This window comes from Somniosus microcephalus, chromosome 4 (assembly GCF_052327205.1).
Source record: "Somniosus microcephalus isolate GS21.2 chromosome 4, FLI_Smic_1.0, whole genome shotgun sequence".
NCBI classification, from domain to species: Eukaryota; Metazoa; Chordata; class Chondrichthyes; order Squaliformes; family Somniosidae; genus Somniosus; species Somniosus microcephalus.
In genome coordinates this window covers 146369578-146441666 of record NC_140990.1, presented here as the reverse complement: position 1 = coordinate 146441666, position 72089 = coordinate 146369578, and the positions used below count along the sequence as shown (strand labels likewise).

Genomic DNA, 72089 nt, shown 5'->3' with positions numbered 1-72089 from the left:
GAAGGTTGAGAGGAGATTTGATGGAGCTCAACATCATGAGGGGTCTAGACAGAATAGATAGAGAGAAGCTGTTCCCATTGGTGGAAGGGTCGAGAACCAGAGGACACAGATTTAAGGTGATTGGCAGACGAACCAAAGGTGACATGAGGAAAATATTTTTAATGCAGCGCGTGGTTAGGATCTCGAATTCACTGCCTGAAAGTGTGGTGGGGGCAGATTCAACTGTGGCTTTCAAAAGGGAATTAGATAAGTACCTGAAGGAAAAATGTTGGCAGGGCTACGAGGAAAGGGCGGGGGGAGTGGACTCGCTGAAGTGTTCTTGCAGAGAGCCGGCATGGGCTCAATGGGCCTCCTGCTGTGCTCTAACGAGTCTATGATTCGATGATTCTAGTGCCTCACCATCAGCTGACTCAGTGAGTGTCAGCAGTGACAGCAGTCCAATCCTGCCCTCAATTGACATCCATAAACTTCCCAGTTGATGTCACTGGATCTCCATCAAGAGCAGGGACAGTGGCTGATTCTTTCTCTTAGTCCAGTGGTACTGAGGATAATTATAGCCCCTGAACTGCTGCCTTGTCAGAGATCAACTAACAGCACAGATCAAGGATAGAACTTGGTACCTTTCTAGTCAGTAGTGCAGCGTGTTTTAAAGTGGAAGGGGGAGAATAGAATATTTAGAAAGAAATATCACTCCACCTTTAAACAAAACCTTCATTACACTGCAAAATTCTGAAGACTTTCAAAATGTTGGAGTCCATTATTAAGGAAACAGTAACAGAGCATTTGGATAAACATAATTTAATAGGACAGAGTCAGCATGGTTTTATGAAGGGGAAGTCATGTTTGACAAATTTGCTTGAATTCTTTGAAGATGTAACATACAGGGTGGATAAAGGGGAACCAGTGGATGTAGTGTATTTGGACTTCCAAAAGGCATTTGACAAGGTTCCACACAAAAGATTACTGATCAAGATAAGAAATCACGGGATTGGGGGTAATATACTGGCATGGGTGGAAGATTGGCTATCTAACAGAAAACAAAGAGTTGGGATAAATGGTTCATTCTCGGGCTGGCAATCAGTAACTAGTGGTGTTCCGCAGGGGTCAGTGCTGGGACCCCAACTCTTTACAATCTATATTAACGATTTGGAGGAAGGGACCAAGTGCAACATATCCAAGTTTGCCGACGATACAAAGATGGGAGGGAAAGCAGTGAGTGAGGAGGACATAAAAAACCTGCAAAAGGGCATAGACAGGCTCAGTGAGTGGGCAGAGATTTGGCAGATGCAATATAATGTTGGAAAGTGTGAGGTTATGCACTTTGGCAGAAAAAATCAAAGAGCAAGTTATTATCTAAATGGAGAGAAACTGCAAAGTGCTACAGTACAAAGGGATCTGGGGGTCCTGGTACATGAAACACAAAAAGTTAGTATGCAGGTGCAGCAGGTGATCAGGAAGGCCAATGGAATCTTGGCTTTTATTGCGAGGGGGATGGAGTATAAAAACAGGGAAGTCTTGCTGCAGTTATACAGGGTATTGGTGAGGCCACACCTGGAATACTGCATGCAGTTTTGGTTTCCATATTTAAGAAAAGATATACTTGCTCTCGAGGTGGTTCAGAGAAGGTTCACTCAGTTGATTCCGGAGATGAGGGGGTTGACGTATGAGGAAAGGTTGAGTAGGTTGGGACTCTACTCATTGGAGTTCAGAAGAATGAGAGGCGATCTTATCGAAACATATAAGATTGTGAGGGGGCTTGATCGGGTGGATGCGGTGAGGATGTTTCCACTGATGGGTGAGATTAGAACTAGGGGGCATAATCTAAGAATAAGGGGCTGTCCTTTCAAAACTGAGATGAGGAGAAACTTCTTCACTCAGAGGGTAGTAAATCTATGGAATTTGCTACGCCAGAGAGCTGCGGAAGCTGCAACATTAAGTAAATTTAAAATGGAGATAGACAGTTTCCTAGCAGATAAGGGAATTAGGGGTTACGGGGAGAGGGCAGGGAAGTGGACGTGAGTCTAGATTCGGATCAGCCATGATCCTATTGAATGGTGGAGCAGGCCCGAGGGGCCATATGGCCTACTCCTGCTCCTACTTCTTATGTTCTTATGTTCTTATGTAAACAAGCAAGTCAAATGGATCGTCAAAAATAGTGAGGCATTTTAGAAAGGCTCAAGTCACTGAAACAGACAAGTTTGCAATCACTGCACAGTACAGAAGGGAGCGACTGTTAATGGGAGCTCTGTTAGTGAAGTCCGCCGACACTCCAAGATAAACGGGTATGTCCCTTTAACTATAAATAGACAAAGGGGAGTACCTGTCCCTTTAAATTTCTGGCCCATTCCCCCAGGCAGTGGGAGGAGGAACAGCATGCGGTCTCTTTATATCCTGACCCAGCGGGAACCCACTCTGTGTGGGGGCGGGGACTGGGGAACCCGCTCTGTGTGGGGGCGAGGTCTGGGGAACCCGCTCTGTGTGGGGGCGGGGCCTGGGGAACCCACTCTGTGTGGGGGCGGGGCCTGGGGAACCCACTCTGTGTGGGGGCGGGGCCTGGGGAACCCGTTCTGTGTAGGGGCGGGGGCTGGGGAACACACACTGTTTGGGGGCGGGGCCTGGGGAACACAAACTGTGTGAGGGCGGGGCCTGGGGAACCCGCTCTGTGTGGGGGCGGGGACTGGGAACACACAGTGTGGGGGCGGTGCCTGGGGAACCCGTTGTGTGGGGGCGGGGCCTGGGGAACCCGCACAGTGTGGGGGCGGGGCCTGGGGAACCCGCTCTGTGTGGGGGCGGGGCCTGGGAACACACAGTGTGGGGGCGGTGCCTGGGGAACCCGTTGTGTGGGGGCGGGGCCTGGGGAACCCGCACGGTGTGGGGGCGGGGCCTGGGGAACCCGCTCTGTGTGGGGGCGGGGCCTGGGGAACCCACTCTATGAACGACTACTTACACTGAGACACCAAATCCAGGCATTTACACTGAGACACCAAATCCAGGGACCAGTTACAGAGACGCCAAATCCAGGGACAACTTGTACTGAGACACCAAATCCAGGGACCACTTACAGTGAGACACCAAATCCAGGGACCACTTACATAGCAACATAGAAGATAGGAGCAGGAGAAGGCCATTCGGCCCCTTGAGCCTGCTCCGCCATTCAATGATATCATGGCTTATCATCCAAACTCAGTACCCTGTCCCTGCCTTCTCCCCATATCCCTTGATCCCTTTAGCCTTAAGAAATATATCTAACTCCTTCTAGAATATATTTAATGAATTGGCCTCAACTGCCTTCTGTGGTAGAGAATTCCACAGGTTTACCACTCTCTGGGTGAAGAAATTCCTCCTCATCTCAGTCCTAAATGGCTTACCCCTTATCATTAGACTGTGGCCCCTGGTTCTGGACTCCCCCGCCATCAGGAAAATCCTTCCTGCATCTAGTCTGTCTAGTCCTGTTAGAATTCTATAAGTTTCAATGAGATCCCCTCTCATTCTTCTAAACTCCAGCGAATATAAGTCCAATCGACGCAATCGCTCCTTATACGTCATTCCTGCCATCCCAGGTATCAGTCGTGAATCTTCGCTAAACTCCCTCCATGGCAAGAACATCCTTCCTCAGATAAGGCGAACAAACAGCACACAATACTCAAGGTGTGGTCTCAGCAAGGCTCTGTACAACTGCAGCAAGACATCCTTGTTCTTGTACTCGAATCCTCTCGCTATGAAGGCCAACATACCATTTGCCTTCTTAACTGCCTGCTGCAGCTGCATGCTTACCTTCAGCGACTGGTGCACAAGGACACCCAGGTCTCGTTGCATTTACACTTCTCCCAAACTATTGCCGTTCAGATAATAATCTGCCTCCCTGTTTTTGCCGCCAAAGTGGATAACCTCGCATTTATCCACATTATACTGCATCTGCCATGCATCTGCCCAATCACCCAACCTGTCCAAATCATACTGGAGTTTCTCGGCATCCTCCTCACAGCACACACGCCCACCCAGCTTTGTGTCGTCTGCAAAGTTGGAGATATTACATCTAGTTCCCTCACAGAATCACAGAAATCACAGAAACCCCAGAGTACAGATAGAGGCCATTTCGGCCCATCGAGCCTGCACCGACACATATCCCACCCGATCCCCGTAACCCCTACACCAACACATATCCCACCCTATCCCCGTAACCCCACGTATTTAATCCCCCTAACACTAAGGATCAATTTATCATAGCCAATCAACATAACCCACACATCTTTGGACTGTGGGAGGAAACTGGAGCACCCGGAGGAAACCCACGCAAACACGGGGAGAATGTGCAAACTCCACACAGACAGTCGCCCGAGGCCGGATTCGAACCCGGGTCCCTGGCGCTGTGAGGCAACAGTGCTAACCACTATGCCACCGTGCTGCCCTCGTCTAGATCATTAATATATATTGTGAATAGCTGGGGTCCTAGGACCGATCCTTGTGGTACCCCACTAGTCACTGCCTGCCACTTGGAAAAAGACCCATTTATTCCAACTCTTTGCTTCCTGTCTGCCAACGAGTTCCCAATCCAAGTCAGTACCTTGCCCCCAATCCCATGTGCCTTAACTTTACACACTAATCTCTTATGCGGGACCTTATCGAAAGCCTTCTGAAAGTCCAAATACACCACATCCACTGGTACTCCCTTATCTATTCTACCAGTTACATCCTCAAAAAATTCCAGCAGATTAGTCAAACACAATTTACCTTTTGTAAATCCACGTTGACTTTGTCCGATCCTGTCACTGTTTTCCAAGTGCTCTGCTATTACATCTTTTATAATGGACTCTAGCATTTACCCCACTACCGATGTCAGGCTTACCGGTCTATAATTCCCCGTTTTCTCTCTACCATCTTTTTTGAACAGTGGGGTAACATTAGCTACTCTCCGATCCATGGGAACTGTTCCAGAGTCTATAGAATTTTGGAAGATGATCAGCAATGCATCTACTATTTCTAGGGCCACTTCCTTAAGTACCCTAGGATGTAGATTATCAGGCCCTGGGGATTTATCGGCCTTTAATCCCATCAATTTCCCTAACACCATTTCCCTACAAATACTGATTTCATTCAGTTCCTCCCTCTCATTAGACCCTATGTTCCCCGACATCTCTGGGAGGTTATTTGTGTCCTCCTTTGTGAAGACAGAACCAAAGTATGTATTTAATTGATCATCCATTTTTTTGTTCCCCATTATAAATTCCCCTGATTCTGACTGCAAGGGACCTACGCTTGACTTCACCAATCTTTTTCTCTTCACATATCTATAAAAGCTTTTACAGTCAGTTTTTATGTTCCCTGCAAGCTTACTCTCTCATACTCTATTTCCCCCCTCTTAATTAATCCCTTTGTCCTCCTTTGCTGAATCCTAAACTGCTCCTAATCCTCAGGTTTACTGCTTTTTCTGGCCAATTTATATGTCCTCTCCTTGGATCTTATGCTATTGCTAATTTCCCTTGTTCGTCACCTTTTTAATTTTATTTTTATGCCAAACAGTGATGAACAAATTCTGTAGTTTATCCATGCGATCTTTGAATGTTTGCCATTGCCTATCCACCGTCAACCCTTTGAGTAACATTCCCCAATCAATGTTACCCAACTCGCGCCTCATACCATCGTAGTTTCCTTTATTTAAATTGAGGACCCTAGTCTCTGAGTCAACTACTTCACTCTCCATCTTAATGAAGAATTCTATCATATTATGATCGCTCTGCCCCAAGGGGCCTCGCACAACAAGTTTGCTAATTATCCTTTCTCATTACATAATACCCAGTCTAAGATGGCCTGATCTCCAGTTGGTTCCTTGACATATTGGTCCAGGAAACCATCCCGTATACACTCCAGGAATTCCTCCTCCACGGTATTGTTACTAATTTGGTTGGCCCAATCTACATGTAGATTAAAGTCACCCATGATAACTGCAGTGCCCTTATTGCATGCGTCTCTAATTTCCCATTTAATGCCATCCCCAACCTCCACATTACTGTTTGGGGGTCTGTATACCACCACTCCCACTAATGTTGTCTGCCCCTTGGTATTTCTCAGTTCTACCCATACAAATTCCACATCATCAGAGCTAATATCCTTCCTTACAAATGTGTTAATCCCCTCTTTAACCAGCAATGCTACCCCACCTCCTTTTCATTTTTGCCTTTCTTTCCTGAATTCAGACACCAAATCCAGGGACCACTTACAATGTGACACCAAGTCCAGGGACCACTTACAGTGTGACACCAAATACAGGGACCACTTACACTGAGTCTATATAATGTGAATAAGAAAGCCTCAGTATGGGGAATGGAAATGGTGGTGAAACCAGCTTCAGTGAGGGGGAAAGGTGGGTAATGGATGAAGATATGATGGTGGAATCAGATGGCGACTGGTGGGGCCTGGTGACAGGTTATTCTCAAAGCCCTTTTCAGGCAGGCCGATGATTGGATATAACAAGAACAACACCTGGATCCGCCTGTTCTTGTGCCCAAGTCTAATGACCCTGATGTCTTTTTCTGTGAGAAATGTAGAAATGTGAAAGGAGGGAGGAAATAAGGCCAGAAAGAAGGTTCCTTGAATGAACAATTCATGAGGCTGTTTTCTAACTCATCATATGTGTGGTTAAAACACCATGAAATGAAATAATACATGTCTAGTGACACTGGCGTTGTCAATAGTGGTTTAGAGTCATAGAATCATAGAGTTATACAGCACAGAAAGAGGCCCTTCGGCCCATCGTGTCCACGCTGGCCATCAAGCCCAATCTATTCTAATCCCATTTTCCAGCACTTGGTCCGTAGCCTTGTATGCTATGGCGTTTCAAGTGCTCATCTAAATGCTTCTTGAATGTTGTTAGGGTTCCTGCCTCTACCACCCTTTCAGGCAGTGAGTTCCAGATTCCAATCACCCTCTGGGTGAAAAAGCTTTTCCTCAAATCCACTCTAAACCTCCTGCCCCTCACTTTGAAACTATGCCCCCTGGTTACTGACCCCTCTACTAAGTGGAAAAGTTCCTTTCTATCTACGCCCCTCATAATTTTGTACACCTCAATCAGGTTCCCCCTCAGCCTTCTCTGCTCTAAGGAAAACAACCCCAGCCTGTCCAGTCTTTCTTCATAGCTGAAGCGCTCCAGCCCAGGTAACATCCTGGTGAATCTCCTCTGCACCCTCTCCAATGCAATCACATCCTTCCTATAGTGTGGCGACCAGAACTGCACACAGTATTCCAGCTGTGGCCTAACTAGTGTTTTGTACAGTTCCATCATAACCTCCCTGCTCTTATATTATATGCCTTGGTTAATGAAGGCAAGTATCCCATATGCCTTTTTAACTACCTTATCTACCTGTCCTGCGACCTTCAGGGATCTATGTACATGCACACCAAGATCCCTCTGATGCTCTGTCCTTCCTAGGGTCCTACCATTCATTGTGTATTCCCTTGCCTTGTTAGTCCTCCCAAAATGCATCACCTCACACTTTTCAGGCTTAAATTCCATTTGCCACTGTTCTGCCCATCTGACCAACCCGTCTATATCGTCCTGTAGCCTGAGGCTTCCCTCCTTGCTATTTACCACTCCACCAATTTTTGTGTCATCTGCAAACTTACTGCTCATACCTCCTACATTCATATCTAAATCAGTAATGTACACTACAAACAGCAAAGGACCCAGCATCAATCCCTGCGTATCACCACTGGACACAGGCTTCCAGTCACAAAAGCAACCTTCGACCATCACCCTCTGTCTCCAGCCACTAAGCCAATTTTGGATCCAATGTGCCAAATTGCCCTGGATCCCATGGGCTCTTACCTTTTTGACCAGTCTCCCATGCGGGACTTTGTCAAAAGCCTTACTGACGTCCATGTAGACTACATCAACTGCACTACCCTTATCCACACACCTAATCACCCCCTCGAAAAATTCAATCAAATTGGCTAGACATGATCTCCCCCTGACAAAGCTATGCTGACTATCATTGCTTAATCCTTGCCTCTCCAATTGGAGTGTAAATCTGTCCCTCAGAATTTTTTCCAATAATTTCCCTACCACTGATGTTAGGCTCACTGGCCTGTAATTCCCTGGTTTATCCCTACTTACCTTCTTGAATGATGGTACTACGTTAGCTGTCTTCCAGTCTGCTGTCACCTCCCCTGTAGCCAGAGAGGTTCTGAAAATTTGTGTCAGAGCCCCTGCAATCTCCTCCCTTGCCTCACACAGCAGCCTGGGATACATCTCGTCTGGGCCTGGGGATTATCCACTTTTAAGCCTGCTAAAACCGCTAGTACCTCCTCCCTCTCAATACTAATTTGTTCAAGTATATCACAACCCCCCTGCCTGATTTCTATGCGTACATCGTCCTTCTCCATAGTGAACACAGGTGCAAAATATTCATTTAAAACCTCACCCACATCTTCCAGCTCTACACACAGATTGCCACTTTGGTCCCTAATGGGCCCTATTCTTTCCCTGGTTATCCTCTTGTCCTTGATATACTTATAAAACTCCTTGGGATTTTCCTTTATTTTGCCTGCCAATGTTTTTACATGCCCCCTCTTCGCTCTCCTAATTTCTTTTTTAAGTACCCCCCTGCACTTTCTATAGTCCTCTAGGGCTTCCACTGGTTTTAGTCCTTTGTATCTGCCAAAAGCCTCCCTTTTGTTCCTAATCCATTCTTGCATATCCCTTGACATCCAGGGTTCTCTGGGCTTGTTGGTCCCACCCTTGACCTTTATGGGAACATGTTGGCATTGTACTCTCTCTATTTCATTTCTGAAAGACTCCCACTGCTCTGCTGTGGATTTTCCTACAAGTAGCTGATCCCAATCCATTTTGGCCAGATCCTGTCTTATAATATTAAAATCGTCCTTCCCCCAATTTGAACCTTTATTTCCGGTCCATCTTTGTCCTTTTCCATGACTACCTTAAATCTCACTGAATTATGGTCACTGTCACCAAAATGCTCTCCTACTGACACTTCTACCACTTGCCTGGCTACATTCCTTAGAATTAGGTCCAGTACCGCCCCCTCTCTTGTAGGACTTTCTACATGCTGGCTCAAAAAGCTCTCCTGGATGCACTTTAAGAATTCCGCACCCTCTAAGCCTTTCACACTCTGACTATCCCAGTTAATATTGGGGAAGTTGAAATCCCCTACTATTATTACCCTATTATTTCTACACTTCTCTGAGATTTGCCTACATATCTGTTCTTCTATCTCCCCCTGACTGTTTGGGGGCCTGTAGTACAATCCCAGCAAAGTGCTTGCCCCCTTTTAGTTTTTAAGTTCTACCCATATGGCCTCATTAGAGGAACCTGCTAAGATATCATCCCTCCTTACAGCAGTAATTGACTCATTGATTAATATTGCGACACCCCACTCTGTCTCGCCTGAAGATTCTATACCCCGGAATATTGAGCAGCCAGTCCTGCCCCTCCCTCAACCATGTCTCTGTGATAGCAACAATATCGTACTCCCATGTGTTCATCAACACCTTCAATTCATCTGCCTTACTTGCAAGACTATTTGCATTAAAATAAATGCCATCCAGCCTTGCCATACTCCCTTGTGCCATTACATATTTGCTCTGCTTTCCAGGCTGACTTGATTTTTCCTCTATATTTGGCTGTACATCACCCCCTACTATAGCTCCACTCCGTATCCCATCCCCCTGCCAAGTTAGTTTAACCCCCCCCCCCCAACAGTACTAGCAAACCTCCCCACAAGGATGTTGGTCCCATTCCGGTTCAGGTGCAACCCGTCGAACTTGTACAGGTCCCATCTTCCCCAGAAGCAGACCCAATGATCCAGGAAACTAAAGCCCTCCCTCCTGCACCAACTCTTTAGCCACACATTCATCTACTCTATCCTCTTTTTCCTATACTCACTAGCACGTGGCACCAGGAGTAATCCCTAATCACTGTCTCATAGCCTAACATCCTAACCCGAACCCCAGCCCCTAAACCGTAACCAAGGATCACTGACAGGGTTCAATGGAGGAGCTAAAGACCTGATAAAGGAAGTATTTGAAAGAATTATCTCGAACAAAGAAATAGTGCAAGGTATGTTAATAACAAGAGATTAAATCAAAGAGACCATCAAAATCAGCAATGACAATTACAAAAATCAGAACATTTCAAAGGCGATCACATGCAATATGTGTGAAGGAGTTTTTACTAAATCGGATCCAAAAAGGGTTAAATGATACAGAAAATAACGGATTTCAAATCTTATGCAGGATAGTTCTATAAAGGGGTGGACACTGCAGTTCATTCTATAACACCCACAAGCCATGTACTCAAACGGAACAAGCTTGGGGTTAGATGTGGTAGAAAGTGAACTAGGTGAGAATCGTTATAATCTAGAGTAAGAAATGCTCCAAAATGGAAGAGTCAGTAACAGAACATCAATGTCACAGAAATCACAGAAACCCCAGTGCAGATAGAGGCCATTTCGGCCCATCGAGCCTGCATCGACACATATCCCACCTGATCCCCGTAACCCCTACACCAACACATATCCCACCCTATCTCCGTAACCCCACACAGTTTAATCCCCCTAACACTAAGGGTCAATTTACCATAGCCAATCAACCTAACCTGCACATCTTTGGACTGTGGGAGGAAACCGGAGCACCCGGAGGAAACCTCTTATCATGGAGAAATCAAATATTCAATACACTGTACAATAGCAAAGTACTGTGAATCTGGAAATCTGAAATCATGACAGAAAATGCTGGAAATACTCAGTAGGTCAGGCAGCATCCGTGGAGAGAGACAGAGTAAAGTTTCAGGTCTGTGACCCTTCGTCAGAACTGGAGAAAGTTAGAGATGTAACAGATTTTAAGCAGGTGCAGAGGCAGGGGAAGGGGGAGGGGAGGAAAGAACAAAAGGGACGATCTTTGATAGGGTGGAAGGCAGGAGTGGTTAAACGTTACAACTGGGGATGGCAGAATCATCAACACCTGCTGCCTGAAAAAATAGGGGCAGGGGTTATAGTCTGAAACTGTTGAACTTAGTGTTGAGTCCAGAAGGCTGTAATGTGCCTAAACAAAAGATGAGGTGTGATGTAAGAAAACTACTAGGCACTTGGTCTAAGCGTTAAACAAAGCTTTAATCAACTGTTTTACAACATGGAGTTCTAGTTGTGTCCTTCACTAGTTCCTGTTAAGTATGTCGTGCACAAGCTTGGCCTGTGCCCGAGTATTTATACTCTCCCTGGACAGTGCCACCTGCAGGCCCCTCAGTATTATTTCATAAGTCTTTCTTTCACCAATGACTGATTCATGTCAAGGTGCTGTTCCTCGAGCTTACGTTGAGCTTCTTTGGAACAGTGTAAGAAGCCGAGGACGGAGAGGTCAGAGTGGGAGTGGAGCGGAGAGTTAAACTGAGAGGCGACCGGAAGCTCGGGGTCACCCTTACGGACTGAACAGAAATGTTCCACAAAGCGGTCACCCAATCTGTGTTTGGTCTCCCCAGTGTAGAGGAGACCGCATCGTGAGCAGTGAATACAGTATACTAAATTGCAAGAAGTACATGTAAATCGCTGTTTCACCTGGAAGGAGTGTTTGGGGCCCTGGCCAGTGGGAAGGGAGGAGGTAAAAGGGCAGGTGTTGCATCTCCTGCACTTGCATGGGAAGGTACCATGGGGAGGAGAGGGGCTGTTGGGGGTGATTGAGGAGTGGACCAGGGTGCTGCGGAGGGAGCAGTCCCTTTGGAATACTGAAAGGGGAGGTGAGGGGAAGATGCATTTGGTGGTGGGATCACGCTGGAGGTGGCGGAAATGGCGGAGGATGACCCGTTGAATGTGGAGGCTGGTGGGGTGAAACTGAGGACAAGGGGAACCCTATCGTGGTTCTGGGAGGGAGGGGATGGGGTGAGAGCAGAAGTGCTGGAAATGGAACAGACACAGCTGAGGGCCATGTCAACCACGGTAGAGGGGAATCCTCTGTTGAGGAAGCACAAGTATGGAAGGTGGCATCGTCAGAAAAGATGCGGCGGAGATGGAGAAACTGTGAGAATGGAATAGAGTCCTTACAGAAAGTGGGGTGGGAGGAAGTGTAGTCCAGTTAGCTGTGGGCTTATAGCGGATGTTTGTCGCTAGCCTATCCTCATAAATGGAGACAATGAAGTCGAGGAATGGAAGGGAAGAGTTGGAGATGGACCATGTGAAGGTGAGTGAAGGGTGGAAATTGGAAGCAAAGTGAATTACATTTTCTATATCAGGGCGAGAGCCGGAAATGGCACCAATACAGTCATCAATGTACTGGAAAAAGAGGTGAGGGAGGGGACCTGAGTAGGACTGGAACAAAGAATGTTCCACTTATCCCATGAAAAGGGCCCATGCGGGTTCCCATTGCAACACCTTTAATTTGGAGGAAGTGAGTGGAGTCAAAGGAGAAGTTGTTTAATGTGAGAACAAGTTCAGCCAGGTGGAGGAGGGTGGTGGTGGATGGGGACTGGTTGGGCCTCTGTTCAAGGAAGAAGCGGAGCACCCTCAGGCCATCCTGGTGAGGGATGGAGGTGTAGAGGCATTGGATGTCCATGGTGAAATGGAGATGGTTGGGGCCAGGAAACCAGAAATGGTTAAAGTGGCCGAGGGCATCGAAAGAGTCGCAAATGTAGGTGGGAAGAGACTGGACAAGGGGAGCTAAAATAGATTTAAGATAGGAAGAAATCAGTTCAGTGGGGAAAGAACAGGCTGAAACAATGGGTCTACCAGGGCAGCCCAGTTTGTGGATCTTCGGAAGGAGGTAGAAGTGGGTTCTGCGGGGTTGGGGGACTATGAGGTTGATGGACACGGAGGGAAGATTTCCAGAGGAGATGAGGTCAGTTACAGTCTTGGGAACAATGGCTTGATCTTCGGTAGTGGGATCATGGTCCAGGGGGAGGTAGGAGAAGATGTCAGAGTTGGCGCTCAGCCTCCACACAGTAAGGTCGATTCGCCAAACAACAACAGCGCCACCCTTATCAGCAGGTTTAATGACAATGTTAGGGTTGGATCGGCGAGAATGGAGTGCTGCAAGTTCAGAGGGAGGTAGGTTGGAGTGAGTGAGGGGAGCAGAGAAATTGAGATGGCCGATGTTGTAAAGTCTGTGGGTTGTACTGTTAATAATGACACAGACTTCAGGAGTAACAAACAAACAGGTCTTTACTATTCGAAGGTCAGGGCGAATCTGCCCCAGCAATCCTGCCACAACACTTATATACTGGTGTGGTCACTGTCGGTATTACAGTATACAGAAGCCAAACAAGTAGTGCCACACCTAAAGTAGTTCTCTTAAAGGTGAACGGTTACATACAATAGTTTCCTTAAAGGTAGACGGGTACATACACTACAATCCTCCCTTTTTAGCTTATTACATACATATCTTCAACTTCATATAAAACACTTTACAGATATAATCTCGGTGGGAAACAGTTCACAAAGTCAGTCTCTGCGGGAACAGTTCACAGATTCAGTCTCCGATCTTGACTTGGTCCGAACAACATCTCTTTGGTGGAGCCGGTTCACATGGATAGTGTGACTCCTCCATAGCCTTTTCCTTGACGTAACAGCTTGAACTTTCGTCCTGTTGAACCGGCAGTGCCGACTTTTATAACCAACTGGCTGTCTTGATAATTTCCCACTTTTCAACTAATTTAGCTCCTTTCGTAGGTCCCCTCCTGAGCTGGTAGAAGTGATAATATTTTAGATAGTTATTGTCTTCTGCCTCTTCTTTTTCTTTTCTGCCTTTTTGAGACTCTCGGGGCTCCTTTCTCGGCTGCCAGCTGTAGCGCCACCAACTCTCTATGTTCCTTAGACCTTAAGTGTTTCATCCTGATTTCAGCACTTTGGGAGTTTTCCTCACAAACTGGGCAGACCAGATCCTCGTAATATTCAGTGTCACTCAACAGGTCATGGTAATATTCGGGGTCGTCCTGAGTTAGGCCAGCGAGAGGGCCTTCTACTTCCTCCTTACCCATCTGGACGTTAGCCGACTATGGTTCCTTCCCTAGGCATCTTTCTTGAAAAGACTTCCTCATACATTCATATTCATCACGCTCTTCCTGGGTTGTCTGCCATTCCTTCACTACTGTCCTCATTTGTGAGTTCAATACCTTCCCTTCCATCAGGGATTGCGTTATCCGGCTATTTACTCCTTCTACTGGAGTAGCTGTTTCCCCATTCTTCTGTTCAATTTGACGTAATTCAGCGTCCTTTTGGCATCCTTGTAAAAGCTGTGTTGCCACCTCAGCTAGCTCCATCCCTTTTGGAAGCTCCGAATTCCTTCCTTTTGAAGCCTGAAGCTCGTGTTCCCCTTGTGGAGTCTTGTCACTCCGCCTGTGAAGGAGTTGGCTGGTCGTTAACTCTTCCCCGGGGACACTGTGGATCAGCTTCTTCTCTATTTCATCCACCTTTCCCTCTGGTGCTTGGGTTTTAAGCGCTCGAAGAAGTTGCGCCTTGATGCTCTCTAGCTCCAGTTCAGGGGCCATTCTTCCAGTCTCTGTTTCTCTTCCAGTTGCCTTTCCTTCCACTGCCCGGATTCCCAGTTGACTATGTTCTTCAAGTTGTTGAACCCTGGTCATTTCCGCCTCATATTTGTCTTGGGTTTCCTTCAGTACTTTTATGAGTTCTTGAACCTCTTGGATTCCATGTTCTGCCATGTCTTCCACCTCCAATTTTTCATCGATGGATGGAATCTCTACCGATGAGTCTGTCTTGGCCTGGAGCTCCTCAAACATTTCCTGCATCCTTTGGACTTCTTGCTCATGTTCAACCTTTAGTTGCTCATATGCTTTCACTAAAACTAGCTTTTCGGAGGTTGCCGAGTTAACCCCCTCCAGAATTGTAGCCTGGGCCTGTTCATACTGTTCTTTCAACTTCTTACACTCTGCTTGTAAGGAGTCGTAGAGAGGAACTGGGATAAAATCCTGGCTGCCTGAAGATTCCTCTTCATTTGTTTCGTTCTGCAAATATTCTAACTCTTGAACAGCATCAAGGAGATGTGATCGATACTTAGCCATGATGGCCCTATGGTCGCTCTCAGCTTGAGCTAGCTGCCTCTGTTGTCTTTCCAGGTTCTCCCATTCGGTGTCCCAGAATTGTTCCATTGTTTTCATCTCTTGTACGAGACGGTAACTCAACTGTTCTAATTGTTGTTGTATTTTGCGATACGTTTGAGTCCAGGCTCTGTGTTCTTCCGTCGTGGATAAGTCCTTAACTTGGACAGGCTCAGAATTCTCTGTCAACCTGGAGTTCTGCTCTGAAGCTTTATCCTTCTCGGTAGCATAAGCCTTTATGCCTGTCTTCATTTTCTCCACCATAGTCGGCAAGTCCATTTCAGCCTTGTCTTCCATATTTGAGTTAGTCTTATCGTCATCCGTTCCAGAATCTGAGCTGATTGCTCGTACCGAGTCCTCACTCGTGATGGCTTTTAGATAGTGCCATTCCATGTCTATTTTCTTAATCCACTCCCGTCCTAGAAGTGGTGGTCCTCCCTCAGGTAATACGTACACGTTCATTCTTGGGTGTTCTTTACCCCTCTCTCTCACCTTGACTCTTATCTTCCCCATGGGGTATACTTTATGCCCCGTGTATGTCTGTAATACGAACTTGGTATTCCTTAAGGGTATGTGAGAGAATAGCCGGTGGTAGTCCCTTCGATTGATGACTGATAGAGCTGATCCAGTGTCCAACTCCATTCTTACTTGGACTCCAGCTATTCTTAGCATGACCCAGATAGTTTGTAGATCAGCTTCCCTCCCCACATTGTGAATTCTCAGACTACCCAGCTCCTGGTTGTTTGGGTCGGAGTCTGAATTCTGTTCGTCTGGACTCTTCTCAGCCACCTTGTGTACCTTGCTGTACTTTTCTTGTGGTGGCTTCCTTTGGTTGTTGGTCTTCTTCCCTGACCGGCATACCTTTGCGATGTGACCCAGTTTGCCACATTTCCTACATTCTTGGTTCTTAAACCAGCATTGATTCTGGTCATGCGTTGTCTTCCCACAACGATAGCATTTTGTTGTATTCGAGGTAATTTGGTCCACCCCGAGTGCCGCCGCCTTCAGCTGCATTTCTGCCATTCCTTTCGCTGCGGCTTCGTGCGATGCAGCTATAAGAACAGCCCTGTCTAGTGTGAGGTCGTTCTCTTCCAGTAGTCGCTTTTGCGTCCCTTCTTTGGACAATCCACATACGAACTTGTCTCGCAGTGCCTCTGTCAGATTCCCTCTGAACTGGCAGTATTTCGCCAGCCTACGCAGTTCGACCAAGTATTCCGCGTTACTTTCGTCTTTCCTCTGCGTTCTTGCATAGAATTTGAATCGCTCAGCCAGCATCAACGGTGTGGGGTTCAAGTGGTCCTTCAGCACAGCCACAATCTCTTCGAAAGTCTGATCCGCCGGTTTATCTGGTGCTATTAGATGCTTCAAGAGCCCGTATGTTTTTGCCCCCGTCGAGTTTAGCAATGTTATCGCCTTGTCGTCTTCCTCTATTTTGTTGGCTTCACAATAAATCTCTATGCGTTCCACGTACGTGGCCCAGTCTTCTATCTCAGAATTAAAATCGTTAATATTCCCTCGCTTAGGCATCTTTCTTTCCTTGGGAGCAGCACAAGTATTTCTTTAAGTATTCTTATTTATTTGTTTATTTCTAAGATGGCGGTTTTTCCGCGAAAATGGCGGTTTCCCGCTCTTTCCTTCTCTCCCCGCCCACTTCAATGGCGGTTTCCCGCTTCTGTCATCTTCTCCGCCTAATGGCGGCTTCCCGCGTTTCTTCCCTGGTGGAAGGGGTACGCTTTCCCCAGTGGACAGGTTCAGCCGCTGGCTGGCTTCCGCACAGCTCCCCTTACTCGGCTCTGTCTTTCTCTCCCGCTCGCACGGCTCTACCGGCGCTGGGTACACCCCGTTCACGGATAACAGTTCAGCCGCTGGACTGGCTCTCGCGCAGTCTCTCTCCCCTTGCTCGGCTCTGTCTCTCTCTCCCGCTCGCACGGCTCTACCGGCGCTGGGTACACCCCGTTCACGGATAACAGTTCAGCCGCTGGACTGGCTCTCGCGCAGTCTCTCTCCCCTTGCTCGGCTCTGTCTCTCTCTCCCACATGTTCGGCTCTACCGGCGCTGGGTACCCCGTTGGCGGAGAACAGTTCAGCCGCTGGACTGGCTCTCACGCAGTCCCTCTCCCCTTGCTCGGCTCCGTCTCTCTCCCACACGTTCGGCTCTACCGGCGCTGGGTACCCCGTTGGTGGAGAACAGTTCAGCCGCTGGACTGGCTCTCGCGCAGCCTCCTTTGGTCGGCTCTGCCTCTCCCACACGCTCGGCTCCCGTTTGCCTCCCAGCCCTCACGCAGTCCGGTGCTTCCCTCCCCGGCTGCGGCTGAGTTTCTCTCTTCCCGCGCCTGCTCCCGGTCTCAGCGCTTCGTGGCTTCGGTCGCTGCCCGGCTTTTCCCGCCAATCGCGGTCCGGCTATCTCACGACGCCGTTGGACCCGACTTCCTGACCAGCTCTGCTCCCCCTCGACCGTGGTCGAGTGCACAGCCCTTATCCTCCGGATTTCGTTACACTTTCCCCTACTCACAGTCTCCGCGGCCGCCTTGTTTCCTGCTGATCGGCTCACTCCGCACCGTGGTAGAAGGGTAGTCAGTGCCTGTTGCTGATGGAAGCTTTTGTTGCTAAGTCTTCTTCCTTTCTATTGCTGCAGCCTCGTGTTTTCTCCCAGCATAACGACGAGGGCGGTTGCCTCTCTTCGACGCTCTTTAGTTGCTTTGGTAGTCTTGCTGCAGGGTACGATCGGACTCGTCGCCACTGTAAAGTCTGTGGGTTGTACAGTTAATAACGACACAGACTTCAGGAATAACAAACAAACAGGTCTTTACTATTCGAAGGTCAGGGCGAATCTGCCCCAGCAATCCTGCCACAACACTTATATACTGGTGTGGTCACTGTCGGTATTACAGTATACAGAAGCCAAACAAGTAGTGCCACACCTAAAGTAGTTCTCTTAAAGGTGAACGGTTACATACAATAGTTTCCTTAAAGGTAGACGGGTACATACACTACAGATGTCACGCCAGCAGTTCGCAATGAAAAGATCTAGAGAGGGTAAGAGGTCAAAGGGAGGGGTCCAGGTAGAGCGTGAATTCTGAAATTGGGAGAAAGGGTCCACTGTGCAGAGGGAAGACTCCTGGCCAAAGAAGTGGGCAGGGAGACAAAGGCGATGGAAAAAGAGCTCAGCATCATGCTGAGCTCGAAGTTCATCGAGGTGGGGACGTAAGGGGAGGAAGCTCAGGCCTTTGCTGAGGACATATCGTTCGGCGTCAGAGAGAGGAAGGTCAGAGCGGATAGTGAAAACACGGCAGGGGGTGAGATTGGAAGAAGGAATGGTGTCAGAAGAAAGTGAAGGGGAAGAAGGTTCCGGAGGGGCATTGGTGTCCAAGAGTGGTTGAAGCTTGCGATCCTTGACAGCTGAAAGGAAGAAAAAAAGTTTTTTATTGAAGCACCAGAGGAGGCAAAGGATGAAATGGAACTGTGGACCAGGACAGCTCTGAGATAGAGTGAGTTGGTGCTGCTGAAGAGAGAGGTCGAGAGTGTTCATGTGGCAACGCATGGCGTTGAGCATGGATCTCAGGATGCGGCGAGAGCAGTGGTTCAACATTGAGTTCAACAATTTCAGACTATAACCTCTGCCCCTATTTTTTCAGGCAGCAGGTGTTGATGATTCTGCCATCCCCATTTGTAACATTTCACCACTCCTGCCTTCCACCCTATCAGACCGTCCCTTTTGTTCTTTCCTCCCCACCCCTTTCTCTGCCTCTGCATCTGCTTAAAATCTGTTACATCTCTAACTTTTTCCAGTTCCGACGAAGGGTCACAGACCTGAAACGTTAATTCTGTTTATCTCTCCGCGGATACTGCCTGACCTGCTGAGTATTTCCAGCATTTTCTGTTGTTATTGAATACACTGTGTTTGAAACAAAGCTGATTTATTCAATATTTATACAGAATATTAATATCCAGCCGAGGTATAGGGGTTAAGATCAGCAGAAAAACACTAACTGCCAGAATGAACATGGTTCATTGCTCAATGCAATCCCAGTAAAACATGTTCTATTCAGTAAAGTGGCCTTTCAATGGCGGGGTTTTTACCCAGCATTGCCTGCGGGGGAGAATGTGCCGCACCCAGACTACAGGAGCCCAGGCGCGGGACCACGGTGCGTGTCATCGCGTAAGATGGTGGATGCGGTCGAGGTCCTGGTAAATTAGTGAGAAGCTGCCGGGCGGAGCGGAGTGCTGGACCGGCAAGGTGGGGGGGGGGGGGGGGGGTCAGCTACATAAACAACTAGTGTCGGCCGCAAGCCCCGAATAATAACCAGAAGGTCCCGCGTTTGCAGCTTCAGGGCTCCTCCCGGTCACAGGCCCAGGCTAACGGTCGCCATCTTGATTCAGTGAGTAGCAAAGTGCATGCGCGGTCATCTTGGAGCAGGGACAAAGAGTGGGTGGGGCTTCAGTGTCTGTTCCCAACTGGGTCCTAGTGCTCGGCAAAAATTAAATGACAGTTATTTGATTCAGACTCTCCACACTTCAGATTTCTCACCATCTCCCCCCAAGGCGCTGGTAAAAGCAGAGCATACGGTTAACATCCCATACAATTGTAACAGAAAAGTCCCAGAGCTGGGCCATCCTTGTACAGTCCCAGGATTGAAATCCCCATGTAGAGTCCCAGGACTTGAATCCCCATTTACAGTCTCAGGGTTGGAATCCCCATGAACAGTCCCTGGGTTGGAATCCCCATGTACAGTCCCAAGGTTGGAATCCCTCTATACAGTCCCCGGGTTGGAATCCCCATGTACAGTCCCAGGGCTGGGATCCCCATGTACAGTCCCAGGGTTGGAATCCCCAGCTGCAGCGACTGGCAAACCGCATTGCGGTGCTGGAGCTGCGAATGGATACATACTGGAGCATTCGCGATGCTGAGGACATCATGGATAGCACGTTCAGGGAGTTGGTCACACCATAGGTAAAGGCTGCACAGGCAGGAAGGGAATGGGTGACCACCAGGCAGAGTAGTAGGCGCAGGCAGGTAGTGCTGGGGATCCCCTGTGGCCATCCCCCTTTCAAACAGATATATCATTTTGGATATTGTTGAGGGAGATGGCTTATCGGGGGAAGGCAGCAGCAGCCAACTTCCTGGCACCATGGGTGGTCCTGCTGCACAGGACGGGAGGAAAAAGAGCGGGAGAGCTACAGTGATAGGGGATTCTATTGCAAGGGGAATAGATAGGAGTTTCTGCGCCGCAAACGAGACTCCAGGATGGTATGTTGCCTCCCTAGTGCAAGGGTCAAGGATGTCTTGGGGCGGCTGCAGGGCATTCTGGAGGGGGAGGGTGAACAGCCAGTTGTCATGGTCCATATAGGTACCAATGATATAGGTAAAAAATGGGATGAGGTCCTAAAAGCTGAATATAGGGAGTTAGGAGGGAAATTAAAAAATAGGACCTCAAAGGGAGTAATCTCAGGATTGCTACCAGTGCCATGTGCTAGTCAGAGTATAAATAAAAGGCTATTTCAGATGAATACGTGGCTAGAGGAATGGTGCAAGGGGGAGGGATTCAAATTCCTGGGACATTGGAACCGGTTCTGGGGGAGTGGGACCAGTACAAACTGGACGGTTTGCACCTGGGCGGGACCAGAACCGATGTCCTAGATTGCTAGTGCTGTTGGGGAGGGTTTAAACTAAACTGGCAGGGGGTTGGGAACCTGTGCAAGGAGACAGAGGAAAGGAAAGCAAGGATAGAAAAAGACAGGAAGGAGAAAAGCAAAAGTGGAAGGCAGAGAAATCAAGGGTGTAAATCAAACAGGGCCACAGTAAATAAGAATTCTAAAAGGACTAAGAGTGTTAAAATATCAAGCCTGAAGGCTTTGTGTCTTAATGTGAGGAGCATTTGCAATAAGGTGGATGAATTAGCTGCGCAAATAGATGTAAACGGATCTGATATAATTGGGATTACGGAGACATGGCTCCAGGGTGACCAAGGCTGGGAATTCAACATCCAGGGGTATTCAATATTCAGGAAGGACAGGAAAAAAGGAAAAGGAGGTGGGGTAGCATTGCTGGTTAACACAATAGTAAGGAAGGATATTAGCTTTGGTGATGTGGAATCTGTATGGGCAGAGCTGAGAAATACCAAGGGGCAGAAAACATTAGTGGGAGTTGTATACAGACCCCCAAACTGAGGCGGGGGATGGCATTAAACGGGAAATTAGAGACACGTACAATAAGGGCACAGCAGTTATCATGGGTGACTTTAATCTACATATAGATTAGTCTAACCAAATTAGTAACAATACTGTGGAGGAGGAATTCCTAGAGTGTATATGGGATGGATTCCTGGACCAATATGTCGAGGAAGCAACTAGAGGTCAGGCCATCTTAGACTGGGTATTATATAATGAGAAAGGATTAATTAGCAATCTTGTGCGAGGGCCCTTGGGGCGGAGCGTTCATAATATGATAGAATTCTTCATTAAGATGGAGAGTGAAGTCGTTGACTCAGAGACTAGGGTCCTGAATTTAAATAAAGGAAACTATGATGGTATGAGGCACGAGTTGGCTAGGATGGATTGGGGAACGTTACTTAAAGGGTTGATGGTGGATAGGCAATGGCAAACATTTAAAGATCGCATGGATGAACTACAGAATTTGTTCATCCCGGTTTGGCATAAAGATAAAACAAAAAAGGTGGCTCAACCGCGGCTAACAAGGAAAATTAGGGATAGCATAAGATCCAAGGAGAGGACATATAATTTGGCCAGAGAAAGCAGCAAACCTGAGGATTGGGAACAGTTTAGGATTCAGCAAAGGAGGACAAAGGGATTAATTAAGAGGGGGAAAATAGATTGAGAGTAAGCTTGCAGGGAACATAAAAACTGACTATAAAAGCTTCTACAGATATGTGAAGAGAAAAAGATTGGTGAAGTCAAGCGTAGATCCCTTGCAGTCAGAATCAGGGGAATTTATAATGGGGAACAAAGAAATGGCAGACCAATTAAATACATACTTTGGTTCTGTCTTCACAAAGGAGGACACAAATAATCTCCCAGAGATGTAGGGGAACATAGGGTCTAATGAGAGGGAGCATTTGAATAAAACCAGTATTTGTAGGGATTGAAGGCCGATAAATCCTCAGGGCCTGATAATCTACATCCTAGGGTACTTAAGGAAGTGGCCCTAGAAATAGTAGATGCATTGCTGATCATCTTCCAAAATTCTATAGACTCTGGAACAGTTCCCATGGATTGGAGGATTACTAATGTAACCCCACTATTTAAAAAGGGTGGTAGAGGGAAAACGGGGAATTATAGACCGGTAAGCCTGACATCGGTAGTGGGGAAAATGCTAGAGTCCATTATAAAAGATGTAATAGCAGAGCACTTGGAAAACAGTGACAGGATCGGACAAAGTCAACATGGATTTAAAAAAGGTAAATCATGCTTGACTAATCTACTGGAATTTTTTGAGGATGTAACTGGTAGAATAGATAAGGGAGAACCAGTGGATGTGGTGTATTTGGACTTTCAGAAGGCTTTCGATAAGGTCCCACATAAGAGATTAGCGTGAAAAGTTAAAGCACATGGGATTGGTGGTAAGGTACTGTCCCTTAGTGGTTGAGACAAGAGAAATTATATTGGGGAACAAGAAAACGGCAAAGATTTTAAACAAATATTGTATATGTCTTCATAGAAGACACAAAAAGCAGACCCAAAATAGTGGGGAACCAAGGGACTAATGAGAGTGAGGAACTTAAAGTAATGAATATCAGTAGAGAAAAAGTACTGAGATGAGGAGGAATTTCTTCACTCAGAGGGTTGTGAATCTTTGGAATTCTCTGCCCCAGAGGGCCGTGAATGCAGAGTCTTTGAGTATATTCAAGGCTGAGATCGATAGATTTTTGGACTCTAGTGGAATCAAGGGATATGGAGACAGGGTGGGAAAGTGGTGTTGAGGTGGATGATCAGCCATGATCTTATTGAATGGCGGAGCAGGCTCGAGGGGCCGTGTGACCGACTCCTGCTCCTAATTCTTATGATCTTTTATGTTCTTAATCTGCCCGGCAACTTTCCTTTCAGTGAAGAGAGACGAGAAAGACCAAAGTGCCGTTTGCCCCTCTCAGTGTGGCCCTGAAGGACTGTGTCCAGGCTGTACTTCTGTTCCCGCCGTACGATCCTCCCCCCAGATCGTCCTTTCAGAGCTCCAGCCAGGTGATGCTAAACACTCAGGTGGGAACGACAAAAATCCACAACAATGTGTTTAAAGCAAAGCTGATTTATTTGACATATATCCAGAAATTTAAACTCCAGCCCAGTTACAGGGGTTATTAACAAAAGCAGAAACAAACCCCAACTGTCAGTGTGAACATGATTCAGTCCTGGATGTGATTAACAGCAGCAAAAACAGCAGAATCCAAACCCTGCAGTCACTTGTGAACTCGCTGGTGTGTCAGCAGGTGGGATAGCTGAGTAAATCCCTTCCCACACACCGAGCAGGTGAACGGCCTCTCCCCAGTGTGAACTCGCTGGTGTGTCAGCAGGTTGGATGACCAAGTGAATCCCTTCCCACACTCAGAGCAGGTGAACGGTCTCTCCCCAGTGTGAATTCGCTGGTGTGACAGCAGGTGGTTTGACTGAGTGAATCCCTTCCCACACTCAGAGCAGGTGAATGGCCTCTCCCCGGTGTGAACTCGCTGGTGTCTCAGCAGGATGGATGACCGAGTGAATCCCTTCCCACACTCGGAGCAGGTGAACGGTCTCTCCCCGGTGTGAACTCGCTGGTGTGTCAGCAGTTCGGATGACCGAATGAATCCCTTTCCACACTCAGAGCAGGTGAATGGCCTCTCCCTGGTGTGAGTGCGCTGGTGTACAGTGAGGTGAGATGATTGCCTGAACCCAGTCCCGCAGTGAGAGCACCTGAACGGTCTCTCATCAGTGTGAACACGTTGATGACATATTAGTTCCCCGGAGCTTTTACAGCACTTTCCACAGACCGGGCATTTAAAAGGTCTCTCATCAGTGTGAACTCGCTGGTGTGTCAACAGGTGGGATGAATTAGTGAATCCCTTCCCACACTCGAAGCAGGTGAATGGGCTCTCCCCGGTGTGAACTCGCTGGTGTGTCAGCAGGGTGGATGACTGAGTGAAACCCTTCCCACACTCAGAGCAGGTGAACGGTCTCTCCCCGGTGTGAACTCGCTGGTGTATCAGCAGGTTGGATGACCGAGTGAATCCCTTCCCGCACTCAGAGCAGGTGAACGGCCTCTCCCCGGTGTGAACTCGCTGGTGTGTCAGCAGGTTGGATGACAGAGTGAATCCCTTTCCACACTCAGAGCAAGTGAACGGCCTCTCCCCGGTGTGAGTGCGCTGGTGTGTCAACAGGTGGGATGAATTAGTGAATCCCTTCCCACACTCGAAGCACGTGAATGGCCTCCCCTCGGTGTGACTGCGCTTGTGACTCGACAGGTCAGAGGATCGGTTGAAGCCTCGTCCACACACAGAACACGTGTACGGTTTCTCCCCGCTCTGAACGATGCCATCTGCTTCCATGGTCAAAGGTCCTGATGAATTTAGTGACTCTGTCAGATATTGAAGTGATGTTTGGTTTCAGTTTCCAGTCTGCAAATTCCCCCTTCGAACACCCTGTAAAATGAATTTGAAACAGGAAAAAGGGAGGGTGAGAGAGGACCCACAAAAACAGAAAGGCAGGTTGTGAAATTGAGCTGAATGAATCTGGGAATCTGTGGGGCCGGCATTAGAAAAAAGTGACCATGAAAGCTGCCGGATTGTTGCAAAACCCAACTGGTTCACTAATGTCCTTCAGGGAAGGGAACCCGCCACCCGGTCTGGGCCTGCACAAGACTCTGGCCTCCATGGGAGGAGAGAGAGCGAGGTGGGAGGGGGAGGGCTGAAGGAGAGCGACTTCATACATCTGCAACTCGACGAGAAGTTTGACAGCACCTCCCAAACACGCAACCTCCACCACCTAGAAGGACAAGGGCAGCAGGTGCATGGGAACACCATCGCCTCCCAGTTCCCCTCCAAGTCACACACTATCCTGATTTGGGCATATATCGCCGTTCCTACATCGTCGCTGGGTGAAAATCCTGGAACTCCTCACCTAACAGCATTCTGAGAGTACCTTCACCACACGGACTGCAGAAGTTCAAGAAGGCGGCCCAGCATCACCTTCCCAACGGGCAACTGGGGACTGGCAATATCTGCTGGCCCTGCAAGTGACACCCACATCGAATGAATTAAAAAAATCTGTATATATAAACTGGACTGAAAGCCTCTACAGAAATACTTGTTCCTAAAACGATAATCTTTTACACTGTACGGACAATGACTGTTTAGCAACTTCATCTTCCCTAGAATCCACCTCCCTTCACAGACCCACATTGGAAGTTGTTGGGTCCCACTGGGCACAGAGGTATTGGGGGTTAAACCCAGCAGCTTCTACCCCCCTCTCCACTCCAGCTCGAACTGATGCAACAAGAAAGCCCTACAGAGGAGGCAAGGGACCAAGTTCCACATCCACCGCCCACCCCGATGCTAACCGGCTCCGAATTGCTCCCTCTGTTGCATAAATGCAAGTTGCTGTGTTTCTTGTCTGGGGGAGGTGCTGCACCCTGGGGTTAATGGTGCCGGGGTGCTGGCCACACGTCCGCTGGCTCTGACTCGGGGCCTGAGTCCCGCACTCGGTGTTGCTGAGGGATTCCAGCCCTGGGACTGTACATGGGGATTCCAACCCTGGGACTGTACATGGGGATTCTAACCCTGGGACTGTACATGGGGATTCCAACCCTGGGACTGTACATGGGGATTCCAACCCTGGGACTGTACATGGAGATTCCAACCCTGGGACTGTACATGGGGATTCCAACCCTGGGACTGTACATGGGGATTCTAACCCTGGGGCTGTACAGGGGGATTCTAAACCTGGGACAGTACATGGGGATTCCAACCCTGGGGCTGTACATGGGGATTCCAACTCTGCGACTGTACATGGGGATTTTAACCCTGGGACTGGACATGGGGATTCCAACCCTGGAACTGTACATGGGGATTCTAAACCTGGGACAGAACATGGGGATTCCAACACTGGGACTGTACATGGGGTTTCCAACCCTGTGGCTGTATATGGGGATTCAAACCCTGGGAATGTACATGGGGATTCTAACCCTGGGACGGGACATGGGGATTCCAACCCTGGGACTGTACATGGGGATTCCAACCCTGGGGCTCTACATGGGGATTCCAACCCTGGGAATGTACATGGGGATTCTAACCCTGGGACGGGACATGGGGATTCCAACCCTGGGACGGGACATGGGGATTCTAACCCTGGGACTGTACATGGGGATTCCAACCCTGGGACTGTACATGGGGATTACAACCCTGGGACTGTTCTTGGGGATTCTAACCCAGGGGCTGTACAAGGGGATTCTAAACCTGGGATGTAGAAGGGGATTCCAAGCCTGGGACTGTACATGGGGATTCCAACCCTGGGACTGCACATGGGGATTCCGACCCTGGGACTGCACATGGGGATTCCAACCCTGTAACTGTACATGGGGATTCTAAAACTGGGACTGTACATGGGGATTCCAAACCTGTGTCTGTACATGGGGATTCCAGCCCTGGGATTGTACATGGGGATTCCTGCCCTGGGACTTGACATGGGGATTTTAAACCTGGGACTGTACATGGGGATTCCAACACTGGGACTGTACATGGGGATTCCAACACTGGGACTGTACATGGGGTTTACAACCCTGTGGCTGTACATGGGGATTCAAACCCTGGGACTGTACATGGGGATACCAACTCTCGCACTGCACATGGGGATTCCAACCCTGGGACTGTACAGGGAGAAAAGAACACCAGGACTGTACATGGGGATACCAACCCTGGGGCTGTACAAGGGGATTCTAAACTTGGGATGTAGAACAGGGATTCCAAGCCTGGGACTGTACATGGAGATTCCTACCCTGGGATGTAGACGGGGATTCTAACCCTGGGACTGTACGTGGGGATTCCAACCCTGGGACTGTACATGGGGATTCCAACCCTGGGACTGTAGAAGGGGATTCCAACTCTGGGACTGTACAGGGAGATTCTAACCCTGGGACTGTACACGGGGATTCTAAGCCTGGGACTGTACACGGGGATTCCGACCATGAGACTGTTCATGGGGATTCCGACCCTGGGACTGTACATGGGGATTCCGACCCTGGGACTGTACATGGGGATTCCAAACCTGGGACTGTACATGGGGATTCCAACCCTGGGAATGTACACGGGGATCCAAAGCCTGGGACTGCACATGGGGATTCTAACACTGGGCCTCGACATGGGGATTACAACCCGGGAACTGTACATGGCGATTCCAACCCTGGGACTGTACATGGGGATTGCAGCCCTGGGACTGGACATGGGGATTCTAACCCTGGGACTGTGCATGGGGATTCCAATCCTGGGACTGTGCATGGTGATTCCAAACCTGAGACTGTACATGGGGATTCAAACCCTGGGACTGTACATGGGGATTACAACACTGAGACTGTACATGGGGATTCCAACCTTGGGACTGTAAATGGCGATTCCAACCCTGGGACTGGACATGGGGATTCCAACCCTGAGGCTGTAAGGGGCGATTCCAACCCTGGGGCTGTACGTGGGGATTCCAATCCTGGGGCTGTACGAGGGGATTCTAAACTTGGAATGTAGAACAGGGATTCCGAGCCTGGGACTGGGCCTCGGGGATTCCGAGCCTGGGACTGGGCCTCGGGGATTCCGAGCCTGGGACTGGGCCTCGGGGATTCCGAGCCTGGGACTGGGCCTCGGGGATTCCGAGCCTGGGACTGGGCCTCGGGGATTCCGAGCCTGGGACTGGGCCTCGGGGATTCCGAGCCTGGGACTGGGCCTCGGGGATTCCGAGCCTGGGACTGGGCCTCGGGGATTCCGAGCCTGGGACTGGGCCTCGGGGATTCCGAGCCTGGGACTGGGCCTCGGGGATTCCGAGCCTGGGACTGGGCCTCGGGGATTCCGAGCCTGGGACTGGGCCTCGGGGATTCCGAGCCTGGGACTGGGCCTCGGGGATTCCGAGCCTGGGACTGGGCCTCGGGGATTCCGAGCCTGGGACTGGGCCTCGGGGATTCCGAGCCTGGGACTGGGCCTCGGGGATTCCGAGCCTGGGACTGGGCCTCGGGGATTCCGAGCCTGGGACTGGGCCTCGGGGATTCCGAGCCTGGGACTGGGCCTCGGGGATTCCGAGCCTGGGACTGGGCCTCGGGGATTCCGAGCCTGGGACTGGGCCTCGGGGATTCCGAGCCTGGGACTGGGCCTCGGGGATTCCGAGCCTGGGACTGGGCCTCGGGGATTCCGAGCCTGGGACTGGGCCTCGGGGATTCCGAGCCTGGGACTGGGCCTCGGGGATTCCGAGCCTGGGACTGGGCCTCGGGGATTCCGAGCCTGGGACTGGGCCTCGGGGATTCCGAGCCTGGGACTGGGCCTCGGGGATTCCGAGCCTGGGACTGGGCCTCGGGGATTCCGAGCCTGGGACTGGGCCTCGGGGATTCCGAGCCTGGGCCTCGGGGATTCCGAGCCTGGGCCTCGGGGATTCCGAGCCTGGGACTCGGGGATTCCGAGCCTGGGACTGGGCCTCGGGGATTCCGAGCCTGGGACTGGGACTCGGGGATTCCGAGCCTGGGACTGGGACTCGGGGATTCCGAGCCTGGGACTGGGCCTCGGGGATTCCGAGCCTGGGACTGGGCCTCGGGGATTCCGAGCCTGGGACTGGGCCTCGGGGATTCCGAGCCCGGGACTGGGCCTCGGGGATTCCGAGCCCGGGACTGGGCCTCGGGGATTCCGAGCCCGGGACTGGACCTCGGGGATTCCGAGCCCGGGACTGGACCTCGGGGATTCCGAGCCCGGGACTGGACCTCGGGGATTCCGAGCCCGGGACTGGACCTCGGGGATTCCGAGCCCGGGACTGGACCTCGGGGATTCCGAGCCCGGGACTGGACCTCGGGGATTCCGAGCCCGGGACTGGACCTCGGGGATTCCGAGCCCGGGACTGGACCTCGGGGATTCCGAGCCCGGGACTGGACCTCGGGGATTCCGAGCCCGGGACTGGACCTCGGGGATTCCGAGCCCGGGACTGGACCTCGGGGATTCCGAGCCCGGGACTGGACCTCGGGGATTCCGAGCCCGGGACTGGACCTCGGGGATTCCGAGCCCGGGACTGGACCTCGGGGATTCCGAGCCCGGGACTGGACCTCGGGGATTCCGAGCCCGGGACTGGACCTCGGGGATTCCGAGCCCGGGACTGGACCTCGGGGATTCCGAGCCCGGGACTGGACCTCGGGGATTCCGAGCCTGGGACCCCGCTCGGGGATTCCGAGCCTGGGACCCCGCTCGGGGATTCCGACCCTGGGACCCCGCTCGGGGATTCCGACCCTGGGACCCCGCTCGGGGATTCCGACCCTGGGACCCCGCTCGGGGATTCCGACCCTGGGACCCCGCTCGGGGATTCCGACCCTGGGACCCCGCTCGGGGATTCCGACCCTGGGACCCCGCTCGGGGATTCCGAGCCTGGGACCCCGCTCGGGGATTCCGACCCTGGGACCCCGCTCGGGGATTCCGACCCTGGGACCCCGCTCGGGGATTCCGACCCTGGGACCCCGCTCGGGGATTCCGACCCTGGGACCCCGCTCGGGGATTCCGACCCTGGGACCCCGCTCGGGGATTCCGACCCTGGGACCCCGCTCGGGGATTCCGACCCTGGGACCCCGCTCGGGGATTCCGACCCTGGGACCCCGCTCGGGGATTCCGACCCTGGGACCCCGCTCGGGGATTCCGACCCTGGGACCCCGCTCGGGGATTCCGACCCTGGGACCCCGCTCGGGGATTCCGACCCTGGGACCCCGCTCGGGGATTCCGACCCTGGGACCCCGCTCGGGGATTCCGACCCTGGGACCCCGCTCGGGGATTCCGACCCTGGGACCCCGCTCGGGGATTCCGACCCTGGGACCCCGCTCGGGGATTCCGACCCTGGGACCCCGCTCGGGGATTCCGACCCTGGGACCCCGCTCGGGGATTCCGACCCTGGGACCCCGCTCGGGGATTCCGACCCTGGGACCCCGCTCGGGGATTCCGACCCTGGGACCCCGCTCGGGGATTCCGACCCTGGGACCCCGCTCGGGGATTCCGACCCTGGGACCCCGCTCGGGGATTCCGACCCTGGGACTCTACTTGGGGATTCCAACCCTGGGACTGTACATGGGGATTCCAACACTGGGACTGTACATGGGGATTCCAACCGTGGGACAGATCATAGGGATTCCAACACTGGGACTGTACATGGGGTTCCAGCCCTGGGACTGTACATGGGGATTCTAGCCCTGGGACTGTACATGGGGATTCCAACACTGGGACTGTACATGGGTCTTCTAACCCTGGGACTGGATATGGGGATTCCAACCCTGGGACTGTACATGGGGATTCCAACCGTGGGACAGATCATAGGGATTCCAACACTGGGACTGTACATGGGGTTCCAGCCCTGGGACTGTACATGGGGATTCTAGCCCTGGGACTGTACATGGGGATTCCAACACTGGGACTGTACATGGGTCTTCTAACCCTGGGACTGGATATGGGGATTCCAGCCCTGGGACTGTGCATGGGGATTCCAGCCCTGGAACTGTACATGGGGATTCTAACCCTGGGACTGCACACAGGGATTCTAAAACTGGGACTGCACATGGGGATTCCAACCCTGGGACTGTACATGTGGATTCCAACCCTGGGACTGTACCTGGTGATTCTAACCTTGGGACTGTACATGGGGATTACAAACCGGTGTCTGTACATGGGGATTCCAACCCTGGGACTGTACATGTGGATTCTAACCCTGGGACTGTACCTGGTGATTCCAACCCTGGGACTGTACATGGGGATTCCTACACTGGGACTGTACATGGGGATTCCAACCCTGGGGCTGTACATGGGTATTCTAACCCTGGGACTGGACATGGGGATTCCAACCCTGAGACTGTACACGGGGATTCAAACTCTGGGACTGTACATGGGGATACCGACCCCGGGACTGTACATGGGGATTCTAATCCTGCGACTGTAACCCCGGGACTGTACACGGGGATCCTAACCCTGAGACTGTATATGGGGATTCTAACCCTGGGACTGTACATGGGGATTCCAACCCTGGGACTGTACATGGAGATTCCAACCCTGGGACTGTTCTTGGGGATTCTTACCCTGGGACTGTACATGGGGATTCTAAACCTGGGATGTAGAAGGGGATTCCAAGTCTGGGACTGTACATGGAGATTCCTACCCTGGGCTGTAGACGGAGATTCTAACCCTAGTACTGTACGTGGGGATTCCAACCCTGGGACTGTACACGGGGATACCTACCCTGGGACTGTACACGGGGATACCTACCCTGGGACTGCACACGGGGATTCTAAAACTGGGTCTGTACATGGGGATTCCAACCCTGGGACTGTACATGTGGATTCCAACCCTGGGACTGTACATGGGGATTCTAACCTTGGGACTGTACATGGGGATTTCAACCCTGGGACTGTACATGGGGATTCCAACCCTGGGACTGTACATGGGGATTCCAATTCTGGGACTGTACATAGGGATTCCAAACCTGTGCCTGTACATGGGGATTCCAACCCTGGGACTGTAGAAGGGAATTCCAACCCTGGGACTGTAGTTGGGGATTCCAACCCTGGGACTGTACATGGGGATTTCAACCCTGGGACTGTACATGGGGATTCCAACCCTGGGACTGTACATGGCAATTCCTACCCTGGGACTGTAGTTGGGGATTCCAACCCTGGGACTGTAGTTGGGGATTTCAACCCTGGGACTGTACATGGGGATTCCAACCCTGGGACTGTAGAAGGGAATTCCAACCCTGGGACTGTAGAAGGGAATTCCAACCCTGGGACTGTACACGGGGATTCTACGCCTGGGACTGTACACGGGGATTCTAACCCTGGGACTGTACACGGGGATTCCAACCCTGGGACTGTACATGGGGATTCCAACACTGGGACATTACATGGGGATTCCAACCCTGGGGCTGTACATGGGTATTCTAACCCTGGGACTAGACATGGGGATACCAACCCTGGGACTGTACATGGGGATTCCAGCCCTGGGACTGTACATGGGGATTCCAACCCTGGGACTGTACATGGGGATACTGTGGTAAACCACTTTTATCATTCACTATCGTTACACTATGGTTATCACTGTTATATCGTTACACTATGGTTATCACTGTTTACACTGTTGTATCTCTACACGAGGTCGCCTCTTGTCACGCTGTTATACCAGGGCTGACCACTGCTGACTCCGCCCATGGCTCCACCTACTTGCCCAGGTATAAAGGTGGTCGACTGGCTGGTATTCCTCCTTGTTGGATCCAATCACCCACGAGGGTGGGCTCTGTTATTTAGCCAATAAAAACCTATAGTTACTGTCTTAACTCGTCGCTTTTCATTGGATGAATTGATAGGTATATCAATTTTATTCGCTAAATTTTGAAATGTCTTTAACGGAGCAGCCAAACGACCAGTCAGACGCCCAGCTACAACAGCCACAGCAGCCGGCTTGGCTGCGAGCCCTCCGACCGCCGTACCTGGATCTAAACCCACAGGCAGCAAACTCAGCCCTCGACTTCAAACACTGGCTGAGCTGTTTCGAATCCTACCTGGGAGAATCCGGCGTGCCTCAGAGATCCAAACTAAGAGTTCTGACCGCCCAAGTGAGCCCTAAAGTATTTGCACTCATCCAGGGCCTTACTACATACGAGGCCGCCCTCAACCTGCTGAAAGAGCAGTACCGGAGCCCGGTAAATTCTATGTATGCCAGACATCTCCTAAGATCCCGCCCGCAACAGCCAGGAGAGTCTGTAGATGAATTTTTACGGGCGCTACAAACACTCGGCAGGGACTGTGACTTTAAAGCTGTAACGGCTGCAGAAAATACTGAAGAGAATATCCGCGATGCCTTCGTGAAAGGCCTTCGGTCCGACTACTCACGGCAAAGACTGCTCGAATCAAAGCCGGACCCCTCATGAAGTCCGCCTCCTTCCCCCTGACTGCAGAAGCGTGCGCAGCCTTCTCCCTCATTAAGGGAGACATTGCTAAGGCCACAATGCACGCGGTGGATGAGTCTATCCCTTTCCAAGTGGAGAGCGATGCATCCGACTTCGCCCTAGCCGCAACCCTTAACCAGGAGGGGAGACCGGTGGCCTTCTTCTCAAGGACCCTCCAGGGCCCTGAGATCCGACACTCCTCGGTCGAGAAGGAGGCCCAGGCGATCGTGGAGGCAGTACGACGCTGGAGGCATTACCTGGCAGGCAAACGATTTACCCTCCTCACCGACCAGCGTTCGGTCGCTTTTATGTTTAATAACAAGCTGAGGGGCAAAATCAAGAACGACAAGATCTTGAGGTGGAGAATCGAGCTCTCCACCTATGATTATGAGATCTTGTACCGGCCTGGTAAACTGAACGAACCCCCAGATGCTCTATCACGAAGTACATGCGCCAACGCGCAAATTGATAGACTGCAGACCCTCCACAATGACCTCTGCCACCCCGGAGTCACCAGACTTTACCACTTCATTAAGGCCCGCAACCTGCCCTACTCCATCGAGGAGGTCAGGACCATGACCAGGAACTGCCAAACCTGTGGCGAATGCAAACCGCATTTCTTTAGGCCAGACAGAGCAAGCCTGATCAAGGCCACCCGCCCCTTCGAGCGCTTGAGCATCGATTTTAAGGGGCCCCTCCCGTCCTCTGACCGTAATGTGTACTTCCTCAACATCATTGACGAGTACTCCCGTTTCCCCTTTGCCTTCCCCTGCCCAGACATGACCAGTACCACGGTCATCAAATGCCTGAACGACCTCTTCGCCGTGTTCGGGTTCCCGAACTATATACATAGCGAGCGGGGCTCCTCCTTCATGAGCGAGGAACTTCGCCAGTTCCGACTAGCGAGAGGTATTGCTGCAAGCAGGACCACCAGCTACAACCCCCGAGGGAACGGCCAGGTGGAAAGAGAGAACGCGACTGTCTGGAAGGCCGTTCTCTTAGCCTTAAAGTCCAAGGGCCTCCCAACCTCTCGCTGGCAGGAAGTCCTCCCGGCAGCGCTGCATTCCATCCGGTCACTGCTTAGCACTGCCATTAACGCCACCCCCCATGAACGAATGTTTGTTTTCCCCAGGAAGTCGACTACGGGAACCACGCTACCAACTTGGCTGACCTCTCCGGGGCCCGTCTTGCTGCAAAAGCACGCGAGGGCCCATAAAACGGACCCCCTGGTCGAGAGGGTGGACCTCCTGCACGCCAACCCCCAGTACGCCTATGTGGCATACCCAGACGGGCGGGAGGACACAGTCTCCTTACGAGACCTCGCACCCTCGGGCATCCCTGAGACACCACCGTTACCCACCACCCCCCCGCAAATCCAGCCCAGGTAGACGGCATGCCGGAACCCCACGAGCCTTCACCGACCACGCAGACACCAGCATTAACATCGGATACTGCATCACCGCCGCCGCGACGATCGGAAAGGCTTACGAGGCCTCCGGACAGACTGACATACCCGAACTGGCAGTACACTTCACCCCGCCGGACTCAAATCTAAACAAGGGGTGAATGTGGTAAACCACTTTTATCGTTCACTATCGTTACACTATGGTTATCACTGTTTACACTGTTGTATCACTACACGAGGTCGCCTCTTGTCACGCTGTTATACCTGGGCTGACCACTGCTGACTCTGCCCATGGCTCCACCTACTTGCCCAGGTATAAAGGTGGTCGACTGGCTGGTATTCCACCTTGTTGGATCCGATCACCCACGAGGGTGGGCTCTGTTATTTAGCCAATAAAAACCTATAGTTACTGTCTTAACTCGTCGCTTTTCATTGGATGAATTGATAGGTATATCAGATACCTACCCTGGGACTGCACACAGGGATTCCAACCCTGGGACTGCACACAGGGATTCTAAAACTGGGACTGTACATGTGGATTCCAACCCTGGGACTGTACATGGGGATTCTAACCTTGGGACTGTACATGGGGATTACAAACCTGTGTCTGTACATGGGGATTCCAACCCTGGGACTGTACATGGGGATTCCAACACTGGGACTGTACATGGGGATTCTAATTCTGGGACTGTACATGGGGACTCCAACCCTGGGACTGTACATGGAGATTCTAACCCTGGAACTGTACATGGGAATTCCAAACCTGGGGCTCTGCCTGGGGATTACAACCCTGGGACTGTACATGGGGATTACAACCCTGGGACTGAACAGGGAGAATACAACCCCGGGACTGTACACAGGGATCCTAACCCTGAGACTGTATATGGGGATTCTAACCCTGGGACTGTACATGGGGATTCCAACCCTGGGACTGTACATGGGGATTCCAACCCTGGGATGTAGACGGAGATTCTAACCCTGGTACTGTACGTGGGGATTCCAACCCTGGGACTGTACATGGGGATACCTACCCTGGGACTGCACACAGGGATTCTAACCCTGGGACTGCACACGGGGATTCTAAAACTGGGAGTGTATATGGGGATTCCAACCCTGGGACTGTACATGTGGATTCCAACCCTGGGACTGTACATGTGGATTCCAACCCTGGGACTGTACATGGGGATTCTAACCTTGGGACTGTACATGGGGATTCTAACCCTGGAACTGTACATGGGAATTCCAAACCTGGGGCTCTGCCTGGGGATTACAACCCTGGGACTGTACATGGGGATTACAACCCTGGGACTGAACAGGGAGAATACAACCCCGGGACTGTACACAGGGATCCTAACCCTGAGACTGTATATGGGGATTCTAACCCTGGGACTGTACATGGGGATTCCAACCCTGGGACTGTACATGGGGATTCCAACCCTGGGATGTAGACGGAGATTCTAACCCTGGTACTGTACGTGGGGATTCCAACCCTGGGACTGTACATGGGGATACCTACCCTGGGACTGCACACAGGGATTCTAACCCTGGGACTGCACACGGGGATTCTAAAACTGGGAGTGTATATGGGGATTCCAACCCTGGGACTGTACATGTGGATTCCAACCCTGGGACTGTACATGTGGATTCCAACCCTGGGACTGTACATGGGGATTCTAACCTTGGGACTGTACATGGGGATTCTAACCCTGGGACTGTACATGGGAATTCCAACCCTGGGGCTCTGCCTGGGGATTACAACCCTGGGACTGTACATGGGTATTCTAACCCTGGGACTGGACATGGGGATTCCAACCCTGAGACTGTACATGGAGATTCTAACCCTGGGACTGTACATGGGGATTCCAACCCTGGGACTGTATATGGAGATTCCAACCCTGGGATGTAGACGGAGATTCTAACCCTGGTACTGTACGTGGGGATTCCAACCCTGGGACTGTACATGGGGATACCTACCCTGGGACTGCACACAGGGATTCTAACCCTGGGACTGCACACGGGGATTCTAAAACTGGGACTGTACATGGGGATTCCAACCCTGGGACTGTACATGTGGATTCCAACCCTGGGACTGTACCTGGTGATTCTAACCTTGGGACTGTACATGGGGATTACAAACCGGTGTCTGTACATGGGGATTCCAACCCTGGGACTGTACATGTGGATTCTAACCCTGGGACTGTACCTGGTGATTCCAACCCTGGGACTGTACATGGGGATTCCTACACTGGGACTGTACATGGGGATTCCAACCCTGGGACTGTAGAAGGGGATCCTAAGCCTGGGACTGTACATGGGGATTCCAACTGAGACTGTACATGGCGATTCCAACCCTGGCACTGTTCTTGGGGACCCCAACCCTGGGACTGTACATGGGGATTCCAACCCTGGGGCTGTACATGGGTATTCTAACCCTGGGACTGGACATGGGGATTCTAACCCTGGGACTGGACATGGGGATTCCAACCCTGAGACTGTACACGGGGATTCAAACTCTGGGACTGTACATGGGGATACCGACCCCGGGACTGTACATGGGGATTCTAATCCTGCGACTGTAACCCCGGGACTGTACACGGGGATCCTAACCCTGAGACTGTATATGGGGATTCTAACCCTGGGACTGTACATGGGGATTCCAACCCTGGGACTGTACATGGAGATTCCAACCCTGGGACTGTTCTTGGGGATTCTTACCCTGGGACTGTACATGGGGATTCTAAACCTGGGATGTAGAAGGGGATTCCAAGTCTGGGACTGTACATGGAGATTCCTACCCTGGGCTGTAGACGGAGATTCTAACCCTAGTACTGTACGTGGGGATTCCAACCCTGGGACTGTACACGGGGATACCTACCCTGGGACTGTACACGGGGATACCTACCCTGGGACTGCACACGGGGATTCTAAAACTGGGTCTGTACATGGGGATTCCAACCCTGGGACTGTACATGTGGATTCCAACCCTGGGACTGTACATGGGGATTCTAACCTTGGGACTGTACATGGGGATTTCAACCCTGGGACTGTACATGGGGATTCCAACCCTGGGACTGTACATGGGGATTCCAATTCTGGGACTGTACATAGGGATTCCAAACCTGTGCCTGTACATGGGGATTCCAACCCTGGGACTGTAGAAGGGAATTCCAACCCTGGGACTGTAGTTGGGGATTCCAACCCTGGGACTGTACATGGGGATTTCAACCCTGGGACTGTACATGGGGATTCCAACCCTGGGACTGTACATGGCAATTCCTACCCTGGGACTGTAGTTGGGGATTCCAACCCTGGGACTGTAGTTGGGGATTTCAACCCTGGGACTGTACATGGGGATTCCAACCCTGGGACTGTAGAAGGGAATTCCAACCCTGGGACTGTAGAAGGGAATTCCAACCCTGGGACTGTACACGGGGATTCTACGCCTGGGACTGTACACGGGGATTCTAACCCTGGGACTGTACACGGGGATTCCAACCCTGGGACTGTACATGGGGATTCCAACACTGGGACATTACATGGGGATTCCAACCCTGGGGCTGTACATGGGTATTCTAACCCTGGGACTAGACATGGGGATACCAACCCTGGGACTGTACATGGGGATTCCAGCCCTGGGACTGTACATGGGGATTCCAACCCTGGGACTGTACATGGGGATACTGTGGTAAACCACTTTTATCATTCACTATCGTTACACTATGGTTATCACTGTTATATCGTTACACTATGGTTATCACTGTTTACACTGTTGTATCTCTACACGAGGTCGCCTCTTGTCACGCTGTTATACCAGGGCTGACCACTGCTGACTCCGCCCATGGCTCCACCTACTTGCCCAGGTATAAAGGTGGTCGACTGGCTGGTATTCCTCCTTGTTGGATCCAATCACCCACGAGGGTGGGCTCTGTTATTTAGCCAATAAAAACCTATAGTTACTGTCTTAACTCGTCGCTTTTCATTGGATGAATTGATAGGTATATCAATTTTATTCGCTAAATTTTGAAATGTCTTTAACGGAGCAGCCAAACGACCAGTCAGACGCCCAGCTACAACAGCCACAGCAGCCGGCTTGGCTGCGAGCCCTCCGACCGCCGTACCTGGATCTAAACCCACAGGCAGCAAACTCAGCCCTCGACTTCAAACACTGGCTGAGCTGTTTCGAATCCTACCTGGGAGAATCCGGCGTGCCTCAGAGATCCAAACTAAGAGTTCTGACCGCCCAAGTGAGCCCTAAAGTATTTGCACTCATCCAGGGCCTTACTACATACGAGGCCGCCCTCAACCTGCTGAAAGAGCAGTACCGGAGCCCGGTAAATTCTATGTATGCCAGACATCTCCTAAGATCCCGCCCGCAACAGCCAGGAGAGTCTGTAGATGAATTTTTACGGGCGCTACAAACACTCGGCAGGGACTGTGACTTTAAAGCTGTAACGGCTGCAGAAAATACTGAAGAGAATATCCGCGATGCCTTCGTGAAAGGCCTTCGGTCCGACTACTCACGGCAAAGACTGCTCGAATCAAAGCCGGACCCCTCATGAAGTCCGCCTCCTTCCCCCTGACTGCAGAAGCGTGCGCAGCCTTCTCCCTCATTAAGGGAGACATTGCTAAGGCCACAATGCACGCGGTGGATGAGTCTATCCCTTTCCAAGTGGAGAGCGATGCATCCGACTTCGCCCTAGCCGCAACCCTTAACCAGGAGGGGAGACCGGTGGCCTTCTTCTCAAGGACCCTCCAGGGCCCTGAGATCCGACACTCCTCGGTCGAGAAGGAGGCCCAGGCGATCGTGGAGGCAGTACGACGCTGGAGGCATTACCTGGCAGGCAAACGATTTACCCTCCTCACCGACCAGCGTTCGGTCGCTTTTATGTTTAATAACAAGCTGAGGGGCAAAATCAAGAACGACAAGATCTTGAGGTGGAGAATCGAGCTCTCCACCTATGATTATGAGATCTTGTACCGGCCTGGTAAACTGAACGAACCCCCAGATGCTCTATCACGAAGTACATGCGCCAACGCGCAAATTGATAGACTGCAGACCCTCCACAATGACCTCTGCCACCCCGGAGTCACCAGACTTTACCACTTCATTAAGGCCCGCAACCTGCCCTACTCCATCGAGGAGGTCAGGACCATGACCAGGAACTGCCAAACCTGTGGCGAATGCAAACCGCATTTCTTTAGGCCAGACAGAGCAAGCCTGATCAAGGCCACCCGCCCCTTCGAGCGCTTGAGCATCGATTTTAAGGGGCCCCTCCCGTCCTCTGACCGTAATGTGTACTTCCTCAACATCATTGACGAGTACTCCCGTTTCCCCTTTGCCTTCCCCTGCCCAGACATGACCAGTACCACGGTCATCAAATGCCTGAACGACCTCTTCGCCGTGTTCGGGTTCCCGAACTATATACATAGCGAGCGGGGCTCCTCCTTCATGAGCGAGGAACTTCGCCAGTTCCGACTAGCGAGAGGTATTGCTGCAAGCAGGACCACCAGCTACAACCCCCGAGGGAACGGCCAGGTGGAAAGAGAGAACGCGACTGTCTGGAAGGCCGTTCTCTTAGCCTTAAAGTCCAAGGGCCTCCCAACCTCTCGCTGGCAGGAAGTCCTCCCGGCAGCGCTGCATTCCATCCGGTCACTGCTTAGCACTGCCATTAACGCCACCCCCCATGAACGAATGTTTGTTTTCCCCAGGAAGTCGACTACGGGAACCACGCTACCAACTTGGCTGACCTCTCCGGGGCCCGTCTTGCTGCAAAAGCACGCGAGGGCCCATAAAACGGACCCCCTGGTCGAGAGGGTGGACCTCCTGCACGCCAACCCCCAGTACGCCTATGTGGCATACCCAGACGGGCGGGAGGACACAGTCTCCTTACGAGACCTCGCACCCTCGGGCATCCCTGAGACACCACCGTTACCCACCACCCCCCCGCAAATCCAGCCCAGGTAGACGGCATGCCGGAACCCCACGAGCCTTCACCGACCACGCAGACACCAGCATTAACATCGGATACTGCATCACCGCCGCCGCGACGATCGGAAAGGCTTACGAGGCCTCCGGACAGACTGACATACCCGAACTGGCAGTACACTTCACCCCGCCGGACTCAAATCTAAACAAGGGGTGAATGTGGTAAACCACTTTTATCGTTCACTATCGTTACACTATGGTTATCACTGTTTACACTGTTGTATCACTACACGAGGTCGCCTCTTGTCACGCTGTTATACCTGGGCTGACCACTGCTGACTCTGCCCATGGCTCCACCTACTTGCCCAGGTATAAAGGTGGTCGACTGGCTGGTATTCCACCTTGTTGGATCCGATCACCCACGAGGGTGGGCTCTGTTATTTAGCCAATAAAAACCTATAGTTACTGTCTTAACTCGTCGCTTTTCATTGGATGAATTGATAGGTATATCAGATACCTACCCTGGGACTGCACACAGGGATTCCAACCCTGGGACTGCACACAGGGATTCTAAAACTGGGACTGTACATGTGGATTCCAACCCTGGGACTGTACATGGGGATTCTAACCTTGGGACTGTACATGGGGATTACAAACCTGTGTCTGTACATGGGGATTCCAACCCTGGGACTGTACATGGGGATTCCAACACTGGGACTGTACATGGGGATTCTAATTCTGGGACTGTACATGGGGACTCCAACCCTGGGACTGTACATGGAGATTCTAACCCTGGAACTGTACATGGGAATTCCAAACCTGGGGCTCTGCCTGGGGATTACAACCCTGGGACTGTACATGGGGATTACAACCCTGGGACTGAACAGGGAGAATACAACCCCGGGACTGTACACAGGGATCCTAACCCTGAGACTGTATATGGGGATTCTAACCCTGGGACTGTACATGGGGATTCCAACCCTGGGACTGTACATGGGGATTCCAACCCTGGGATGTAGACGGAGATTCTAACCCTGGTACTGTACGTGGGGATTCCAACCCTGGGACTGTACATGGGGATACCTACCCTGGGACTGCACACAGGGATTCTAACCCTGGGACTGCACACGGGGATTCTAAAACTGGGAGTGTATATGGGGATTCCAACCCTGGGACTGTACATGTGGATTCCAACCCTGGGACTGTACATGTGGATTCCAACCCTGGGACTGTACATGGGGATTCTAACCTTGGGACTGTACATGGGGATTCTAACCCTGGAACTGTACATGGGAATTCCAAACCTGGGGCTCTGCCTGGGGATTACAACCCTGGGACTGTACATGGGGATTACAACCCTGGGACTGAACAGGGAGAATACAACCCCGGGACTGTACACAGGGATCCTAACCCTGAGACTGTATATGGGGATTCTAACCCTGGGACTGTACATGGGGATTCCAACCCTGGGACTGTACATGGGGATTCCAACCCTGGGATGTAGACGGAGATTCTAACCCTGGTACTGTACGTGGGGATTCCAACCCTGGGACTGTACATGGGGATACCTACCCTGGGACTGCACACAGGGATTCTAACCCTGGGACTGCACACGGGGATTCTAAAACTGGGAGTGTATATGGGGATTCCAACCCTGGGACTGTACATGTGGATTCCAACCCTGGGACTGTACATGTGGATTCCAACCCTGGGACTGTACATGGGGATTCTAACCTTGGGACTGTACATGGGGATTCTAACCCTGGGACTGTACATGGGAATTCCAACCCTGGGGCTCTGCCTGGGGATTACAACCCTGGGACTGTACATGGGTATTCTAACCCTGGGACTGGACATGGGGATTCCAACCCTGAGACTGTACATGGAGATTCTAACCCTGGGACTGTACATGGGGATTCCAACCCTGGGACTGTATATGGAGATTCCAACCCTGGGATGTAGACGGAGATTCTAACCCTGGTACTGTACGTGGGGATTCCAACCCTGGGACTGTACATGGGGATACCTACCCTGGGACTGCACACAGGGATTCTAACCCTGGGACTGCACACGGGGATTCTAAAACTGGGAGTGTACATGGGGATTCCAACCCTGGGACTGTACATGTGGATTCCAACCCTGGGACTGTACATGGGGATTCTAACATTGGGACTGTACATGGGGATTCCAAACCTGTGCCTGTACATGGGGATTCCAACCCTGGGACTGTACTTGGGGATTCCAACCCTGGGACTGTACATGGGGATTCCAACCTTGGGACTGTACATGGGAATTCCAACCCTGGGACTGTACAGGGTGATTCTAACCCTGGGACTGTACACGGGGATTCTAAGCCTGGGACTGTACACGGGGATTCTAACCCTGGGACTGTACATGGGGATTCCAACCCTGGGACTGTACATGGGGATTCCAACCCTGGGACTGTACATGGGGATTCCAACCCTGGGACATGACATGTGGATTCTAATCTTGGGCCTGTACAGGGTGATTCTAACCCTGGGACTGTACACGGGGATTCCAACCCTGGGACTGTACACGGGGATTCCAACCCTGGGACTGTACATGGGGATTCCAACCCTGGGACTGTACATGGGGATTCCAACCCTGGGACATGACATGTGGATTCTAATCTTGGGCCTGTACAGGGGGATTCTAACACTGGGACTATACATGGGGATTCCAACCCTGGGGCTCTACATGGGGATTCTAACACTGGGACTATACATGGGGATTTTAACACTGGGACTGTACATGGGGATTCCAACACTGGGACATTACATGGGGATTCCAACCCTGGGGCTGTACATGGGTATTCTAACCCTGGGACTGGACATGGGGATTCCAACCCTGAGACTGTACATGGGGATTCAACCTCTGGGACTGTACATGGGGATACCAACCCTGGGACTGTACATGGGGATTCCAGCCCTGGGACTGTACATGGGGATTCCAGCCCTGGGACTGTACATGGGGATTCCAGCCCTGGGACTGTACATGGGGATTCCAGCCCTGGGACTGTACATGGGGATTCTAACCCTTAGACTGTACATGGCGATTCCAACCCTGAGACTGTACATGGGGATTCCAACCCTGGGACTGTACACGGGGATCCTAAGCCTGGGACTTTACTTGGGGATTCTAACCCTGGGACTGTACATGGGGATTCCAACCCTGGGACTGTACATGGGGATACCTACCCTGGGACTGCACACAGGGATTCTAACCCTGGGACTGCACACAGGGGTTCTAAAACTGGGACTGTACATGGGGATTCCAACCCTGGGACTGTACATGTGGATTCCAACCCTGGGACTGTACATGGGGATTCTAACCTTGGGACTGTGCATGGGGATTACAACCCTGGGACTGCGCATGGGGATTCTAAACCTGGGACGTTACACGGGGATTCCAACACTGGGACTGTAGAAGGGGAGCCCAGCTCTGGGGCTCGTCTGTTAGAACTGTGTAGGATGTTAACCGTATGCTCTGCTTTTACCAGCGCGTTCAGTAGAAATGGTGAGATATCTGAAATGTGGAGTCTGAATGAAATAACTGAGTCACTGATTTACTCTCCCGGGCCCTCAGATCAGGTTGGGAACAGACACTGAAGCCCCGCCCACTCTATACCGCACCAAATGGCTGCGCATGCGCATTGCTACTCACTGAATCAAGATTTCGGCCGTTATCCCCGGGAGAAGCTCCAAAGCTGCAAACGTGAGACCTTCAGGTTATGATTCGGCGTTTGTGGCCTGCACCAGTTGTTTATGAAGCCTCCCAGCCCACTTGACAGTCCATTACTCCGTTCCGTTCGTCCGTCCGCCTCCTTCTTTGCGATACTCCGGAGCTGGTTTGTTTCCTCACTATTCTAACAATTCATGCACCGCGCATGCTCCAAACCCAGGAGGGTCCCGCGCCTGCGCGCTGGGCTCCTGTCGTCTGGGTGCGGCACATTCTTCCCCGCGGGGAATGCTGGGTAAAAGCCCAGCCATTGAAAGGCCACATCAGTGAATAGAACAGGATTTACTGGGATTGCATTGAGCACTGAATCATTGTCATTCTGGCCGTTAGAGTGTGTTTCTGCTGATCTTAATAACCCCTATAACTGCGATGGAGATTAATATTCTGTATTAAAATTGAATAAATTAGCTTTGTTTCAAACATACAGTGTGTCGAATATTTGATTTCCCCATGATAAGAGGATATTAGAATCATAGATTCATACAGCACAGAAGGAGGCCATTCGGCCCATCAAGTCTGTGCCGACTCTCTGTAAAGCAATCCAGTCAGTCCCATTCCCCTGCTCTATCCCTGTAGCCCTGCAAGTTTATTTCCCTCAAGTGCCTATCTAGTCGCCCATTGAAAACATCGAGGGTTAGATTTTAGCAAAATACTGCAGATGCTGGAAATCCAAAATAACAACAGAGAATGCTGGAAAAACTCAGCAGGTCAGGCAACATCCGTGGAGAGAAATTTGAGTTGACGTTTCAGGTTGAAACCCGTCTTCAAAACTGGAAAGAAAATAAAAAGATCGAAGGCAAAGCTGCGATCGAACAAAAGAAGTAAAAGAGACAATAAAAGGTATGCGAAGCCAGATGAGATGGTAATGGGCCCGTGAAGACAAAAACCAGCTGAGATTAGGTGTGAAGTGTACTGGCAGGATAAGGACAGCTGCCAGGTGAGAGAGAGAAACAAAAGGAAAGGAGGGGTGGCGGGGGGGAGAAAAAAAAGGACCCAAAACAAAGGGGTGGAAAAAATTAAAAGGAAAAAAGTAATAGGGGCCAGGTTATGATCTGAAATTATTGAACTCGATATTGAGTCCGGAAGGCTGCAAAGTGCCTAATCGGAAGATGATTTGCTGTTCCTCGAGTTTACGGAGATGTAACACCTGCCCCTATACCTCCCCCCTTCCCACTGTCCAGGGCCCCAAACACCCCGTCCAGGTGAAACAGCGATTCACTTGTACTTCTTGCAATCTAGTACACTGTATTCGCTGCTCACGATGTGTTCTCCTCTACATTGGGGAGACCAAACGCAGATTGGGTGACCACTTTGCGGAACACCTCCATTCAGTCTGTAAGGGTGACCCCGAGCTTCCGGTCGCCTGTCATTTTAATTCACCACTCCAATCCCACTCGGACCTCACCATCCTTGGCCTCTTGTATTGTTCCACAGAAGCTCAACGTAAACTCGAGGAACAGCAAATCATCTTCCGATTAAGCACTTTGCAGCCTTCCGGACTCAATATTGAGTTCAACAATTTCAGATCATAACCTGGCCCCTATTACTTTTTTCCTTTTAATTTTTTCCACCCCTTTGTTTTGGGTCATTTTTTTCCTCCCCCACCCCCCTCCTTTCCTTTTGTTTCTCTCTCTCACCTGGCAGCTGTCCTTATCCTGCCAGTACACTTCACACCTAATCTCAGCTGCCTTTTGTCTCCATGGGCCCATTACCATCTCATCTGGCTTCGCATACCTTTTATTGTCTCTTTTTCTTCTTTTGTTCGATCGCAGCTTTGCCTTAGATCTTTTTATTTTCTTTCCAGTTTTGAAGAAGGGTTTCAACCTGAAACATCAACTCAAATTTCTCTCCACGGATGTTGCCTGACCTGCTGAGTTTTTCCAGCATTCTCTGTTGTTATTTTGGATTTCCAGCATCTGCAGTATTTTGCTATCGTACTAGTGTTTGGTTCACTGCCACACCTCTTCTAGGAATGCCTACCTTGAAGAAGTTCTGCTCTTCTCTTCAACGGGATCTCCGTTTGGCTCTTCAACCTTGTTCATCTTCATGACTTTCAGTCTCCCTTCACGTGTTTGATCAGGTATCTGCCAAGACTTGGTTTCACAGCCACATCATTTTCCTCAGCAACTGTCTCCGGTTCCGACTTATTCCACATGGATTCCAACTCAACTTCCACCCTTCGTGTTTTGGATCCACCCAGGATTACAAATATCTCCAAGATATTCATCGTTCCATGAACTACTGCTTTCGCCGCATCCTGAGATCCACGCTCAACGCCATGCGTCGCCACATGAACACTCTTGACCTCTCTCTTCAGCAACACCGGCGCACTCTATCTCAAAGCTGTCCGGGTCCACAGTTCCATTTCATCCTTCGACTCATCCGATGCTTCAACGAAAAAAATTTCTCTTCCTTTCCAATGTCAAGGATCGCAAGCTTCATCAACTCTTGGACACCAACGCCCCTCCGGAACCTTCTTCCCCTTCACTTTCCTCTGACCCCCCTTCTCCCAATCTCACCCCCCGCTGCGTTTTCACCATCCCCTCTGACCTTCCACTCTCTGACCCTGAATGATCAGTCCTCAGCAAAGGCCTGAGCTTCATCCCCTTACGTCCCCACCTCAATGAATTTCGAGCTCGGCATGATGCTGAACTCTTTTTCCGCTGCCTTTGGCTCTGTGCCCAATTCTTTGGCTAGGAGTCTTCCCCCCGCACGACTGACCCTTTCTCCCACTTGCAGAATTCCCGTTCTACCTTGACCCCTCCCCCTGGCCTCTTACCCTCTCTAGATCTTTTCATCGCTAACTGCCACCGTGACATCGGCCGTCTCCATTTCTCTGCTCCCCTCACTCACTCCAACCTACCTCCCTCTGAACTCGCAGCACTCCATTCTCTTAGATCCAACCCTGACATTGTCATTAAACCCGCTGACAAGGGTTGTGCTGTTGTTGTTTGGCGTACAGACTTCTACCTAGCGGAAGCTGAACGCCAACTCTCCGACACCTCCTCCTACCTCCACCTGGACCATGACCCCACTACCAAATATCAAACCACCATTTCCAAGACTGTCACTGACCTCATCTCCTCTGGAGATCTTCCCCCCGCTGCCACCAACCTCATAGTTCCCCAACCCTGCACAGCCTGTTTCTACCTCCTTCCCAAGATCCACAAACAGGATTGCCCTGGTAGACCCATCATTTCAGCCTGTTCTTGCCCCATGGAACTTATCTCTTCCTATCTCGACTCTATCTTTTCTCCCCTTGTCCAGTCTCTTCCCACCTAAAACCGTGACTCTTCGGACGCCCTCCGCCACTTTAACAGTTTCCTGGCCCCAACCGCTTCCTTTTCACCATGGACGTACAATCCCTCTACACCTCCATCCCCCACCAGGATGGCCTGGGGGCGCTCCGCTTCTTCCTTGAACAGAGGCCCGTCCAGTCCCCATCCACCACCACCCTCCTCTGTCTGGCTGAGCTTGTTCTCACATTGAACAACTTCTCCTTTAACTCCACTCATTTCCTCCAAATTAAAGGTGTTGCTATGGGTACCCGCATGGGTCCTAGCTATGCCTGCCTTTTCGTGGGCTATGTGGAACAATCTTTGTTCCAGTCCTACTCAGGTCCCCTTCCTCACCTCTTTTTCCGATACATTGATGACTGTATCGGTGCCGTTTCCTGCTCTCGCCCCGAACTAGACAATTTCATTCACTTTGCCTCCAATTTCCACCCTTCCCTCACCTTCACATGGTCCATCTCTGACTCCTCCCTTCCCTTCCTCGACTTCTCCGTCTCCATCTCTGGGGATAGGTTATCGACCAATATTCACTACAAGCCCACTGACTCCCATTGCTACCTGGACTACACTTCCTTCCACCCCGCTTCCTGTAAGGACTCTATTCCATTCTCCCAGTTTCTCCGCCTCTGCCGTATCTGCTCCGACGATGCCACCTTCCACACCAGTGCTTCCGACATGCCTTCCTTTTTCCGCAACCGAGGATTCCCCTCTACCGTGGTCGACACGGCCCTCGACCATGTCCGTTCTATCTCCTACACTTCTGCCCTCACCCCTGCCCCTCCCTCCCGGAACCACGATAGGGTTCCCCTTGTCCTCACCTTTCACCCCACCAGCCTCCACATTCAACGGATCATCCTCCACCATTTCCACTACCTCTAAAGTGATCACACCACCAAACACATCTTCCCCTCCCCTCCGCTTTCAGCATTCTGTAGGGACCGCTCCCTCCGTGAAACCCTAGTCCACTCCTCTATCACCCCCAACAGCCCTTCCCCTTCGCCTGGCACCTTCCCGTGCAAGCGCAGGAGATGTAACACCTGCCCCTATACCTCACCCCTTCCCACTGTCCAGGGCCCCAAACACCCCTTCCAGGTGAAACAGCGATTCACTTGTACTTCTTGCAATCTAGTATACTGTATTCGCGGCTCACGATGCGGTCTCCTCTACATTGGGGCGACCAAACGCAGATTGGGTGATCGCTTTGCGGAACACCTCCATTCAGTCCATAAGGGTGACCCAGAGCTTCCGGTCGCCTGTCATTTTAATTCACTGCTCCATTCCCACTTGGACCTCACCGTCCTTGGCCTCTTGTATTGTTCCATGGAAGCTCAACTTAAACTCAAGGAACAGCAAATCATCTTCCGATTAGGCACTTTGCAGCCTTCCGGACTCAATATCGAGTTCAATAATTTCAGATCATAACCTGGCCCCTATTACTTTTTTCCTTTTAATTTTTTCCACCCCTTTGTTTTGGGTCCTTTTTTTATCTCCCCCCCCGCCCTCCTTTCCTTTTGTTTCTCTCTCTCACCTGGCAGCTGTCCTTATCCTGCCAGTACACTTCACACCTAATCTCAGCTGCCTTTTGTCTCCACGGGCCCATTACCATCTCATCTGGCTTCGCATACCTTTTATTTTCTCTTTTACTTCTTTTGTTCGATCGCAGCTTTGCCTTCGATCTTTTTATTTTCTTTCCAGTTTTGAAGAAGGGTTTCTGTAATGTATGTACATTTAAGGGAGAGAACTACTTTTTACAGCTCCTGTATACTGTAGTACCGGCAGTGACCACACCTGTATATATACCCTGAGTAGGGATCTGTACAGTTAGTTTTAGAGTAACCCTCATCCAGTAAACACCTGTTGATTGTTCCCTGCAGCCTCTTGTCTAATTATTGAAGGACACAACATCAAGATACACGGATCTAACATTGGCGACGAGCAGATTCAAACCTACCTGCAACCCTGCATCACCTCCCAGGGATTCGCTCCTGGAGAACAGTGGAAGAAGGCCGAGTCCAGAAGCATGGGCGTCGACCACGGGAAACCCCCCAGTCTTCCAGCGGAGATTTCAGCATCGCAGGGGAGGCTGTTGAGAGCCAGGCTTGGTTCTCCAGTCACGGTGGTCCAGCGAAACGGGCTGGCAACAGGTACTGTGCAGACCCTTCCCAGACAGTGGCGGCTAGAGCCGACCGATGGCACAGAAAAAGGCTGAGCAGCGTCGACGGGGAGAGAGGGTAGAGCGCACAGGGCGCAGCCGGTGTTCAGGACCGAGCGGCATCAATGGATGAGAGAGAGCAGAGCACAGCCGGTGTTCAAGGACCGAGCAGCGTCAGCGGGGAAGAAAGGAAAGCGCGGGAGATGCCATTTTGAGCAGCAGCGGGGAAGAAGGGAGAGTGCGGGAGATGCCATTTTGAGCCAGTCTAACCACACCCAGGGATGCCGAAGAGTGGCAGTGTCACAGCATTCGACAATGAAGTCAAAGATTGGACGACATATGTCGAACGCATAGAAGTGTACTGCAAGGTGAATGAAGTGCCAGATGACAGGAAAGCGCTGGTATTGTTGAATTCAATGGGTGCAAAAACATATGGCTTACTACAAAACCTAGTAACCCCAGAGAAGCCAGTGGAAAAGGATTTTGAAAACATAGTGTCAATCCTACAGGACCACTTAAACCCCACACCGCTGCTGATAGCAGAAAGATTTAAGTTTCACAAAAGGAACCAGCATAAAGATGAAAGTAATGCTGAGTTTTTAACGGAACTGCTCAAGCTATCGAAACACTGGCAGTTTGGAACGGGACTAGCAGATACTTTAAGGGACAAGTTTGTGTGTGGGCTTCAAAGTGAAGGAACCCAGAAACGGCTTCTATCAGAAAAGGATCTTACGCTGAACAGGGCTTTGAGCATTGCAGTATCACACGAAGCAGCAGCACAGGGCGCGGCAGAGATACAATAGAGACCGCAAGAATATGGCACAAATGAAATGTCATACGGAACAGTGAAGTGCTATCGCTGCGGCAGAACAACACATGACCATAAGGATTGCTGGTTCAAGGACAAAGTGTGCAGACAGTGTGGAAAAGTAGGACACATAGCAAGAGTCTGCAGGTCGGGAAAGAAAACCAGCAGCAAGAAATCTCCACAGGAGAAGTACAAGAAGGTACATAAGGTGACGGAGAGTAGTTCAGATGAACAGAAAAGTGATACAGACTCCGGAAGCAAGGAGCTGGGTTGTCTGAAACTACATAATGTGATCAAAACGGAGGATCACCAAACTATCTGGGTCACGCTCAAGATAGCTGGAGTCCAAGTGAAAATGGAATTGGACACAGGATCAGCCCTAACAGTCATAAACCGAAAGGACTACAAGCGGCTATTCTCACATATACCCTTGAGAGATACAGAGATTGTCTTGAAGATGTACACGGGGCAAAAAGTCTACCCCAAAGGAAAATAAGGGTGAACGTTATATATAACGGCAAGGAAACACCAAAAATGGACCTATATGTATTGCCAGATGGAGGACCACCACTACTAGGATGTGAATGGATCCGGAAGATACAGCTAGATTGGCATTCCATACAAGCACTGACTGTCGATGCCAAAAAGGATGATGACGTCACACCTGGACGACTGTCAAAAATGCTAACTGATGCACAAGAAGTGTTCCAGCAGGGACTCGGAACACTAAAAGGCATAACAGCGACAATCAAAATAGAGGAAAATGCAAGCCCAAAGTTTTTTAAGGCCAGACCGGTAACTTATGCAATCCGCCCAGCTGTCGAAGCAGAGCTGGAAGGTTTGGAACATTCAGGAGTACTGTCCAAAGTGGACTGGAGCGAGTGGGCTACACCCATCATTCCTGTAATGAAGAGGTCGTTGAGTAATACGCCTGGGGAACCAAAGAAGCTTCGCATCTGTGGGGACTTTAAGGTGACAGTGAACCCAATCCTTCACACTGTACAATATCCGCTTCCGAGGATTGAAGATATTTTCGCCTCACTATCTGGAGGGAAACGCTTCACTAAGATTGATTTGGCCCAGGCGTACCTGCAAATGGAGGTAGAAGAAGCCTCGAAACAGTACCTCACGATCAACACTCATAAAGGTCTCTACCAATACAACCGGCTGGTGTTCGGGGTAGCATCAGCTCCGGCAATTTGGCAAAGGGCAATGGATCAAGCCCTGCAAGGGATTCCAGGGACCCAGTGTTATTTCGACGACATCCTGGTCGCGGTCGAAAATGACAGTGATCACCTCGCCAACCTGGAGCAGGTGCTCACTAGATTGAAGGAATAGGGGTCCGAGCTAATCACCACAAATGCGAGTTTTTCCAGAAGCAGATCTCGTATTGTGGCCACGTTATTGATAAAGAGGGGTTACATAAGTCCCCTGAAAAGATTGAGGCAGTAGTCAAGGCTCCAGCACCGGAAAATGTGTCACAACTGAGGTCGTTCCTCGGGCTGGTGAACTACTACCATAAGTTCTTGCCGAATTTGTCTACCGTACTACACCCACTGAACACCCTACTGCAAACGGGGGTACCATGGAAGTGGAATGACGAATGTAAACGAGCTTTCCAGAAGTGCAAAGAATTGATCACATCAAAAGAGGTGTTGGCTCATTTCAACCCAGCACTACCAATTCAGTTGACGTGTGATGCATCACCCTATGGCATTGGAGCGGTGCTGTCATAGAGTCATAGAGTCATAGAGTAATACAGCACGGATAGAGGCCCTTCGGCCCATCGTGTCCGCGCCGGCCATCAAGCCCTGTCTAATCTAATCCCATATTCCAGCATTTGGCCCGTAGCCTTGTATGCTATGGCATTTCAAGTGCACATCCAAATGCTTCTTAAATGTTGTGAGGGTTTCTGCCTCCACAACCCTTTCAGGCAGTGAGTTCCAGACTCCAACCACCCTCTGGGTGAAAAAGTTCTTTCTCAAATCCCCTCTAAACCTCCCGCCCTTTACCTTGAATCTATGCCCCCTAGTTATTGACCCCTCTACTAAGGGAAAAAGCTCCTCAGCATCCATCCTATCTATGCCCCTCATAATTTTGTACACCTCAATCATGTCCCCCCTCAGCCTCCTCTGCTCCAAGGAAAACAAACCCAATCTGCCCAGTCTCTCTTCATAGCTGAAGCGCTCCAGCCCTGGTAACATCCTGGTGAACCTCCTCTGCACCCTCTCTAACGTGATCACATCCTTCCTGTAGTGTGGCGACCAGAACTGCACACAGTATTCCAGCTGTGGCCTAACCAGTGTTTTATACAGCTCCATCATAACCTCCTTGCTCTTATATTCAATGCCTCGGCTAATGAAGGCAAGTATCCCATATGCCTTTTTTACCACCTTATCCACCTGTTCCGCCGCCTTCAGGGATCTGTGTACTTGCACACCCAGATCCCTCTGACCCTCCGTCTTGCCTAGGGTCTTTCCATTCATTGTGTATTCCCTTGCCTTGTTAGTCCCCCCAAAGTGCATCACCTCGCACTTTTCCGGGTTAAATTCCATTTGCCACTGTTCCGCCCATCTGACCAACCCATCTATATCGTCCTGCAGACTGAGGCTACCCTCCTCGCTATTTACCACCCTACCAATTTTGTATCATCCGCGAACTTACTGATCATACCCTTTACATTCATATCCAAGTCATTAATGTAGACCACAAACAGCAAGGGACCCAGCACCGATCCCTGTGGTACCCCACTGGCCACAGGCTTCCAGTCACAAAAACAACCTTCGACCATCACCCTCTGCCTTCTGCCACTAAGCCAGTTTTGTATCCAATGTGCCAAGGCACCCTGGATTCCGTGGGCTCTTACCTTCTTGACCAGTCTCCTGTGCGGGACTTTATCGAAGGCCTTACTGAAATCCATGTATACCACATCCACTGCGTTACCCTCATCCACACACCTAGTCACCCCCTCAAAAAATTCAATCAAATTAGTCAGACATGATCTTCCCTTGACAAAGCCATGTTGACTATCCCTGATTAATCCTTGCCTCTCCAAGTGGAGACAAATTTTGTCCCTCAGAATTTTTTCCAATAATTTTCCTACCACTGATGTTAGGCTCACTGGCCTGTAGTTCCCCGGTTTTTCCCTACTACCCTTCTTGAATAATGGTACTACATTAGCGGTTCTCCAGTCCTCTGGCACATCCCCTGTGGCCAGAGAGGTCCTGAATATATGTGTTAGAGCCCCCGCAATCTCCTCCTTTGCCTCACACAGCAGCCTGGGATACATTTCATCCGGGCCTGGGGATTTATCCATTTTTAGGCCAGCTAAAACCGCCAATACCTCCTCCCTCTCGATGTTAATATGTTCGAGCATATCACAGTCCCCCCGCCCTATTTCTATGTCTACATCGTCCTTCTCCATAGTGAAAACAGATGCAAAAAATTCATTTAGAACCCCTCCTACATCTTCCGGCTCCACACACAGATTGCCACTTTTGTCCCTAATGGGCCCTATTTTTTCCCTAGTTATCCTCTTACCCTTAATATACTTATAAAACATCTTCGGATTTTCCTTTATTTTGCTTGCCAGTGTTATTTCATGGCCCCTCCTTGATCTCCTAATTTCTTTTTTAAGTATCCCCCTGCACTTTTTGTACTCCTCTAGGGCTTCCTCCGTCTTTAGCCTTTTGGATCTACCAAAAGCCCTCCTTTTTTTCCTAATCCATTCTCGTATATCCCCTGACATCCAAGGTTCCCTGTGGTTTTTGGAACCACCCTTGACCTTTACGGGAACATGTTGCCATTGTATGATCTCAATCTCCCTTCTGAAAGCCTCCCATTGCTCCGATGCGGATTTTCCTACAAGTAGCTGATCCCAGTCCATTTTGGCCAGATCCTGCCTTATCCTACTAAAATCGGCCTTCCCCCAATTTAGAACCTTTATTTCCGGCCCATCCGTGTCCTTTTCCATGACCACCTTAAATCTTACCATATTATGGTCACTATCACCAAAGTGCTCACCTACTAGCACTTTTTCCACTTGGCCGGCCACATTCCCTAGAATTAGGTCCAGTACCGCCCCCTCTCTTGTAGGACTTTCTACATGCTGGCTCAAAAAGCTCTCCTGGATGCACTTTAAGAATTCTACACCCTCTGAGCCTTTCACACTCTGACTATCCCAGTTAATATTGGGGAAGTTGAAATCCCCCATTATTATTACCCTATTATTTGCACATTTCTCTGAGATTTGCCTACATATCTGTTCCTCTATCTCCCCCTGACTGTTTGGAGGCCTATAGTACACTCCCAGCAAAGTGCTTGCCCCCTTTTTGTTTTTAAGCTCCACCCATATGGCCTCATTTGAGGACCCTGCTAATATATCATCCCTCCTTACTGCAGTAATTGACTCCTTAATTAATATTGCGACACCCCCTCCTCTTATACCTCCCCCTCTGTCTCGCCTGAAGATTCTGTACCCCGGAATATTGAGCTGCCAGTCTTGCCCTTCCCTCAACCATGTCTCCGTGATAGCAACAATATCATACTCCCATGTGTTTATCAACACCTTCAGTTCATCCACCTTATTTGCAAGACTCCTTGCATTAAAATAGATGCCATCCAGCCTTGCCCTTATATATTTGCCCTGTCTACCAAGCTGACTTGTTTTTTTCTCTATAATTGGCAGCACATCCCCCCCTATTTCAGCTCCCCTCTGTATCCCATCCCCCTGCCAAGTTAGTTTAAACCCCCCCCAACAGTGCTAGCAAACCTCCCCGCAAGGATATTTGTCCCGCTCTGGTTCAGGTGCAACCCGTCCGACTTGTACAAGTCCCACCTTTCCCAGAAGCAGGCCCAGTGATCCAGGAAAGTAAAACCCTCCCCCCTACACCAACTCTTTAGCCACGCATTCATCTGCTCTATCCTCCCATTCCTATACTTACTAGCACGTGGCACTGGGAGTAATCCAGAGATTACAACCTTTGAGGTCCTGCTCTTTAATCTGTTACCTAGCTCCCTAAATTCTTGATGCAGGACCTCATCCCTCTTTTTACCTATGTCGTTGGTACCAATGTGGACCACGACCATTGGCTGTTCACCCTCCCCCTCCAGAATGCACAAATTCCCGGACGGCTTGGAGAGTCCAGTAGCCTTTGCGTCTCGGTCACTAACCTCAGCCGAGCGTAACTACGCCCAGATTGACAGGGAGGCCCTCAGCCTAGTGTGGGGAGTGAAAAAGTTCAACCACTATCTGCACGGGCAGAAGTTCACCTTGCTGACTGACCACCAACCACTTGTCTCCATCTTTAATCCAAAGAAGGGTGTTCGGTGATGACTGCGTAACGGCTGCAAAGATGGTCCCTTTTTCTAGGGGCGAACCAATATGAAATTGAGTATAAGGGCACGAAACAGCATGGAAACGCTGATGGGCTATCACGCCTGCCACTGCCTACTGCGGAGGAAGCACCAGTAGTGGATCCTGTCGAAATACTTCATTCGACTATAATTGAATGCTTGCCAGTAACTAGTGCTGGTTTCGAGAAGGAGACCCGAAATGACCCGACACTGTCTCGGGTATATGATTTGACGGTGAAGGGATGGCCAGCACATGGCGACTCACTGTTGCCAGTATTCTCATCCAGAAGAGAACAGCTGTCAGTATGCCAGGGGACCTTGATGTGTGGATCCCGAGTGGTAATTCCACCCAAGTTAAGGGAGAGAGTGCTCAATGAGCTTCACGAAGGTCATCTGGGAGGGGTGAAAATGAAAAGCCTTGCTAGGGCTTATGTGTGGTGGCCGGGGATCGATCAGCAAATCGAGGACCTGACAAAGAGCTGCTCAGGATGTCAGAAGGTCCAAAATGCACCACCACATGCCCCTCTACACCCATGGGAGTGGCCCTCATCTCCATGGCAATGGGTGCATATTGATTTTGCTGGTCCATTCATGGACTCAATGTTATTAATAGCCGTGGATGCGCACTTGAAATGGCCTGAGGTGATCAAAATGTCCTCCACCACCACAGAGAAAACTATTGCAGTCCTACGGACCATTTTTGCCAGGAACGGCTTGCCAGAGCAGATTTGCTCTGATAACGGACCACAGTTTGTGTCCGAAGAGTTTCAAAGATTTATGAAAAGGAATGGGGTAAGGCATTACACATCCACCCCATATCATCCAGCCACAAATGGATTGGCTGAGAGGTTCGTACAAACCTTTAAAAAAGCAGTAAAGGCCATGTGCGATGACGACATTCCACTGCAGCATAAGGTGGACAATTTCCCGTTAGCCTACAGAAATGCGACACATGCAGTCACCAACCAGACCCCGGCCATGATGTTCTTTAACCGAAGGTTGAGATCTCGTCTGGATTTGCTCAGACCAAATGTACGAAGAGATGTTGAGAATAAGCAATTCCAGCACATCAATGAGAAGCCGAAAAGGAGCTTCAATGTAGGGCAACCAGTCTTGGCCCGCGACTACCGAACAGAGAAATGGCAACCAGAAACGATATGCACACGGCAGGGGCCACTAATGTACACAGTGGATGTTGGGGAGAACATTGTGAGACGCCATGTTGACCAGATCCTAGAGTCACAGGAATGAGTCAACCCCATGTCTCGCCCATACGTACCTGGTGATGAACCCGATGTACAGGTAGCATCTACCCCAGAAACAGTAGCATCGGAAGCTGATGAACCAACCGACGACAGGGGGCCAGAATTGCCTCCGCACCAAGAGCAAGACACTCGGGAAAGGCGCTATCAAGAAAGGATCAGGAAGCCTCCCCCAAGACTGAATTTATAAATAGACTATTTTCAGCTAATGTTGCATGTTAAAAGTGTTAATTGTAATTAGTTGATATTTAATTGTTGAATGAGTGTTATGGTAATGTTAATCTAAAAGTGGAGGAATTGTAATGTATGTACCTTTAAGGGAGAGAACTACTTTTCACAGCTCCTGTATACTGTAGTACTGGCAGTGACCACACCTGTATATAAACCCTGAGTAGGGATCTGTATAGTTAGTTTTAGAGTAACCCTCATCCAGTAAACACCTGTTGATTGTTCCCTGCAGTCTCTTGTCTAATTATTGAAGGACACAACATCAAGATACACGGATCTAACAGTTTCAACCCGAAACGTCAACTCAAATTTCTCTCCACGGATGTTGCCTGACCTGCTGAGTTTTTCCAGCATTCTCTGTTGCTATCGAGGGTTAGATTTTGTCAGCCCCAAGGAGGAGGTGGGACTGCCGGTAAAGTTGCAGAATTTGGGGGCGGATGGCCCCCTCAACCCGCCTCCGTGCCCTCTTGCCAGGAGGCGTGAAGCCGTCCTGTCCTGGGTCTCGTCTCCTCGAGATGGGAAAGGGATTAAAGCCCAGTCAGTGCCTGTTAACAGGTAGTTAACAGGAGAACTCCATCAAGGTGTAGGAGATGAGTAGGAGGGCTGCGGGGGTCAGAGGGGTCTGAAAGTGCAATGTAGAGGTGAATAATGGGTGCAAATGTGGAGTGGTAAGTATGTAAGGTGAGTGTAAGGTGTTAGAAAATGTTCACTTACCTTTGTTTCTGCCTACAGCCTTCAGCCACTATGGAGCCGGAGTCCCAACATCTCCATTGTAGATATCACAGACTGGCTGTTGGATCCTCCGAAACAACAGCCAGGTGATTTCTGCAAAGTTGAAAGGTTTGATGAGTCCTGAACACAAGGATTCATCAAACTACACAGAATGTCAGTGTTTGGCAGCTTGACAGGTGACATCTGGACCAGGCAACTTGTCCACTCTAAGCATACCCAGCCTTTCTAGTACATCCTGTCTATCAATTTTTACCCCTTCCATTGCTTCGGCCTTTTCCACTTCTACCGATTTTTTGTCAGCATCCACCTCCTTAGTAAACACCAATACCAAGTAATCATTGAGTATTCTAGCCTTGCCCTGCGCCTCTAAGTATATATTGCCTTCTTTGTTTCTAATAGGCCCCACCCAGCCCCACCCGCTTACTGTTTACATGCCGGTACAAGATTTTTTGGGTCCCTTTTATGTTAACTGCCATTCTACTCTCATATTCTCTCTTTGCCAATCTTATTTTCAGCTTCACTTCCCCTCTCAACTTATTCTATTTGGTCTGGTTCTCCCTTGAAGAATTCACCTGACATTCATCATACACCCTCTTTTTTTGTTTCATCATCTTCTCTATCTCCCTCGTCATCCAAGGAGCCCTTGCTTTGGTTCCCTTACCCTTCCCTCTTGTTGGAATGTACCTAGCCTGTACTTGGAACATCTCCTCCTTAAAGATCACCCATTGTTCCATTACAGTTTTTCCTGTCAGTCTTTGGTTCCATTTTACCCTGGCTAGATCCTTTCGCATCCCATTGACGTTAGCCCTATTCCAGTTTAGAAGTACCACTCTAGATTGTTCCTTGCTCCTCACCATTGCTAAACTAAATTTTATGAGACAATGGTCACTCATACCCAAGTGTTCTCCCGCACTCGGTTGACCTGGCCCACCTCATTCCCCAGCACCAGATCCAGCAATGCCTCCTTCCTAGTTGGGCCAAGAACATACTGGTCAAGGAAATTCTCCTGAACACATTTCAGAAATTTCTCCCCCTCCTTTCCCTTTACCCTAGCATTATCCCAATCGATATTTGGGGAATTAAAGTCCCCCAATATCACCACTCTAATAGCTCTTACATATCTCTGTGACTTCCCTGCAGATTTGCTCCTCTACCGCCCTCTCACTATTTGGAGGCCTGTAGAATACCCCCAATAGTGCGATCATACCCTTTATGCTCCTCAACTCTAACCAAATGGATTCTGTCCTTGCCCCCTCAAGAACATCCTTCCTTTCCAACACTACAATGTCTTCCGTAATTGGCACTGCCACCCCACCTCCCTTTTTTCCTTCCCTATCTTTTCTGAACACCTTGTACCTTTGAATATTAAGTGCCCAGTTTTCACCATTTTTAAGCCACGTTTCCGTTATTGCCACAACATCATATTGCCACACAGCTAATTGTGCTTGTAGCTCACCAACCTTATTCACCACACTTTGTGCATTTATGTACATGCATTCTAAACCCATTTTTGAATTTTTCAGAGTCTTTCCTAGTCTGCTCCGATCTAATATGATACTACTTCCGCCTCTAGGACTACTTTCTTCTTGAGTATTATCCAACACACTCGCTCTTTTATGCACCTTATTCCTCTTTTCTACTCCATATGCTGGTGCCCATCCCTCTGCCAAGCTACTTTAAACCCTCCCCAACAGCACTAGCGAACCTCCCTGTGAGAATATTGGTCCCGGCTCTGTTGAGGTGTAACCCGTCCGGCTTGTACAGGTCCCACCTTCCCCAGGAATAGTCCCAATGTCTCAGGAATCTAAAGCCCTCCTTCCTGAACCATCTCTCCAGCCACACATTCACAATGGGAGTAATCCAGAGATTACTACCTTTTGAGATTCTGCTCTTTAATGGGGCAGTAATTCCTCCCCAAACGCGTGAGTACGGAAGGGGTACTCATGCGTCTGGCCGGAGGAAATGCCGGTTTTCAGCAAGCACAGCGCCTGCGCTGAAAACCGGCATTTCCTCTCCTCTAACCCTAGAGTTGAAGAGGCTAGCGCGTGCACTGTAGGGGGCAGCGTGTGCGTCTTGGATTTCCTCTGTTTTGGGGGATTTGCGCATGTGTAAAGGCCTCCGGTCTTTACGCTTGTAAAAAGCACACGTAAGTATTTATTTTTACAGGTAAGTGGTGTTTTAGTGCAATTTAGAATTTTTTTTCCCACAGGTTTATTATTTTAAAGAATCTACAATAAGTTAAGTTTAGTTTTAGACCCTTTTTATTAAAGATTTATTTTTTCCAAAAAAAAAAATTATTGTTTAAATTTTTTTTAAACTTATTTATACTTAATTTAATGATTGGGATGTTTTTTTAATTTTTATTTAAAGTTTAAATAGTGTTTTGGGCCCCCGTAGTTTTCATGAGTTTGACAGCTATTACTCTCAAACTCATGAATGAACCTTCCCCTCCCCTGATTGGTTGTACAGTGCTCACCTGATCCCAGCCGGCACATCGCACTAACTACGTCGCTGGATCAGGTAAGCACTGCGCGCTGACATCTGAACCGGGCCAGGGACAGGAAATGCAAGCAGGCCCGGGCTTCAGATGTCAGCGCGCTGGGTGAGTGCAGATCGGGGGCTTGCACGCGCGGCAAGCCCCCGATCCTAATTTCAGGGCCAATCTCTTTCCCAGCTCCGAAAAATCTGTCTACAGGACCTCATCCCTCTTTCTACCTACGTTGTTGGTACCGATCTGGACATTGACTTCTGGCTGTTCCCCCTCCCCCTCTCAGGATGTTCTGCAGCCACTCAGTGACATCCTTGACTCTGACACCAGGGAGGCAACATACCAACAACGTAGGTAGAAAGAGGGATGAGGTCCTGTAGACAGATTTTTGGGAGCTGGGAAAGAGTTTAAAAAGCAGGACCTCAAAGATAGTAATCTCTGGATTACTCCCGGTGCCACGTGCAAGTGAATATAGAAATAGGAGGATAGAGCAGATGAATGTGTGGCTGGAGAGATGGTGCAGGAGGGAGGGCTTCAGATTCCTGGGGAATTGGGGCCAGTTCTGGGGGAGGTGGGACCTGTACAGGCCGGACGGGTCACACCTCAACAGAGCTGATAACAATATCCTCGCGGGGAGGTTTGCTCGTGCTGTTGGGGAGGGTTGAAACTAAGTTGGCAGGGGGATGGGCATCAGGATGTAACATTAGAAAGGGGAAATAAAGTGCTCACAAGGATTGGGAGAGGCAGAGAGCACTAAAGTAAGAAATAGTAATGTATTAGGTGGGGTCAAACTAAGAGAGAATACAGGATGGTCTAAGATGGGTTTACAGTGTATGTGTGTGAACGCACGAAGCGTAGTAAACAAGGTAAGTGAGCTGCAGGCACAAATAGCCACATGGGAATATGATGTTGTGGCAATAATTGAGACCTGGCTCAAAAAAGGGCAGGATTGGGTATTAAATATTCCTGGTTATAAAATGTTCAGGAAAGATAGGAGGTGGTGTGGCAGTATTGGTCAAGGAGAATGTTACAGCGCTGGAGAGGGAGGATGTCCTGGAGGGGTCAAGGACAGAATCTATATGACTAGAGTTAAGAAATAATAGAGGTGCCATTACACTACTAGGTGTATTCTATAGACCACCAAATAGTGGGAAAGATATAGAGGAGCAAATTTGCAGAGAAATTACAGACAGGTGCAAGAACTATAGAGTAGTGATAATGGGGAACTTCAAATATCCTAATATAGACTGGGATCATAATAGTGTTAAGTGCAGAGAACGGGAAGAATTTCTGAAGTGTGTTCAGGAGAACTTTCTTGATCAGTACGTTTCCGGCCCAATGAGGGAGGAGGCATTGCTGGATCTGGTTCTGGGGAATGAGGTGGGTCAAGTGGAGCAAGTGTCAGGAGGGGAACATTTAGGGAAGAGTGATCATAGTATCATAAGTTTTAGATTAGCTATGGAAAAGGATAGGGAGCAATCTAGAGTAAAAATATTTAACTGGGGGAAGGCCAATTTCAGTGGGATGAGAACGGATCTGGCCCAGGTAAACTGGAATCAAAGATTGGCAGACAAAACTGTAATGGGACAATGGGCTGCCTTTAAAGAGGAAATAGTTCAGGTACAGTTGAGGTACATTCCCACAAGGGGGAAAGACAGGGCAACTAAAGTCAGGGCTCCCTGGATGATGAAAGAGATAGAGAATATGATGAAGCAGAAAAAGAGCGCGTATCGACAGATGTCAGGTTGCAAATACATCTGAGAATCAGGCTAAATATAGAAAGCTCAGAGGAGGTGAAAAAGAAACTAAGAGGGGCAAAGAGAGGGAATGAGAATAGAATGGCAGCCAACATAAAAGGTAATCCAAAAGTCTTCTATAGGCATATAAATAGTAAACAGGTAGTAAGAGGAGGGATGGGGCCATTTAGGGACCATAAAGGAGACCTATACATGAAGGCAGAGGGTATGGCTGAGGTACTAAACGGTTACTTTGCATCTGTCTTCACCAAGGAAGAGGGTCCGGCCATAGACATAGTAAAGGAGGAGTTAGTGGAGATACTGGATGGGGTAAATATTGATAAAGATGAGGGCCTAGAAATTGGGTATCGCCCCGCTTGAGGCGTTAGAACTGGCGCTGCGCAAAGTTTATAGCCAGACGAAACTTATCGCCGCCTGGCGCGCTATTGGGTTGCATCGCCCCCAAAGGGGATTGAGGCGCGAATTCAGACGTTGCACGGGCCTCCTAAGGCGCAAAACTTCCGGTGCTACCCAATATCGGCACGGACGGGCGCAGCGCATGTGATCTCAATTACCGATAACCACGAGACTTCCAGGCGCCGGCCGGCTCGTAAAGGGGTGGGTCAGTCAGCCTCAGCTTCCACACTCAATGCCCTGTAGGCCTCAGAATCGGCGCTCTTCCTTCTCTGGCGAAAAAACTTGGTCAGGATGGAGAAGGTGAGACAGAGAGCAGAGCGCTTCAGCACTGAGGCTTTGGAGGAGTTGGTGTCCGCAGTGGAGCGCCGTCGAGATGTTCTGTATCCTGACAATGGCAGGAGGCCGAATCAAATGGATTACCGCCTAGCTTGGAGGGATGTTTCTCAGAGGGTCAACTCCAGCAGCATGGTGACCAGGGGCCCTGTTCAGTGCAGGAAGAAACATAGAAACATAGAAACATAGAAGATAGGAGCAGGAGTAGGCCATTCGGCCCTTCGAGCCTGCTCCGCCATTCAATGAGATCATGGCTGATCATCCAAATTCAGTACCCTGTCCCTGCCTTCTCCCCATATCCCTTGATCCCTTTAGCCTTAAGAAATATACAGCTCTACGGCTCCACCTAGTGTCCACTATAGAATGACATGTTATTGATCGTTACACCCTTATCCTTAGACTATGACCCCTGGTTCTGGACTCCCCGGCCATCATAAACATCCTTCCTGCACCTAGTCTGTCCAGGCCTGACAGAATTTTATAGGTTTCGATGAGATCCCCTCTCAGACTTCTAAACTCCAGTGAGTATAAGCCCAATCGACACAATCTCTCCTCATACACCATTCCTGCCATCCCAGGTATCAGCCTGGTGAATCTTCGCTGTACTCCTTCCATGGCAAGAACGTCCTTCCTCAGGTAAGGCGACCAAAACTGCACACAATACTCAAGGTGCGGTCTCACCAAGGCCCTGTACAGCTGTAGCAAGACATCCTTGTTCCTGTACTCGAACCCTCTTGCTACGAAGGCCAACATACCATTTGCCTTCTTAAGCGCGTGCTGCACCTGCATGCTTACCTTCAGCGACTGGTGCACAGGAATACCCAGGTCTCTTTGCACTTCCCCTTCTCCCAATCTATTGCCATTCAAATAATAATCTGCCTTCCTGTTTTTGCCACCAAAGTGGATAACCTCACATTTATCCACATTACAGTGCATTTGCCATGCTTCTGCCCAATCACCCAATCTGTCCAAATCGTACTGGAGTTTCTCGACATCCTCCTCACAGCTTACCCTCCCACCTAGCTTTGTGTCATCTGCAAATTTGGAGATATTACATCCAATTCCCTCGTGCAGATCATTAATATATATTGTGAACAGCTAGGGTCCTAGGACCGATCCTTGCGGTACCCCACTAGTCACTGCCTGCCACTCGGAAAACGACCCGTTTATTCCATCTCTCTGCTTTCTGTCCGCCAACCAGTTCTCTATCCAAGTCAATATCTTGCCCCCAATCCCATGTGCCTTAATTTTGCATGCTAATCTCTTATGTGGGACCTTATCAAAAGCCTTCTGAAAGTCTAAATACACCACATCCACTGGTTCTCCATTATCTATTTTACCAGTTACACCCTCAAAAAATTCCAGTGGATTAGTCAAGCATGATTTACCTTTTGTAAATCCATGTTGACTTTGTCCGATCCTGTCACTGCTTACCAAGTGCTCTGCTATTACATCTTTTATAATAGATTCTAGCATTTTCCCCACTACCGATGTCAGGCTTACCGGTCGATAATTCCCCGCTTTTTCTCTACCACCTTTTTTGAATAGTGGGGTAACATTAGCTACCCTCCAATCCATGGGTACTGTTCCAGAGTCTATCGAGTTCTGGAAGATGACCAGCAATGCATCTACTATTCCTAGGGCCACTTCCTTATGTACCCTGGGATGTAGATTATCAGTCCCTGGGGATTTATCGGCCTTCAGTCCCATCAATTTTCCTAACACCATTTCCCTACAAATACTGATTTCTTTCAGTTCCACCCTTTCATCAGGCCCTATGTTCCCCGGCATCTCTGGGAGGTTATTTGTGTCCTCCTTTGTGAAGACAGAACCAAAGTATGAATTTAGTTGGTCTGCCATTTCTTTGTTTCCCATTATAAATTCCCCTGATTCTGACTGCAAGGGACCTACGCTTGACTTCACCAATCTTTTTCTCTTCACATATCTATAAAAGCTTTTACAGTCAGTTTTTATGTTCCCTGGTAGCTTACTCTCATATTCTATTTTCCCTTTCTTAATTAATCCCTTTGTCCTCCTTTGTTGAATCCTAAACTGCTCCCAATCCTCAGGATTATTGCTTTTTCTGGCCAATTTATATGTCATCTCCTTGGATCTTATGCTATCCCTAATTTCCCTTGTTAGCCACGGTTGAGTCACCTTTTTTGTTTTATTTTTATGCCAAACAGGGATGATCAAATTCTGTAGCTCATCCATTCGGTCTTTGAATGTTTGCCATTGCCTATCCACCGTCAACCCTTTGAGTGCCATTCCCCAATCAATCCTACCCAACTCGCTCCTCAGACCATCGTAGTTTCCTTTATTTAAATTGAGGACCCTAGTCTCTGAGTCAACTACTTCATTCTCCATCTTAATGAAGAATTCGATCATATTATGATCGCTCAGACCCAAGGGGCCTCGTACAACAATATTGCTAATTTATCCTTTCTCGTTACATAATACCCAGTCTAAGATGGCCTGATCTCTGGTTGGTTCCTCGACATATTGGTTCAGGAAACCATCCCGTAAACACTCCAGGAATTCCTCCTCCACATTATTGTTACTAATTTGATTGGCCCAATCTATATGTAACATAGAAACATAGAAGATAGGAGCAGGAGTAGGCCATTCGGCCCTTCGAGCCTGCTCTGCCATTCAACGAGATCATGGCTGATCATCCAAACCTTAGCACCCGATCCCTACACTGACAACCATCCCACCCAAGCCCTATCCCCGTAACCCCACGTATTTAATCCCCCCTAACACTAAGGGCCAATTTTTATCATGGCCAATCAACCTAACCCGCACATCTTTGGACTGTGGGAGGAAACCGGAGCACCCGGAGAAAACCCACGCAAACACGGGGAGAATGTGCAAACTCCACACAGTCACACGAGGCCGGATTTGAACCCGGGTCCCTGGCACTGTGAGGCAATAGTGCTAACCACTATGCCACCGTGCTGTGTCACCCATGATGACTGCTGTGCTCTTATTGCACGCTTCTTTAATTTCCCTTTTCATGCCATCCCCAACCTCCGCCTTACTGTTGGGAGGTCTATATGCCACTCCCACTCATGTTTTTTTTCCTTAGTATTTCTCAATTCTACCCATACAAATTCCACACCATCAGAGCTAATATCCTTCATTACAATTGTGTTAATCCCTTCTTTAACCAGTAATGCTACCCCACCTCCCTTTCCTTTTTGCCTATCTTTCCTGAATATCGAATACCCCTGGATGTTGAGTTCCCAGTCTTGGCCATCCTTGAGCCACGTTTCCGTCATCCCAACCAAATCATATTCGTTTACCTCTATTTGCGCAGCCAATTCATCCACCTTATTACAAATGCTCCTCGCATTAAGACACAAAGCCTTCAGGCTTGTTTTTTTAACGCTCTTAGACCTATTAGAATTATTATTTACTGTGGCCATGTTTGATTTAAACCATTGATTTCTCTGACTGCCACTTTTGCTTTTCTCCTTCCTATCTTTTGCTTTTATCCCTGTTTCCCTTTCCTCTGTCTCCCTGCTCAGGTTCCCAACCCCCTGCCATTTTATTTTAAACCCCCCCGAACAGTGCTAGCAAACCTCCCCGCAAGGATATTTGTCCCGCTCTGGTTCAGGTGCAACCCGTCCGACTTGTACAAGTCCCACCTTCCCCAGAAGCAGGCCCAGTGATCCAGGAAACTAAAGCCCTCCCTCCTGCACCAAGTCATTAGCCATGCATTCATCTGCTCTATCCTCCTATTCCTATACTCACTAGCACGTGGCACTGGGAGTAATCCAGAGATTACAACCTTTGAGGTCCTGCTCTTTAATCTGCTACCTAGCTCCCTAAATTCTTGCTGCAGGACCTCATCCCTCTTCCTACCCATGTCATTGGTCCCAATGTGAACCACGACCTCTGACTGTTCACCCTCCCCCTTCAGAATGCCCTGCAGCCGTTCAGTGACATCCTTGACCTTGGCACCAGGGAGGCAACAAACCATCCTGGAGTCATGTCTACGACCACAGAAATGCCTATCTGTTCCCCTTATGATAGAATCCCCTACCACTATTGCTCTCCCACTCTTTTTCCTCCATTCCTGAGCAGCAGAAGCACACCTGGTGCCAGGAAGTTGGCTGCTGCTGCCTTCCTCTGGTAAGTCATCCCCCTCAACAGTATCCAAATCGGTATACCTGTTTGAGAAGGGGATGGCCACAGGGATCCCCTGCACTACCTGCCTGCCTCTACTGCTCTGCCTGATGGTCACCCATTTCCCTTCTGCCTGTGCAGCCCTTACCTGCAGTGTGACCACCTCATCAAACGTGTTATCTACGACCCTCTCAGCATCGTGAATGCTCCAAAGCCCATCCATCCGCAGCTCCAGTGCCACAATGTGGTCTGCTAGTAGCTGCAGCTGGATGCATTTCTGGCACTCATGGTCATCAGGGACACCGGCAGTGTCCCTGAATTCCCACATAGAGCAAGAGGAGCATAACACGGGGCTGGGCTCTCCTGGCATGACTTACCCTTTAATTAATTTAAATTAATTCACTATCACCAATTAAAGATAAACTCTAAGGCGCTTGTATGGTCTACCAACAGTCCCCGCTACACCAGAAAAGACCTTAGCAACTATAAACCACAGAGTTAAAGTTTAAAAAATAGAAATACTCACCAACCAATCACTTACCTGCTCCCTGGTGATGTCACACTCTGATTACTTTTTACCTCTCTCCCTGCTGCTGAGTTAGTCGGGCCTCGCCTCTCTCCTCCTTTATACTGCCACCTCGGTGCTCTCCTGGTCCGATCTGGTCGGGCCTCGCCTCTCTCCTCCTTTATACTGCCGCCTCGGTGCTCTCCTGGTCCGATCTGGTCGGGCCTCACCTCGCTCCTCCTTTTATACCCGGCCTCGGTGCTCTCCTGGTCCGATCTGGTCGGGCCTCGCCTCGCTCCTCCTTTTATACCCGGCCTCGGTGCTCTCCTGGTCCGATCTGGTCGGGCCTCGTCTTGCTCCTCCTTTTATACTGCTGCCTGGGTGCTCTCCTGGTCTGATCTTGTTGGGCCTCGCCTCGCTCCTCCTTTTAACTGCCGCCTCGGTGCTCTCCTGGTCCGATCTCAGTCGGGTCGTTAGGGTGAGTGTTGTTTATGCAAACTTCTGATTCCCTCCATCTGCACCTGACTTCGCGCACCCTCTTGCCATGATGCCCCAATGGCCATCTGTCAGCAAGCACCCATGGCCCTTTCTGGGCACACACATGCACATTTGACTCAAGGCATCATGTAAGGGCTCTTGCACCATGGGGGGCATGAGATGATCTCTGAAGGCATCATGTAACAGAGCTTCCCCTTCTTTCCCCTGCAGTCCAAATTGGTGACGATCCGAAAGGACCAGCGTTGAACCGGTGGCGGACCTCCACAAGTGGTCACTCTCACGGATCTCGAAGAGAGAGTGCACCAGATTCTTGGAGGACGTCTGAGTGGTCCTGTTACCACTGCAGCTGCTGACCCCCTTCTCGACAGTGAGGGTAAGGCTCTCACCTTTTTCAGCTGTCTCCTTCCACTTGGTCCCCCCGCCAGCATGCTTTCTCAGTGTGCAGCCATGTCAGAGCCTTGCCGCAATCTGGCATGCCTTGCCGCCAACCTGACCTTTTGCTAAAGCCACTCTTCCACCTCCCTGCTTTCAGATGCTGCATCACCAACTCGGGATCTGTGCCCTGAAGCTGCCAGTGCCAGTGCCTCTGGAGGCGAGGATCAGGAGGAAGCCGGAGCATCCGTTCCAACTTCAGGGGAGCGTACACATCTGCAGACTGGGGATAGTAGTTCCCTGGAGGGGAGGGGGGGCTCTGCTGATGAGCCAGTTGCCGGAACAAGCAGCATGCAGCAGCGCGGGGGCGGGTAGGCAAGTTCAGCCAGGGAATGATGACTGCTGCACAGAGTGCAGAGGAGGTGCATAGCCTTGCTGAAATGAGCACCCAGGCCCAGCTCAGGCACACTGAGCTGATGGCTGCAGTGGGGAGGATGCCTCAGTCGATAGAAACACTGGCAAAGAGTGTGTTGGACTTTGGAGCAGCAATGGAGAGGACTGTCCAGGGCTTCGAGGCTGCTATGGAGAGGACTGTCCAGGGCTTCGAGGCTGCTATGGAAAGGACTGTTCAGAGCCTCGGACAATCCCTGGAAAGGTCTGTCCAGGGCTTGTCCGAGGCAGTGGAACGGACTGCTCCGGCCTTGTCCGAAGCAATGGAAAGAACTGTCCAGGGCTTCACCGAAGCACTGGCACCTGCCACACAGATCCTCACTGCAGCCACGCAGTCACTTGCTGGCCTCATCCATATCCAGATTGAGGCAACACGAACTCTCACTGCAGCCACCCTATCTGCATCAGCTAGGATCACCCCGGGCCCTTCCAGTACCATACAAGGCCAGGAACCAGTGGAGCAGGCGATTGTGGTGGTTGAGCCGAACTGGTCCCCTCAGAGAGCCAGTGTGTCGTCTGATCATGGTGCAGGTGTCCTCTCTCGGCAGGTGACCATTGCTCATGCCACCGCTGGTACGTCTGCAGTGCAGCTGCCACCACCTGCAGGGCACACTGCTTCCAGCCATGCTCAGATCAAGCAGCCTGTGTCCGCACCCTCCAAGACCAGAGGTCAGCCAGGCCATCCCTCAGGGGCTTCTGCACTTCCACACAGTCAGCAGGCATCCCCCAGCCTTGACCCCGCCACTGGGGTTCAATTATGTAGGAGCAGCAGGGAGGGGCGGGGCCGACCGCGAAAGAGAAGTCATTCTCCATCAAGGGGCCAGAAGTGGAGGGAGGTGCAGAGATGTTTCTTTGGCCAAATTCAAGGACTCCCTCACCTGTTGTGATTGTTGGAAATGGTTTGTTTAGTTTTGCGGCTTTGCCGAAGAGTTAACTGTTATTTTGTTAGTTATGGTTTCTGTTGACATGACGTTGTTATGCTGGAAGGAAGGACTTTTGTGACAATAAAGAAAAGTTTTAATTTGCAATGGTACACGTAACTATTTACAGTCATGCTGGCCTTCAGAGCCTTTCAAAGATCCGAAGTGCGCAGGACGAATGACACCCATCATTCCGCCAGAGGGGCCTGGCACCAAGTCCTGATGAGCCTCTGACAGATGGCCCTTCCACTTTCAGGAGCCCTCCCATCTTCCTCCTCCTCCTCCTCGTCCGCATGCTCCTCCTCCTCCTCGTCCGCCTGCTCGTTCTCCTCCTCCTCCTCCTCGGCCGCCTGCTCTGCTGGACCTTGAGGGACAGCTGGCACTGGCTGGGTGCATCGAATCACCAAGTTGTGGAGCATGCAGCAGACGACGATGATGTGACCCACTTGCTCCGGCGAGTACTGCAGGGCTCCCCCTGAATGGTCTAGACAGCGGAAACGCTGTTTGAGCACACCAATAGTGTGCTCTACAATGTTCCTGGCCACCTGATGGCTGCTGTTGTACAACTCTTCTGCTGGGGTGGCGGCCAAACGGAGTGGTGTCACGAGCCATGGGCAGAGAGGATAGTCCTTGTCCCCAAGAAGCCAGCCTCGTGGGCGAGCTGGCCCCTCAAAAAGGTCACAAACTGAGGTCTGCCGCAGGATGAAGGCATCGTGGCTGCTCCCTGGGAATTGGGCGTTGACTGCCATGATCATTTGGCGGTGGTCACAGACCAGCTGCACATTGAGGGAGTGGAACCCCTTGCAGTTGCAGAAGTCCTCAGGGTTGAGCAATGGTGCCCGCAAAGCCACGTGTGTGCAATCAATCACTCCCTGCACCATGGGGAAGACCGCAATAGCAGTGAAGCCCTGCGTGCGCTCCGCCTGCTTCTCCAGGCTCAGAGGGAAGTTGATGAATTGACGCCTTCGTCTATAAAGGGCAGCTGTAACTTGCCGGATGCAACAATGGACTGCAAACTGAGAGATATTCGCAATGTCCCCAGTGGCTGCCTGAAAGGATCCGGTGGCATAGAAATTGAGGGCAACAGTCACTTTAACGGACACCGACAGAGAGGTCCTGCACCGTAGACGCGGCTGCAGATCCTGAGCAAGCAGGTGGCACAGCTCAGTTACAACCTCCTTCCCGAATCGGAGCCTTCACACACACTGCTCCTCCGACATTGCAAGGTATGAGACCTGCTGCCTGAATACCCTTGCAGCGTACCCTCAGATTGGCCGACCTCCATTGCCCCGCCTCCTTCTGGCCAATCCTGGCCCTTTCTCCCGCCATCTCTCTGCCCCTTCACAGTGTCCGGCCATGAGGACGTTGCCCTCCAAAGCAGCTCCCATTCCAATGCCAGTCGGTCAAAACGCTGTTAGGTGTAGCGCTCCAACTGCTCCGGACAGGTTTGAAGGTCCCAAGTATTCTAAGACTAAATTCCAAAAAATCTGCTCCACAGTAGCTCACCAACTCTCTCCAGCAATGATCACAATTAACAGGCTAAGTGGCTGCAGCTTTTATACTAGAGCTGTCCCCTTTAAATAGCGCCCCCCGACTATGAGAAGGGCCTGGTAGCGTTCCATCGAACTGTCACTAACAGCGCTAGACGCAAAGGTTCCGGGCACCACTGAATATCCGGTCCGGGGCGCCAAAAAGGCGTTGCACACTGAAATGATGTCATGATCTGCCTGCGCCCGCGGGCGCGTGCAAGGAGTTAGCGCCGGTGCTAAAAGAATACTCAATATGGGAGGTGGCGCTATATTCACTGTGCCCGCCCGAACATTGGGTAACGCCTCAATTCTTGGGCTCTTTAGGCGCTAATTGCTGGCGCTACCAACCGAATTTCTAGGCCGAGGTATTTAAAAAAGGAGGGAGAGAAAACAGGGAGCTACAAACCGGTTAGCCTAACATCAGTAGTAGGGAAAATGCTGGAGTCCATTATAAAGGATGTGATAACAGGACACTTAGAAAATATCAAAAGGATTAGACAAAGTCAACATGGATTTATGAAAGGGAAATCGTGTTTGACAAACCTACTGGAGTTTTTTGAGGATGTAACTGGTAGAATAGATAAGGGAGAACCAGTGGATGTGGTGTATTTGG

The 72089-nt window shown here is 50.3% G+C and overlaps 1 protein-coding gene across 1 annotated transcript; it reads right to left on the bottom strand.

Moving 5' to 3' along the window:
* Window positions 1-23292: 23292 nt before the first annotated feature.
* Window positions 23293-44484, bottom strand: LOC147119895 (uncharacterized). The gene is made up of 2 exons (XM_085985292.1): window positions 44193-44484; window positions 23293-24674 (listed from the first exon to the last, which is right to left on the bottom strand). Exon 2 carries the CDS (start codon window positions 24579-24581, stop codon window positions 23460-23462), a length of 1122 nt encoding a protein of 373 aa, XP_085841418.1. The 5' UTR covers window positions 24582-24674; window positions 44193-44484; the 3' UTR covers window positions 23293-23459.
* Window positions 44485-72089: the final 27605 nt, after the last annotated feature.

Bases quoted from the DNA above. Each gene is read 5' to 3' on its own strand.
- LOC147119895 (XM_085985292.1), bottom strand. From the start codon at position 24,581: ATGGAAGCAGATGGCATCGTTCAGAGCGGGGAGAAACCGTACACGTGT.